At 47.6% G+C, this 70,682-nt stretch overlaps 3 protein-coding genes across 5 annotated transcripts in view; all 3 read left to right on the top strand.

Moving 5' to 3' along the window:
* The window catches only part of EARS2 (glutamyl-tRNA synthetase 2, mitochondrial), a 34,832-nt gene extending 34,055 nt beyond the window's left edge, over positions 1–777 (top strand). For 2 of the 3 annotated variants that reach the window (XM_017887141.1, XM_017887140.1), the window contains one exon: positions 1–774. This exon is cut by the window's left edge and continues 1,680 nt beyond it. The gene's annotated coding sequence lies outside the window, so the exon portion shown is untranslated. The other variant, XR_001888202.1, reaches the window with a different exon arrangement.
* A 12,731-nt stretch (positions 778–13,508) lies between these two features.
* Positions 13,509–58,786, top strand: GGA2 (golgi associated, gamma adaptin ear containing, ARF binding protein 2). Its single transcript, XM_017887151.1, is given in 18 exon segments — positions 13,509–13,634; positions 13,636–13,702; positions 28,655–28,739; positions 30,054–30,129; positions 30,972–31,070; positions 32,498–32,621; positions 35,873–35,976; positions 37,647–37,727; positions 38,260–38,397; positions 41,417–41,498; positions 43,667–43,792; positions 44,560–44,682; positions 45,547–45,575; positions 45,958–46,091; positions 49,624–49,781; positions 52,938–53,107; positions 54,102–54,212; positions 55,434–58,786. Coding segments are annotated over 18 exon segments (1,848 nt in total). The 5' UTR covers positions 13,509–13,604; the 3' UTR covers positions 55,545–58,786.
* Positions 58,787–68,183: 9,397 nt separating this feature from the next.
* Positions 68,184–70,682, top strand: part of COG7 (component of oligomeric golgi complex 7) — a 66,231-nt gene continuing 63,732 nt past the window's right edge. The window contains exon 1 of the mRNA XM_017887150.1: positions 68,184–68,875. Coding sequence (XP_017742639.1) covers positions 68,707–68,875 — 169 coding nt within the window. The 5' untranslated portion in view covers positions 68,184–68,706. The remainder of the gene's footprint in view (positions 68,876–70,682) is intronic.

Raw genomic sequence — 70,682 nt, 5'->3', positions numbered from 1 at the left:
AATTTTCACACACATGAACTGTGAGATAGTAAATGTTTATTGTTTAAAGCTACTTGGTTTGGGGATAATTTGCGCTCCAGCAGTAGACAATTAATGTATTTATTTTGTCCAGGGGAGTGGAAAGGCGATTACAGAGTTTGTTGAGCCCCATAGAGTCCTAGTCTTTGCTTAAAGAATATACCAGTTCTTTCTAATACAGAATCCATTAAGTTCGTTGGTTGCAAACAATAGAAACCAGCTCTGCCTCACTTATGTTTATTGGAGGCCATAAGAGAGCCACAGCATCTATGGAAAAGCCAAAAAACCAGGTCTTGGAATAGACAGGAACTGGCTACAGGAGCTAATGGCCAGTCTTGTCTGAGTTCTTTGGTGGCGACACATAAACTACAACCGTTTTGTTGTTGTTAATTTCTCTGTGTTTTCCTCTCAGTTTTGGATAACTCTGCTCAAGGTTCAGATTCTGAGGAGCGAGTATCTGTTGGGGTAGCTGAGGTCTTGCTACCATTCCTTGGCCAGTAATAGGTAGTTTCACAGGGATTATATGCAATGGACGAAAAGTTGTTCCCAAGGAAAACTAGGGAGCTTTCTCCAGAAGAAGATGTAGTGGCAGAAACAATAGGTGGTTGACCACAGAAGGGGACAATAATAACAATATTTTAATTTATCGTGCGCTTACATGAGCCTCACCCACTCCCAGGTGTCAGATAATGCTCGTAAATGCCTTAGTCCATCCTGAGATACTTTCTATCTCAGTAAATTTTTTTTATAACACTATGAGAGAAGCAGTATGTTTATTTTTCTGTTACAGATATGGAAACCGAGGCTCCGAAAAGTTAACTAAAGCTTCTGAGGTTATAGTACGGGGCAAAAACCAAGACTTAAACTCAGATCTGTGCCGATCCAGAGTCCAAGCTTAGCTCTGATCTACTGAGTGTTGTCAGAGCATCTGTTTCTAAGACATTAAGAATGGTTACAAGGAGCTCCTTGGCTCACAGTCAAGAGAGAGTTTTTAACAAAGTGAGTGATCAAAATACTAAGTCGATTCTGGTATATCTACAACATGGATGAACCTCTAGGACTTTATGCTAAATGAAATGTTAGTCACAAAAGGACAAATACTTCCTAATGCTTTGTGAGGCAAAGGTGGGCAGTCTTGTCAAAGGCCAGGAGTTTGAGACCAGCCTGGGCAACATGGTGAGATCCTGTCTCTACAAAAAATTTAAAACTTAGCCAGATGAGGTGACATATGCCTGTAGTCCCAGCTACTTGGGAGACTAAGGTAGGAGGGTCATGTGAGCTGAGGAGTTAAGGCTGCCGTGAGCTATGAATGCACCACTGCACTCTAGCCTGGGCAACAGAGCAAGATCCTATGTCTAAAAAAAAAAAATGAATAGGCCGGACACAGTGGCTCACACCTGTAATCCCAGCACTTTGGGAGGCCGAGGCAGACGGATCACAAGGTCAGGAGATCGAGACCATTGTGGCTAACATGGTGAAACCCCGTCTCTGCTAAAAAATACAAAAAATTAGCTGGGCATGGTGGCAGGCGTCTGTAGTCCCAGCTACTCGGGAGGCTGAGGCAGGAAAATGGCGTGAACCCAGGAGGCGCAGCTTGCCGTGAGTGGAGATCGCGCCACTGGACTCCAGCCTGGGCGACAGAGCGAGACTCCGTCTCAAAGAAAAAAAAATGAATAAAATAAAGTTAAAAGGACAGATACTGTAAGATTCTACTTATTCGAAGTACTTAAAATAATCAAAATTATAGAGGCAGAAAGTAGAATGGTGGTTGTCAGACTTGGGGAGGCAGAAATGGGAAGTTACTGTTTAGGGTATAGAGTTTCAGTTTTACAAGATGAAAAGTTACGGGGGTGGATGGTGGTGATAATTGCACAACATTATAAAGATATGTAACGCCACTGAACTGTATACTTAAAATGACTGAGATGGTAAATTTTATGTTTTTCTGTATTTTACTATAGTTTTTTAAAAATACTAAATTAGAGCTGGGCATGGTGACTCACACCTATAATCCCAATGTTTTGGGAGGCCAAGGCAGGTAGATCACTTGAGACTGGGAGTTCAAGACCAGCCTGGCCAACATGGTAAAATCCTGTCTCTACTAAAAGTACAAAAATTAGCCAGGTTTGGTGGCTCATACCTATAATCCCAGCTACTTGGGTGGCTGAGGCACAAGAATCTCTTGAACCCCCTAGAAGGGGAGGTTGCAGCAAGCCAAGATCACACCATTGTACTCCAGCCTGGAGAACAGAGCGACACTCTGTCTCCAAAAAAAAAAAAAAATTAATAAAAAAGCAAAATTAATAAAGCTGCTGCTACTTCTTCCTCAAGTGGAGTGTGCTGTGCTATGTTGAAAGCAGTTCCAGACGTCTTGTCTTCTGTTTGGGGGTTTTGCTCAGGATCAGTAAGACTAGTTTATTGTTTTTTTTTGTTTTGTTTTGTTTTGTTTTGTTTTGTTTTTAAGAGAGAGGATGTTGCTGTCTTGTCCAGACTGGAATGCAGTGGCACAATTATAGCTCACTGCAGCTCTAACTCCTGGGCTCAAGAGATCCTCCCATCTCAGCTTTCTGAGTAGCTGGAATCACAGGTGCATGCTACCACACCTGGCTAAGTAAAAGTGTTTGAAGGAATTTCATACATTTTAAATAACCTCAAGCCCATCCCCGGTGTTTTGAGAGTATACTGCAGTGGTGAAGGGTACAGAGGCTGTCTAGATTAAGAAACATTCTGCCCCTTATTCATGTGCGACTTTCTGTACCTCAGTTTCCTTGTTTGCAAAGTAGGGATAAGAATTGTACCTGTCTCAAAGAGTTGTAAGAATTGGAATAGATAATATATATGAAGTTCTTTTTTTTGTTTGTTTTTGAGATGGAGTTTCACTCCTGTTGCTCAGGCTGGCATGCAATGGCACGATCTTGGCTCACTGCAACCTCCGCCTCCCAGGTTCAAGTGATTCTCCTGCCTCAGCCTCCCAGGTAGCTGGGATTACAGGCATGTGCCATGTGCTGGCATAGCCAGCTAATTTTGTATTTTTAGTAGAGATAGGGTTTCTCCATGTTGGCCAGGCTGGTCTCGAACTCCCGACCTCAGGTGATCCTCCCGCCTCAGTCTCCCAAAGTGCTGGGATTACAGGCATGAGCCACAACGCCTGGCAACATATATGAAGTTCTTAGAACATTGCGTGGCATTTAATAAATGTTAGGTATCACTATCACCATTATTTTCATCCTTAGAAACAGTGATCTTGGTGGCAATGCGTATAAACGCACTCAGACTAACTGAAACTATGAAAGGAATTTATTGGAAGAATTAGGACTCACAGATATAAAGGGCAGGACTTCCAACTAGACCTCACAAGAGAATGGAATCTGTACCTAGAAACCTGTTGGGACCAAAGGCAGCCACCCGGCCCTCTGAGATGGCACATTTCCTTTTTTTTTTTTGAGATGGAGTATCACTCTGTGGCCCAGGCTGGAGTGCAGTGGCCGGACCTCAGCTCACTGCAACCTCCGCCTCCCGGGTTGACGCCATTCTCCTGCCTCAGCCTCCCGAGTAGCTGGGACTACAGGCGCTCGCCACCTCGCCCGGCTAGTTTTTTGTATTTTTTAGTAGAGACGGGGTGTCACCCTGTTAGCCAGGATGGTCTCGATCTCCTGACCTCGTGATCCACCCATTTCGGCCTCCCAAAGTGCTGGGATTACAGGCTTGAGCCACTGCGCCCGGCCGAGATGGCACATTTTCTAACATTCACCCCTCTGTGTGTGTCTGCTCTTCCTCTGAGATGGCACAGTTTCTAACATTCACCCCTCTTTGTGTGTCTGCTCCCCTTGTTTTCCCTCTGCAGGCTGCCTCTCTCTTTATCTCTGCAGTTGGCCAACAAATGCCCCAGCCCTGAAGCTAAATCATCTCTCTTCTCCTACACCACCAATTAAATAACCAGTATTCCACATACAAACTCGCAGGGGAGTATCTGATTGGCCTAGCCTGGGTCAGGTGTCTACCCCTGGTCCAATCAGCTGTGGTCAGTGGGAGTCATAGTCTATGATCATGGCTGCAGGGGACTCACTTTAGTGAGTGGGAAACCAGTTCCTTGCTCTGAGCATGTTCTTTTTCAGTGTTGTTTAGAGAGTATCCTTTCCAGGGCTGGGCATGGTGGCTCACACATGTAATCCCAGCACATTGGGAGGCCGAGGCTGGTGGATCACTTGAGCCCAGGAGTTCGAGACCAACCTAGAAAACATGGTGAAACCCCGTTTCTACAAAAAAATACAAAAATTAGTGGTGTGTAGTGATGCACACCTGTAATCCCAGCTACTGGAGTGGCTGAGGTGGGAGGATCACCTGAGCCCAGGGAGGTGGAGGCTGCAGTGAGCCAGGATAGTGCCATTGTACTCCATGCAGGGTGACAGAGCAAGACTGTCTCAACAAAAGAAAAAAAAAAGTGTCCTTTCTCCTTTCCAGAAAATTATATTTTTATAGCCAAATTTGGAATTCCATTCATATTGCCTTTATCCTACTTTATTTTTGCCCTCATAGTACTCTTTACTATATGAAATTACATATTGTATTTGTATGTATTTACTCTCTATCTTATACTCAAAAGAATATGAGATTATGGCAGTAAGGAAGTCAGTCTTTTATTATAACCATAGCACCTGGCACATTGCCAGATACATAGTAAGGGTCAAGATCTCATGATGAAAAAAATGTTAAGAGGACTATATTAGTAAGATGAGTTTCTTCAGAAGTGGCACTCATCAGCTGGTCTAACTGCCAGACTCTTAACAGTTACCAGTATCACTTCCATCTAAGTGGGGAAATCTTTCCTCTTTTGCAAGATTTGCCGTTATAATTAGCAGTCCAGTCTGTTGCCTGTAATTTGCATTGAATCCAGCTATCTGGGAGAGACTACCTTTGACAAAGCTTGGAAGTGAAGGGTGGGGACAGATGACGGACATATGTTTAGTGGGGAGTAAAATTAGAAGTTGTTGGCTGGGTGTGGTGCCTCACTCCTGTAATCCCAGCACTTTGGGAGGCCAATGGGGGAGGATCGCTTGAGCACAGGAGTTTGAGACCAGCCTAGGCAACATGGTGGAAACCCCCCCCCCCCCTCTACAAAAAAATACAGAAATTAGCTGAGCATTGTGAGCACTTGTGGTCCCAGCTACTTGAGAGGCTGAGGCGGGAGGATAGCTGGGCCTTTACAGACTAAGTGACCTTTGAACTGGGTTCTGAGGGATGAGTAGGAGTTTCCCAGGTAGATGGGGGTTGGAAGGATATTCCAAGGAGAGGGATGAAAAATAACGCTTCTGGCCGGGTGCGGTGGCTCAAACCTGTAATCCCAGCACTTTGGGAGGCCGAGACAGGCGGATCACGAGGTCAGGAGATCAAGACCATCCTGGCTAACACGGTGAAACCCTGTCTCTACTAAAAGCTACAAAATGCCGGGCGCGGTGGCTCAAGCCTGTAATCCCAGCACTTTGGGAGGCCGAGACGGGCGGATCACGAGGTCAGGAGATCGAGACCATCCTGGCTAACACGGTGAAACCCCGTCTCTACTAAAATACAAAAAAAAAAACTAGCCGGGCGAGGTGGCGGGCGCCTGTAGTCCCAGCTACTCCGGAGGCTGAGGCAGGAGAATGGCGTGAGCCCGGGAAGCGGAGCTTGCAGTGAGCTGAGATCCGGCCACTGCACTCCAGCCTGGGCGACAGAGCGAGACTCCGTCTCAAAAAAAAAGAAAAGAAAAGAAAAGAAAAATAACGCTTCACAAAGTTGGTCAGGACTGGACCAAGGGTAGGAGTCGGGGGAGAGGTAGAAGTGGCTGCTGAGAAACCAGGCAGACGTGAGATACAAATGGCTCTTCTTTGACAGGTTAAAGGTGTAAGCGTTTCATCCCATGCAAATAATAAAACCCAGATTCAATAGAAAAAAATTGACTGGGCATGGTGGCATGTGCCTATAGTCTTACCTACTAGGGAGGCTGAGGTGGGAGGATCACTTGAGCCCAGGAAGTCAAGACTGCAGTGAGCTGTGATTGCGCCACTGCACTCCACCCTGGGCAACAGAGCAACAAATCTTAAATAAGATTTATTATCCTACTTAGCAGGAAGTTCATGGGTAAGGCAGGCTGCAGGGTTGGTTAATTACACATGTGGTGACATAAGTGAGGGCCCAGGGTCCTTCTGTCTCTCTGCCCTCCTGGCCACAGCATCTGCAGCAGCCACAGTTGGCTGCCTGCAGCAGTCAGGCCTCCGCACTTCCTCCTTCATGTCGGCTGGGGAGAGGGTAGCTTTCTATGGCTCTCTCCCAACAGCAAGGAAACTCCTAAGTACTCTCCCTCTACTCAACTTCCAAATTTTTAGCCATCCCTGCTGGGGAAGTGAGGGTCTCCATAAATCATTCAGACCCAGAGCTGGAGATGAAGGGGGTCTGTGTGTCCCTGAGGTGCATGGCTGGGTGGGGAGTGGTGGATACCTCAGCAAAGTTGGGGTTCAGTTAATGAAGGCAAGGAGTTGGGTCTTCATAAGGTGGGAGGTGCAGAGCCATTGAAATGTTTTAGCCATTGAAGTGTTTAGCCATTGAATGAGCAGATTTGTGATTTTTGAAAGGTCATTCTGGCAGCTATGCTGAAGAGAGACTTAAGCAGGAGCAGATGGAAGCAAGGAGCCCTGGTAGGAGAAGATTGGAAAATGAGGCACAGAAAAGGGCTATTTTCACTATAAAGCCATGTTCTCTCATCACGGCCTCTAAGGGCTATGTTAGGGTTCTCCAGAGAAACAGAACCAACAGGATATATAGAAAGAGAGATTTATTATTAGATAGTGCCTCATCAAATTATAGAAGCTGAAAAGGCCAAGTGTGGTGGCTCATGCCTGTAATCCCAGCACTTTGGGAAGTCGAGGCAAGAGGATTGCTTGAACCCAGGAGTTCGAGACCAGTCTGGGCAACATAGTAAGACCCCATCTTTATAAAAAAATAGGAAAAAAAAAATGGCTGGGCATGGTGGCGTGTGCCTATAGTCCTACCTATCAGGGAGGCTGAGGTGGGAGGATCACTTGAGCCCAGGAAGTCGAGGCTGTAGTGGGCTGTGATTGCACCACTGCACTCTACCCTGGGCAACAGAGCAAGACCCTGTCTCAAAAAAAAAAAAAAAAAAAAATAGGTCGGTGATGATGGCTTATGCCTGTAATGGTAATCCCAGCACTATGGGAGGCTGAAGTGGGAGGGCTGCTTGAGCCCAGGAGTGCAAGACCAGCCTGGGCAACATGGGGGGACCCCATCTCTACAAAAAATTTAGAAAGTAGCTGGGCATGGTGACACATACCTATAGACCTGGCTACTTGGGAGGCTGAGGAGGGAGGATACTTGAACCCAGGAGTTGGAGGCTGCAAGTGACCTATCATGGTGCCACTGCACGCCAGCATGGGCAACAGAGCTAGACTCTGTCTCTAGAAAAAATAAAAATTGAGAAGCTGAAAAGTCATCTGATCTGCTTGTGCAACCTGGAGACCCAGGAAAGCCAGTGGTGTAGTTGAAGGGCCTGAAAGCTAGAGAGCCAGTGGTGTAGATTCTAATCAAAACCTGAAGACCTAAAATCCAGGAGTGCCAAGGACAGAAGATTGGTATTTCAGCTTAAGCTGTGTGTTAATGTGTCATTGTGTTGCTGTAAAGAAATATCAGAGACTGGGTAATTTATTTTTGTTCAATTTTTATTTTTTATTTTTTTTGCAGGCTGGAGAGCAGTGGTGCAATCTCAGCTCACTGAAGTCTCCACCTCCTGGGTTCAAGCGATTCTCTGGTCTCAGCCTCCTGAGTAGGTGGGATTACAGGCACACACCACCACGCCCGGCTAATTTTTGTATTTTTAGTAGAGAAGGGGTTTCGTCATGTTGGCCAGGCTGATCTTGAACTCCTGACCTCAGATAATCCATCTGCCTTGGCCTCCCAAAGTGCTGGGATTACAGGCATGAGCCACCATGCCCGGCCTTTTAATTTCTTTTTTTTTGTTTTTTTTGTAGAGATGGGCGTCATTATGTTGCCCAGGTTGATCTTGAACTCCTGGACAATCTTCCTATCTCACCCTCCCAAGTAGCTGAGACTATAGGCATTTGCACCACCACACCCAGCTGATACATATTTATATATATATATTATCTCTCTTAGATTAAGAAAAAAACCCCATGAAGTAGGCATTTACCCTTATCTCTTAGATGAAAACAACATAGTTCTAATTACAATGCCTGCACACCCAACCACTACATTAAACTCCTGAACCACTTCCTTTTTTTTTTTTTTTTTTTTTTTGAGACGGAGTCTTCTTCTGTTGCCCAGGCTGGAGTGCAGTGGCCAGATCTCAGCTCACTGCAAGCTCCGCCTCCCGGGTTCATGCCATTCTCCTGCCTCAGCCTCCCGAGTAGCTGGGACCACAGGCGCCCGCCACCTCACCCGGCTAATTTTTTGTATTTTAGTAGAGACGGGGTTTCACCGTGTTAGCCAGGATGGTCTCGATCTCCTGACCTCGTGATCCGCCCGTCTCGGCCTCCCAAAGTGCTGGGATTACAGGCTTGAGCCACTGCGCCTGACTAAACCACTTCCTACCCGCTTAGCCTTTATCCTTTCTGTTGTGGTCTCCAGACCATCAGCATCAATGTCAGCTGGAGATTTATTACGAAGACAAATTCTGGACCTTATCCCAGACCTGCTAGATCTGAAACTGTGCGGCGGGGCCCTGTAATTTGCAACAAACCCTTCAGATGATTCTGACACATGCTAGTTTGAAAACCATTGATCTAGATGTTGTGGGACATCTATACCTAACACCTTTCCTCACCTCTCCGAAGGGTTATGGCCAACACTCCTATAACAAAAGACGGGTTAAGACCAGGTATGGTGGCTCACGCCTATAATCCCAGCACTTTGGGAGGATTGCTTGAGCCCAGTAGTTGATACCAGCCTGGGCAATATAGTGAGACCTTATCTCTACAAAACTAAATAAATTAGCTGGGAGTGGTGGCATGTGCGCCTGTCGTCCCAGCTACTCTCTGAGGACTGAGGTTGGGAAGATCATTTGAGCCTGGGAGGTCGAGGCTGCAGTGAGCTCTGGTGGTGCCACAGAACTCCAGCCTGGTTGACAGCAAGATCCTGTCTCAAAAAAAAAGGGGGGGGGGGCCAACAAGAGAAAAGCATAACAGATTTATTTATTTATTTATTTATTTTTTAGACGGAGTCTTGCTCTGTCGCCCAGGCTGGAGTGCAGTGGCTGGATCTCAGCTCACTGCAAGCTCCGCCTCCCGGGTTTATGCCATTCTCCTGCTTCAGCCTCCTGAGTAGCTGGGACTACAGGCGCCCGCCACCTCGCCCGGCTAGTTTTTTGTATTTTTTAGTAGAGACGGAGTTTCACCATGTTAGCCAGGATGGTCTCGATCTCCTGACCTCGTGATCCGCCCGTCTCGGCCTCCCAAAATGCTGGGATTACAGGTTTGAGCCACCGCGCCCGGCCCATAACAGATTTATTTAATTAAAGTTTTACAGGCCGGGCACAGTGGCTTTACGCCTGTAATCCCAGTATTTTGGAAGGCTGAGGTGGGCAGATCATTCAAGACCAGCCTGGCCAACATGGTGAAATCCCATGTTTACCAAAAAATTACAAAATTAGCCAGGCATGGTGGCGGTTGCCTGTATTCCCAACTACTTGGGAGACTGAGGCAGGAGAATCAATTGAATCTGGGAGGCAAAGGTTGCAGTGAGCCAAGATCAAGCCACTAGTACTCCAGCCTGGGCGACAGAGTAAGACTTTGTAAAAAAAAAAAAAGTTTTATCTTGACATGGGAGCTTTCAGAAATAAAGACTGAGGGAAGGCTGTCTACTTTTATGCTTAGGTTTGATGACCAACAGCCAGGTAGAAATAGGATTGAACTAAAGGGTATGATTGATCTATTGGTAATAGACTTTGGTGGGAGGACCCAGCAAGGTCTGTCAAAATTCTTCTTGGCTTACCTGTATATCATTCCTTCCTCCTAGGTGTAGGGCAGGAATAAGGGGGCATTACCACCTATTATCAGACAAAGTAACGCAGATAATTTCTTTTTTTTTTTTTGAGACAGTCTCACTCCGTGCCCAGGCTGGAGTACAGTGGTGTGATCTCAGCTCACTGCAACCTCCACCGCCCAGGCTCAAGTGGTCCTCCTGCCTCAGCCTCCTGAGTAGCTGGGACTACAAGTACACACCAGCACACCCAGCTAATTTTTGTATTTTTTTGTAGAGACGGGGTTTCACCGTGTTGCCAAGGCTGGTCTTCAACACCTGGACCCAAGTGATCTGCCTGCCTCGGCCTCCCAAAGTGCTGGGATTACAGGTGTGAGCCACCATGCCCGACTGAAAATTTATTTATGGCCAACTCTTAAACAGAAATAGGGGAAGGTTGGAGTAATATGTCTAGGTTTTATGGCTGGCTTTAGGGGAGAGGGGTTTGAGTTTCCCTGACCCATCTTGGGAAAGAGGAATTGGAGTTTCTATGGCTTGCCTGGGAAGAAGAAAGATGGGCAGGAGTTCAGAGAGCCTTTGCTCTAAGGCTGCTTCTGAGGCTTTCCAGTCTCTTTGAGTTCAAAGTACTTGCTATGCCAAAACACCATGCTTTGGGATATGGTTTTATGAGCTCCAGCAATGTAAAAATGTTAAAGGGTGCTTACAATAAGTAAAGTTTCAAGAGTTGAAGGATGGTCCTTGGCAAACTCTAGAGCTCATGCCCCCTCTAACATATGTAGACTCTAGTCATGTCCAGGTTTTTGTTGCAGTGTAGAAAGCCGGGTTCAGTGTTGCCAGATGTTTAGAATCTTCAAGAGATGAATATGTCTTAAAGATTTTATTTAGGCCAAGTGCAGTGACTCATGCCTGTAATTCCAACACTGTGGGAGGCCGAGGTGGGCGGATCACCTGAGGTCAGGAGTTCGAGACCAGCCTGGCTAACATGGTGAAACCCTGTCTCTACTAAAAATACAAAAATTATCCGGGTGTGGTGGCGGGCGCCTGTATTCCCAGCTGCTCGGGAGGCTGAGGCAGGAGAATCACTTGAACCCAGGAGGCAGACGTTTTGCAGTGAACCGAGATTGCACCATTGCACTCCAGCCTGGGCAACAGAGCAGGACTCCGTCTCAAAAAAAAAAGATTTTCTTTAACTCCTTAATGAGGAAACTGGTGAGATGTTCAAACCAGTCAAAAGAATGGACGCATTCTTTCATATAGATCAGGAATATTGAAATGGATGTGCAAGTGGGGGCAGAACTGGGTTTTCCACAGGAGTAAGTTTGTGTGTTCCTAGGACAGTATTCATCTGCATGTGTGTGGACAAGAATCATCACCCATTGCTATTCAGTTATCTACAAGGAAGAATTTTTGCTTCTGTATGGTATATGTACCTGAGAATGGCCCTATGGTCTAAGAAGAATGTGTGTTCTGAGTTCCAAGCCACGGAATCACGGAGTGGCCAGCCTGGAGGTTCTCTCTTTTTTTGAGACAGAGTCTGGCTCTGTTGCCCAGGCTGGAGTGCAGTGGCACGATCTCGGCTCACTGCAAGCTCTGTGTCCCAGGTTCATGCCATTCTCCTCCCTCAGCCTCCCAAGCAGCTGGGACTGCAGGCGCCTGCCACCATGCTCGGCTAATTTTTTTGCATTTTTGGTAGACAGGGTTTTGCTATGTTAGCCAGGATGGTCTCGATCTCCTGACCTCGTGATCCGCCCGCCTTGGCCTCCCAAAGTGCTGGGATTACAGGCGTGAGCCACTGCACCCGGCTGGTTCACTCTTTATTTGTGAGGAACATCTGAACCCTTGGCCCCATCCTGTGGTACGCAGGCCATACGGGGTATCAAGGCCCTTCGGGGTTAAATTGAGGTTGCCAGATGGAGGTTGCTAAGGGAAGGGTGCCATTTGAAAATACTATATAAACTGATGCTTTTTACAAATGGTAGTGGTCCTCCTGTCCAGCCCACTACCACTAGACTGCCCTGTAAGTCCCCTCAGTAAACCTGCCTCATTCTGTGACTCTGGGTCTCTTCTTCCGCCTCTCAAACATGGTGCCATCCCTACTGAAGTTAATAGGGGTGCAGCACAGCAGCTTCAATGGAAAATTATGCGTTGTCTAGACAGCACAACCTTCCAGGTTCCAGCCTTTGTCTTTGAGAAGTCTTACATAACTCTGTTAAGTTGTAGACACCTGATAGCAACTCAAAATAATTCTTGCCTATAAATAGGTAAATTAATTCTGCCCACTGGAGGGACAACTCTCAAGCCGATGGAACAACCAGTTTTGTGTCCATTTGCACATTCATTTTACATTCCTTTTTTTCCAGATAAATTTGCCCTTCTTTGACTTCACTTTTGGATTGATTATAACATCTGCTTGGTTCACTCATGTAATTAAATAAAATGTTTAACATGTGTTCATTTCATAATTATGAGAATCATGACATACGTTTTTGGGAAAATTATCTTTTAATAAAATAAGCAATAATATATCGATGGTGTACTGTGTGATGCAGAAAATGAAGCAGAGTGTTGAGGAATGCAGGACATGTTATTTTAGAAGTGTTCAGGAAACCAGGGAGGCGGAGGTTGCAGTGAGCTGAGATAGTGCCACTGCACTCCAGCCTGGGCGACAGAGCGAGACTCCATCAAAAAAAAGTGTTCTGGGAAAACCCTTCTGTGAATAAAAATGCAAGCACATAGGTGGGGCGCAGTGGCTCACGCCTGTAATCCCAGCACTTTGGGAGGGCGAAGCGGGCAGATCATGAGGTCAGTTCAAGACCAGCCTGGCCAACATAGTGAATGAACCGTCGTCTCTAAAAATACAAAAAAAATTAGCTGGGCGTGATGGCACGTGCCAATAGTCTCAGCTACTCGGGAGGCTGAGGCAGGAGAATCGCTTGAACCCGGGAAGCAGAGGTTGCAGTGAGCCAAGATGGCGCCACTGCACTCCAGCCTAGGCAACAGAGTGAGACTCCATCTCGAAAAAAATAAAAAATAATAAAAAAAATGCAAGCACTGTGGAAGGTCAAGGTAAGAGGATCTTTTGTAGCCCAGGAGTTTGAGATGACCGTGGGCAACATGGTGAAATCCAGTGTCTACCAAAAACACACAAATTAGCCAGGCGTGGTGGTACCCGCTCGTCCCACCTCTTCGGGAGGCTGAGGCGGGAGGCTCGCTTGAGCCCGGGAGGTGGAGGCTACAGTGAGCCGTGATCACGCCTTTGGACTCCAGCCTGAGTGACAGAGCAATACCCCATCTCTTAAAAAATAAAAATGCTAAAAGAAGTATTCACGTTCTGAAAATCAAATTTAACTGGGCGTCCTGTATTTTATCTAGCAACCGTATGGTGAGTGGTCTCAGAAGACCCGCGCTGGGTAGAGGGGATCTGGGCTGAGATATATCCCGGTCCGCCCCGCGTGGAGGTGGGGCCTGGGGAGTGGGCGTGGCACAAGCGGCTCCGCCCCGTCACGTGCCCTCCGCGCCTGCCGCGCAGTCAGCCCAGCAGAGCGCCAGGCGGCTACGGCAGCTGAGGCGGCGGTGGCGGCCGCGGCGTCGGGGCTGAGGCGATGGCGGCGACTGCGGTGGCGGCGGGGCGGGGCTGTGGCGGGAACCGAGTCGGCCCAGAGTCCCCCGGGGCCGGCAGCAGCGCTGGAGCTGTGGCTCAGTGAGTAGCCTGGCAGGCCCTCGGCGCGGCCGCTGCGTCGCACGTGATGCCTCGCTTCCCGCCTCCCGGGGCCTTGCTTCTGGGCGGGCGGCCGCAGGGGAGGCTGGCGGCCGGGTAGGGGGTCTGGGCCCTGCGCGGTGGGGAGGATCTCCCAGGGGTCCCCGGAGAGAAGCCCCAACTATCCGCCGGGGCTGCGGCCCCCTGCGCTCTGCCCCTCCCCCTCCGCCCACCCCTCCCTTAGCCGCAGAACAGGACCCGGACCCCGACCCCGATACCAATGGCTACGTGACCTGCGCTTTCCCCTGCGCCAGGCACTGTGCTCACAGCGGCTCAGCCCTGCTTAATCCTCGTTCCCACCCGGAGCTGGCTTCTATTATTAACCCCACTAGGGAAGCGGGGACGTTGAGGCTTAAGGAGACGCAGTCGTGCAAGACACGCAGTCTGTTTGGAGCTGAGAAAGATCTCTATCTGGCTACCGCGTCAAAAAGAGCTTTTTTACCTCTTGTGTTTACTTTGGCCAGACTTTTTTTTTTAAAACGCATATACTTTTTCCCCCCCACCTAAGAGACGGGGTCTCATTACGTTACCCTGGTTAGGCTCAAATCCCTTGGCCGGAATTCTTCTGCATGTCTCTTGTAATCTTCACAGTAATCTTAGGGGCTATTATTATCTCCGTTTTACCAATGAGGGATTGAGGATAAAGAGGATAAATAATATTCCCCTTGTACCCAGCCCTGCTAGGTGCTGGGAACACTGAGGTGCATAACACAGGGTCCTTGCTCACAAAAACACTTTTTAGTGGGTACAGGCTGGTAGTCACATCACCTTACTAACGGGATTGGCGAGGAGGAGGAGGGCATTCGTTTCACCTGTTGTGGTAGAAGTTGGTTTACCTGGGGGTCGTCACAGCCGACCGCATTCCAGGCAGACGAAACTGCATGTGCAAAAGCTGGGGACAAGAGAATGTGGAGCGCTTCGGGAACAAGTAGGTCAGTCCGCTGGAGTGCAAGGCTAAAGCGCAGGAATCCGGGAAAGGCTGCACGGCTAATTGGGGCGAGATCTTCATGAGCCTTGTGTGCTGCAGAAAGGAGTTTGTTTTTTACGAGGGCAGGGGAGCTGTTTGGGAGTTTTCAGCCAGAGAATCTGATCAAGGAAGCCTGTTAAAGGCGTCACTTGCAGCCATATGGTGCTAAATTGGGCGGAGAGGGTGAGACTTAAGGCAGGGAGAGCAGCTAAAAAGCTCTTTTGGTGGTGGTTGGGGGTCGCAGGAGGACTAAGGCAGTGGGGAGAGGGAGAAGTAATGAGTAGGCGCAGTCAGCAGCCTCGGTGCCTTGGAATGGAGACAGGGGACAAGGAGAAATCTAGGCTAGATCGCAGATTTCAGGCTCGAGGAACTGGTGGGTTACAGATGTCTGTCCTGTGAGGAGGAGCTGGTTTAGACCGAGAAGGTTGAGATGTGGAGTTTGAGGTGCTTGTGGCATAGTCAAAAAAGAGATGCCCTCTAGGCAGCTGGTTGGCACCGGAGAGGGCGAGTGTGGGATGTACCGTTTGGAAGTCTGGTTCATTGGCAGTCAGCTTGCGGGAGAAGCTTGTGTATATTAAGAGCAGAGGTTTGGAGAGAGCGCGTGGGGAGCCCCAGCATTGAAGAGGCAGATGGGAAGAGAAGACTGAAGGCTGAGCAGAAACAGGCAGGGGAGACCTGCAGGGGCACCCACTGATAGCAAAGGAGGGATGTGGTTGTAAGGTAGTTTTGCTGCTTAAAAATGGGGTAGAATGAGGAAGGAGAAGAGGGAACTTTGAATTTGGTAACCAACCAGTTATTTAATGAGACGTCCTTGAGTTAAACAGTAGAGACAGAAGATAGTAGTTTTAGGAGGCAATGGAGAACAGAAGGCTTAGACTGGAGTTGCAAAAAAAAAAAAAAAAAAAGGACTGCTCATGCCTGTAATCCCAGCACTTTGGGAGGCCGAGGTGGCGCGATCCTTTGAGTCCAGGAGTTTAAAGACCCGCCTGGGCAACAGGGTAAAAGCCCGTCTCTACTAAAACACAAAAAATAGTCAGGTGTGGTTGCACACACCTGTAATTCCAGCTACTTGGGAGGCTGAGGTGGGAAGATCGCTTGAACCTTTGGGGCAGAGGTTGTGGAAGTGGAGATGAGATTGCACCACGGACTCCAGCCTGGGCAACAAGGTGAGATTCTGTCTCAAAAACAAAAAATGTAGCCGGAGTAAGAGAAAGTAGCTGCCTCAGGTGGAGGAGATGAAAGGAGTGCTTGGGCTTGGAACTGCCCAAGGACACGGTTCTTCAACTCCAGCTTTTTTTGAAACAGAGTCTCACTCTGTTACCCAGGCTGGAGTGCAGTGGCACGATCTCAGCTCACTGCAGCTTACCCCTCCTGGGTTCAAGCATTTTTTCCACATCAGCCTCCCCAGTTCTAGCTTTTTTAAAAATTTTATTTATTTTATTTATTTATTTATTGAGATGGAGTCTCTCTCTGTTGCCCAGGCTGGAGTGCAGTAGTGCCATTTTGGCTCACTGCAACCCCTGCCTCCTGGGTTCGAGCAATTCTTCTGCCTCAGCCTCCCGAGTAGCTGGGATTACAGGCACACGCCACCACAAGGGGCTAATGTGTGTGTGTGTGTGTGTGTGTGTGTGTGTGTGATGGAGTTTCATTCCTGTCCAGGCTAGAATACAATGGCATGATCTTGGCTTACTGCAATGTCCACCTCCCAGGTTCAACAAGCGATTCCCCTGCCTCAGCCTCCCAAATAGCTGAGATTACAGGTGTTAGCCACCACATCCAGCTAATTTTTGTATTTTTAGTAGTGACGGGGTTTCACCTTGTTTGTCAGGCTGGTCTCGAACTCCTGACTTCAGGTGATCCACCTGCCTTGACCTCCCAAAGTGCTGGGGTTACAGGCATGAGCCACTGTGCCCAGCCCAGACTAATTTTTAATATTTTTTGGTAGAGATGGTGTTTTACCATGTTGGCCAGGCTGGTCTCAAACTCCTGACCTCAAGTTATCTGCCAGTCTTGACCTCCCAAAGTGCTGGGATTACAGGCGTGAGCCATCATGCCCGGCCTAATTTATTTATTATTATTATGGTTTTTTTCATGGCATATACATTGTATTAAGCTCCAGCTTTTGGGGGCAGTGTCCCAAAGTTGCTAGATCTTCCTGTTTTTCAGGAACGACTAGAACCTATATTCTTAAGTGAAATCTCTTGGGTTTTCAGAAGTTGGCGCCGATTTTGGGCCATAATTTGGGGAAGGCCAGGCAGAATAAATGTGTGGGGAGGGTGCAGCCAGTGGCCTCCTCAGCCGTTTTTCATGAGGCTTGAATGTAGAAGGAGGGAGAAAGGGTAGCAAGAGGGAATTTAGGAGTAAAGGAGAGTGTTTTAGAAGGAGAGGGGGACATGTGAGCCCCCCTTCATGTTGATGTTCCTTTGGGGAACTGCCCCTCCCCGATTCTGGGTCCAGTGTCCCATCCATTGCAGAGGGACCTGAAGGTGCTCGGAGCCAGAGCAAAAAGGGGGGACCTGGCCTTACAGAGAGGAAGGACACCTTTTGTTTTTCCGACTGTCTGGGGAAGGAGATCAAGATGATTGCACATGCAAACAAGTTTGTCAGTGCCACCATCGCCACCTGAGTATTAGGTGCTCAAGTGGAACAGGGGACTTGAGGAAGGTGGGGAAGCATGGGGGAGTGACTGGTGAGGCAAACCGAAGGGGACCCACCCAGACAGAGAGCTGGGTTTCTCAACCTTTGCATGAGTGACATCTTGGTCCTGCTAATTCTGTGTTGGGGAGGCTGACCCATGCACTATAGGATGTTTAGTGGCGTCCCTGGCCTAAACCCACTGGATACCAAAGCTCACACCCTTCCTCCCAGTCATGACAGCCAAAAATGTCACTAGATACTGCCACATTTCCCCAGGGTTGAGTGGGATCGAATCACTCCTACCCATCTCCCTGCTGCGATCCTGCGTTAGGACTGTGGAGTGCTGACTGGACATCAGGAATGTGGGTTGCAGTCTTCATGGCTGTATTTGTTGTTGTTGTTTTTCTTCTGGGAATAGGAGCAGAGAAGTAGTGAACGATGGGTTAAGCCAGATTTGTTGGGGATGGCGGGGCATTGGTGCTGCAATGGAGGGATAAGGGGGTCGTGAGATTGATGGTATGGCCAAGACGTGGGTGTAGTTGAAGGCAAATGCGTTGTGGGTCTGAGCTGGATGAAGTCACCAGGGGGTGGTGTTTGAGGAATGGCCAAGCTCAGGTCCCTGCAAACAAGGCAGCTGTATCTTTAAGATGGGAAGAGAGTAATAAAACCTGTCCTTAGGGTTGTTGAAAGAATCAAAGACTTTAGTACACAGAAAGCACTTAAAATAGTGCCTTACTATGCTTGTAGTAAGTGCCCAAGAAGAGCCAGCTATTATTATCATTAGGCTTTTATAGCTGCAAGTAATTGAAACTAACTCATACCCATACTCACTTACCAAAAAAAGGAAAGTAAAGAAAGTCCCAGAGTAGGGGTAGGCTTAGTCCAGGAGCTCCATGGTTCACTTCTTTGATTGAATTTTCTCTGCTTTGCTCTTCTCCGTACTGCAATCCCAGCAGAATTCATTTCTTTTCTCCATTGATTTGCAAGAGTTATTGCTCTTCTGCCTGTCGGCTTGGGTTTTATGTCCACCTTGGAGTCAGCATGACCCAGGGTCATGAAAAATGAAGATGGCCAGACCTGGGGTGGGGTGTGGTGGGGTACAGTACCCAACCCAGAGCCAAGGGTGGGGAAGGTGAATGGGGGACCTAGAATTGAGGAGAGGGGTTGTTCCCAGAGGAATATCAGGAAGCTGTTACCAGAATCTCATGCCTTAAAAATACAAACAGCAGCGCCTGTGCATTCTGTCATTCGGTTCTGCAGCCTTTTTTTCCACTTCATGTATTTTGGTCATTGTTCCACATGACTGCAGATGTAGTCACCTTGTTCTTTTAAATGAAAAGCCTTAGATGCCCTGTTGTATGGGTGTCCTAGGATCCCTTTAACGGGGTCCCTGTTGGTGGACATCTTAGGTGTTGCTAGCCTTGCGCTATTAAAAACAGGACTCCTCTTGGACTCTGGGATTCTAGCTCTGGTAGTGCTGCCACGGAGGCCATGGCTTAGTAAAAGTTGGGTGCTCAGTAAATCTGTTTCTTCCTTCCACTTGGAATGATGTGTAGGACATTCCCATGCTGGGTCTTGGAGGTTTTCACACGTGCTGAATTGGATGATTGCCGGACTCTGGGGAAGGAGTCCCCCTGCAGCGTGGACTGCTGAAGGATTGCATTCTGCTCCTTGGGGTGACCGCTTCCCCACAGCATTGGGGCTCCCCTTGCTAGCACAGGCAGCTGCTGGTGCCAGAGTCATGACCCCGGTTGGTTGGCAGCTGACTTGGAATGGTTTGGCTTCTGAATTAGTCAATCTTAGATGAGCCATTTCACTCACAGCTGGAGGTCTCAGCTGTTTTCTTAACACCTCTGGCCCTGTAGCACGCTTGAAATGAATCATACAAACACTGCTTTTAGTGAGGAAATACATGGCAGCAGTGTTATTTCTCAGCACCCCTCTGTCCTGCTCAAGTGCCAGCTATAAATAAACCACCTTGGAGTCTGGGATAGCCCAAAACAGAGAAGGCATCCTTTGAATTTCTCCCTGGCCATGCCCTGTCTGGCCCCAGCTAGTCCTTGGAGCAGATTGGTATCAAACCGACCTGCAGGGGTTGCTGTGGCCTGGTCAGACCCAGCTGCTGGCCCCCTGGGGGTCATTTTTTGGATCTGCGCAAGTCCTCTGAAATAGTTTGTGCAGGCTGGGATTATGTGTTTAGGGGCCCAGTTATTTCAGACTGAGATAGCCATCTCCCCGTGTTATCAGTATGTCCAGCCAGCTGGCCAAACACTGTCTAGCAAAAGAAGAATCATTCATTCAGTAGGTACCTGCCAGCAACTCTTCTAGGTGCCGGAGCCTATGAGAGTGAATGAGACAGGCCTCCTTTTTGCCTTCAAGGAGTTTATGAGCACGAAGATCAAGCTGGCTTCCAAGAGAGGCCCTAACTTTGTCAAGGAACTGAAGACCTCACCCGAGAGTGGTTAGAAACACATCCAGGCTGTGGAGCTGGACCAGCCTGCAACTGAATTTTTGTTTCTGCCATTCCCTTGCTTTGTGGCTGGGTAGGTTTCGTCATCTGTAAAATGGTGTAGATGTTTGTGCCACCCTGGATTCTGAGGACATCTGGCATGGTACCTGGCCCATAGTCGGTACTTTTTCTTTTTCTTTTCTTTTTTTTTTTTTTTTTTTGAGACAGAGTTTTGTTCTTGTTGCCCAGGCTAGAGTGCAATGGCGTGATCTCGGCTCACTGCAACCTCTGCCTCCTGGGTTCAAGCAGTTCTGCTTTAGCCTCCCAAGTAGCTGGGACAACAGGTATGCAGCACCACGCCTGGCTAATTTTGTATTTTTAGTAGAGATGGGGTTTCTCCATGTTGGTCAGGCTGGTCTTGAACTCCCAACCTCAGGTGATCTGCCCACCTCAGGCTCCCAAAATGCTGGGATTACAGGCATGAGCCACCGTGCCTGGCCTCATAGTAGGTACTTTTTAAAATGACAATGATCACCGTGACTTTTGAGCCATGATAAATCTTTTTGTTTTCTCCCCGCCGCAGGAGAATCCATTTTCCTTTTATTCATTATGCAGTGGGGCTAAAGTGCAGGGCACGAAGGCTTTTACACAAAATTTTAAGTTTTTATGTATAGGTTTTCATGGAAATTTAAACATTTAACAGTGATAGGGACAATAACCCATCATAAGTACATTATCACTAGGTTTCAGCAACTCTTTATTTTGCCATTTATTTTCAACTATCAATCCAAATATTCTAGAAGTATTTTAAATCAAATATACAATATCATTAATTTTGGAAAAAAGTAACTATCTGACAAGTAAAGATAAAAAAGAAAATATCATTGTCACAACTAATACAATTTTTAATATATAAAATAGATAAAATTGTGTATTCACCAAAGAGTAGACTCTACAACCACTGAAGGCTTTGCATGAAATGTTTTGACATGGTTCATCTAATATTTCATCTTCAGACACAAAAAATCAATACATGAAAATATTTAATTACATATAAAGGGCCATGGACTATGGTTGGAGGAGGAAATTGCAAATCAACAGTGGGATATTCCAAACCACTGTATTGTGAAAGGAAACGCAAGAAAGAAAAGAGGAATTCCTATTGTTCACGATGAAAGGAAAGGTAACTCCTAGAGAGCCACTCCCTCACTTTGCCATATTCAGATGTCTAGAACAAGGCACAGGTCTGGCCATATCCAAGGAAAGGTGAGGATTCAGGGTATAACAAAAGATAGCAGAGATCATGGGGTGTCTTAGGATTCTGTCCCCCACATCCACCATTGCACAAAAACTTAACCTAACATCTCACATTGGTGGGGATCTGGTGTTCTTGTAAGAAAAAAAGAAAGTCTCAGAAAATGTTTCCCTTGTAGACTCTGAGGCAGTTGATCCTCAGCACTTTCTATTTTGGAAGCCAAAAAATTCTTTCTTGAGAAGGGGGCCAGTCCTGTGCACCATAGGATTCCCATTGTTGACTGCATGTCAGTGGGTGCCACCAGTTATTAAAACCAGAAATATCTGGGCAAACTTCCTCAGGATGCAGAAGCTGCTCCCGTGAGAACCACTGCTCCTCTCCATATGTGAACAGACTGACAGATGCAGGCAGCACCAGCAATCTCTTGAACCACTGAGGTGCACTGGAAAATGTGAGTCGCAGTGTGTCCCTGTGTTAGAATTATTAAGAGGCTTTTGTTTTGTTGACAAGTGCTGAGACCATGCAATGCACCACGGCAATATTAGCTGGGAAAATGATCTTTTCATAAAGTTTTGAACCCAGATGTTCCTTCTTTGTTGTTTTCCTGGAACGGGGTAAATCCAGTTTTCACTTCCATACCTCCCCTAACAATCCCAAGGTCAGGTCTTTTACTGCTTCCCTAGGTGATGTGACCATTATCAGCCTGGGGGAAGATGAGCTGATTTCCTCTCTTATCGGCCTGGGGGAAGATGAGCTGATTTCATCTCTTCCTTTATAACCATGACATGGGGGCCTCATTTCACATGCACAGATTCCCTCCAAAGACTAGATGAGCAGGCCTGAGCCACCCTGGTGCTTGGAGTAGTGACAGCCTTGCCCCAATGCCACTCTCTCTTCCCACCATTGTTGAGTTTTGGGCCATCATGCATTCAGTGCCTCAGTGGACAGAGAACCAAACCCAGGTGCTCTCACAAATCTGGAGCCAATTAAAGTTTTTTGGACTCCAGCTCAGCTCAGACCACTGTCACCTGCTAGGGACTGGGGACACCACTGGCACCTGCTTGAGACTATGGGTGACTGTGGACTCTGAGCAGGGATGTGCTGTGTCCATGTGACACTCCTTCTCCCCAACAGTTGTTCAAGAGGGTGGTGCCCTAGGAATGCCATCTGAACCCAGTGGAACAAGAAGGGCAGAAAGCACCTGGCACCCACTGTTCATACCACTGTCACCCAGTTCCACAATGTGGCTAACGTGAAGATGTTTCCTCTCGATGAAAATCTAAACAACAACAAAAAAAAGAAAATCCTAATTTTGTTGTTTCTCTCAGCAGAAGTGATATTTTCTAGTCTTTACAGTTGAGAAGTTCAGGATTCTATAATGTTAATTTCTCTCTTTAAGATGGCATTAGTGCACCGAATACCAATGAAATTCATGCTGATAGCCCTTGTCATGGCAGCGGCATGTCGATGCAAGTCTTCGTATTCCACAGCAGTGACACAGCCTCCAGTTCCCGTGCTTTATCTTTGTGAAGAAAACTAAATAGAAAATACAGGTCATGGTCATTTGCCAAGGCATGCAGGTCGAAGTAATATTTTGTATAAACACTGGCAGACACAGGAATATTAAACTCAAGTGGCTCCAAAAAACACTTCTCCATCTTGCTCATGTTCTCAACTGCCATGTCCTTGGGATTCTGGCTGTCATCCACACTCCACAGACCACGAGTTCTCCAAATCTTGGAGGCAAGAAACATGGCTCCGAGGACAAACTTTTTCCAATTAGTAGGACAAAGATCGATGTTAGCATTAAAAGTCATTGAATGTACACCAAAGCTACGACTGCACATGGAGCTGTTTTATGACTTGAAAAAGAGTACAGAAATATCTGAAAGTACAGTTGCGTTTGGGATCATGCTCGAAGGATTTGCCTGGAACCTTCTCTTGTGAAAGTAGATATGTTGGCTTGTCAAAAATTGCCACAGATCTATTTGCGTATCTGTGCTTTATATTGTAATATATTGCCAAAGTCATACTTTCTAATGTGTGTCTAAGATCAGGCTGGCTGACTGCTGTTATCTAGCAGTATGGTGGAACAAGAGCTGTATTTTCTATCAAGATGCCATGGAGGTATATAATATAGGTGAGAGCTCCTCCTCTTTTCCTGCACACTGTTTTGATATTTTCTCAAAAAGAGCGTGCTTTCCCTTGGATGGTCAGAAGCAAAATATTTGGGCATCTCCTGGTCGCTGATGTGCTGCAGGTCATGGCCCTCACAGGCCCCTAAATCTGGCTAGGCAGGCTCCACAGCAGTGGGGTGTGGCACTACTGCCACCTCCGCCTCCATGATGTTATAGCTGCAGGGCGGTTCCGCCCACCGCACCCAGCACTGGCTTTGCTTGGGGCTGGCATTGGGGAGCAGCATGTTCCATCTGTTGCACCTCTGCTCCTCTCTGCCTTGGCCTGCACCTTTGCTTGATGCTGCCTCGTAGGTGTCAGCACTGCAGGACAGCTCCCCCGCACCCCTGTGCTGGTTTGATATTTTCTCAAAAAGAGCGTGCTTTCCCTTGGATGGTCAGAAGCAAAATATTTGGGCATCTCCTGGTCGCTGATGTGCTGCAGGTCATGGCCCTCACAGGCCCCTAAATCTGGCTAGGCAGGCTCCACAGCAGTGGGGTGTGGCACTACTGCCACCTCCGCCTCCATGATGTTATAGCTGCAGGGCGGTTCCGCCCACCGCACCCAGCACTGGCTTTGCTTGGGGCTGGCATTGGGGAGCAGCATGTTCCATCTGTTGCACCTCTGCTCCTCTCTGCCTTGGCCTGCACCTTTGCTTGATGCTGCCTCGTAGGTGTCAGCACTGCAGGACAGCTCCCCAGAACCCCTGTGCTGGCCTCGCTTGGGGCTGGCATTGGGAAACAGCATGTTCCATCTGCTGTGCCTCTGCTCCTCTCTGCCTTGGCCTGCACCTCTGCTTGCCACCACCTCAAAGATGTCAGAGCCGCAGTACAGCTCCGCAGACCCCCTGGGCAGACCCTGCCTGGAGCTGGCGTTGGCACACAAGCAACAGCTCAGCGTGTTCCCCATGAGGCAGCTGGGCTCCTGGCTCCTCTCCTCTCCCGCAACTTGGGCCTTCCCTTGCTTCCAAGTCTGCAGAGCTCAGCCCTTCCACCTCTTCCTAGCAAAGGCACGCTGGCAGGGCCAGCCCCTGGCTATGGGGCTGCACCCCACCAGCAGCCCGCACCCCGCCTTATCCGCCTCCCCTGAGCTGACTTGTCTACAAGGGTCCCTTGGGAACCTGTTTGGTTTCTTTAGAATGGGACTAGATGCAGCAAGCCTGAGAGCTGTGATTGCGGAGAAGAGAGCCCACAGAGGGAGCTCCTCCTCCTTCCACTGCTTCCCACCTACTGAAGGAGGTTGCTCTGCCAACCGCCAGAGCTCCCGCCTGGTTCCCAGGAACCAATCAGGCCCAGAGTCCCCTCCACGCCCCCCCGCCCCCGTTGTGATGTGAGAGCCTAGGCACGTGGCTCACCAGGCCCCGCCCTGCCGGTGGCCCAGCCCCTACCTTTCATTCAATTGCTGGCTGCTGGGAGCTTTCAGGTTTCTCCAATGTGAGGAACATCTTACAGTTTCAACAAACGAAGAGGCCTATGTAAAAGAAAACCAAGCCAGGCACGGTGGCTCACATCTGTAATCCTAACACTTTGGGAGGCTGAGGCGGGTGGATCACAAGGTCAGGAGATCGAGACTATCCTGGCTAACATGGTGAAACCCTGTCCCTACTCAGGTGATATGCCTGCCTCGGCCTCTCAAAGTGCTGGGGTTACTGATAAATCTTGATTGAGTCCTCATGATACGAGTTCTAGCAAATAAGAAAGGAAACTTACGTTTTGTAAATTATTTTGCTGTTTGGCCTTGGTTAAGGGTTTGAAACGTAATTTAACCTCAGAGATTTTTTCTTTATTTAAGAAAGCTGGTGTCATCTGGGCACGGTGGCTCATGCCTGTAATCCCAGCACTTTGGGAGGCCGAGGCGGGGGGATCACGAGGTCAGTAGTTCGAGACTAGCCTGGCCAATATAGTGAAACCACGTCTCTACTAAAAATACAAAAAATTAGCCAGGCGTGGTGGCAGGCACTTCTAATCCTAGCTACTCGGGAGGCTGAGGCAGGAGAATCACTTGAACCCGGGAGGTGGAGGTTGCAGGGAGCCAAGATGGTGCCACTGCACACCAGCCCGAGTGACAGAGCGAGACTCCATATTAAAAAAAAAAAAAAGCTGGTGCCCATCAGTGCTATGTCTCTTTCACTTGGCAGCCAGAGAGGAGTGAGAAGGCTGGATTCTGTGAGGGGAGTTTGGGTCATGCCTCCTGTTCTTTCCCCGCCTCCCCCTGTTCTCTCCCTGCCTCTCCTGTTCTCTCCCTCCAGGTCGAGTCACATGTGAGGTCAGAATTCTTTTGAAGTGTCAACTTTGACCTTGTAGTGAACTGAAACAGAAGCTTAAATGGTATAGACTTTAGGTGATTCAGACATAGTCGCTGAGAATCACTGGTTTAAATAATTTATTTGATGAGTTTCTATTTTGTACCTATGGCTAAGGCACTGTAAGGAAGATATGGTTTCTGCCCTCAAGGTTTCATTCTCTCTAGGTAGGACAAGGCATGTGTACATATTACAGTAAAAGCCAGAGACTGTACATAATAATGAACAATTATCCTTTATAGACCTCTTACTGCATGCTGCTGTACTAAGCATTTTAGACACCTCCTTTGAATCATATGACAGTCCCATGAGGAAGGTACTATTTTCCCTATTTCATTTTTTCATTTGGAAAGATGGGGCCTCACTATGTTGCCCAGGTTTGTCATGAACTCCTGGGCTCTTACCTTAGCCTCCCAAAGTTCTGGGATTACAGGCATGAGACACTGTGCCCAGACTGTTTTTATTATTATTTTTGAGACAGGGTCTCATTTTGTCCTCTCAGGCTGGAGTGCAGTGGCACAATCATAGGTCATTGCAGCCTCGACCTCCTGGGCTCAAGTGATCCTCCTGAGTAGCCAGGACTGCAGGTGTGTGCCACCATGCCTGGCCTTTTTTTTTTTGGAGACGGAGTCTCACCCTGTTGCCCAGGCTGGAGTGCAATGTCGCGATCTCAGCTCACTGCAACCTCCGCCTCCCGGGTTCAAGCGATTCTCCTGCCTAACCCTACTGAGTAGCTGGGACTACAGATGCATGCCACCATGCCCAGCTAATTATTTGTATTTTGGTAGAGACAGGGTTTCACCGTGTTGCCCAGACTGATCTCCAAGTCCTGAGTTCAGGCAATCCGCCCTCCTCGGCCTCCGAAAGTGCTAGGATTAAGGCGTGAGCCACTGTGCCCAGCTGTCTAATTTTTTTAAAAAATTTCTGTGGAGATTGGGTCTCGTTATGTTGCTCTGGCTGGTCTCGTCCTTCTAGGCTCAAGCAGTCCTCCTGTCTTGGCTTCCCAGAGTGCTGGGATCATAGGCATAAGCTACAGTGCCTAGCCCTATTTTATTTTATAGTTGAGGAGCTAAGGCTCAGAGAGTCCAAGTACCTGTGACTATTAAGGAGTGTAGCTGGAGATCCCTATCGGAGAAGGGGCAGATAAAATTCTGTTCGGAGGAGGAAACAGGTTTTGTTTTATGGGGATGGGAGATAAAAAGATCAGAGAAGTCTTTAGGGTGGAATGTGAATTGGGACTCAAGGGTAGATAGGATTTTAAGATACAGAACATAGGGAGAGGGCTTTGGGGGAGTGGGGAGGAGAATATAGGAATCACTGATCCTTCCCTTGCCCTTGTGTTCTCTCTTCACTTAGAATGGAGTCAGTGGGCAGGAAGATGGTAATTACCTGTTTGATGACTCTCCCTATCTGGATACATGACTTCCACGTGACATAAATGTGACTGCAGTCAGGAAAAGTTCGACTCTGTGCTGTGTTGAGTAATCAGAGGGAGAAGCAGTGGGGCTGTTGTAGCGGGAGGGAGTTTTCTGCAGGAGCTGGAAGTTCAGACGAGTCTGTAAGAATATGGATAGGGCACTGAGAGGCACAGAGCAGACACTCCGGCCAGGAGAATAACAGTATCAGAAGTACTGCCCCGAGAAGCAACACCTCATTTTCAGAGCCTAAAAGAGCTGCTCTGTCAGAACTAGTACAGTTTCTCATCAGAGCAGCTGGTCAGGCCGGGACTGGATGGCCAGAGGGGAATTGGAAGGGTTGTTGTTTTGTTTTTTTGTTTTTGAGACAGGGCCTTGCTCTGCCGCCCAGGTTGGAGTGCAGTGGTGTGATCTTGGCTCACTGCAGCCTCAGCCTCCCAGGCTCAAGCAGTCTTTCCACTTCAGCTTCCTGAGTAGCTGTGACTGTAGTGACATGTCACCATGCCCAGCTAATTTTTTTTTTTTTTTTTTTCTGAGATGGAGTCTCGCAACAACCCAGGCTGAGTGCAGTGGTGCCATCTCAGCTCACTGCAACCTCCACCTCCCGGGTTCAAGCAATTTTCCTGCCTCAGCCACCTGAGTAGCTGGGATTACAGGAACACTCCACCACGCCCAGCTAATTTTTGTATTTTTAGTAGACACAGTGTTTCACTATGTTGGCAAGGCTGTTCTCAAACTCCTGAATTCAGGTTATCTACCTGCCTCGGCTTCCCTAAGTGCTGGGGTTACAGGCGTGCACCATCGTGCCTGGTCGTAATTTTTTTAAATGTTAGTAGATACGTGATTTCCCCATGTTGCCCATGCTGGTCTCAAACTCCTGGGCTCAATTGATGCACCTCAGTCCCATGAAGTGCTGGGATTACAGGTGTGAGCCACCACGCTGCCATTAGAAGTTTTATGAACGGGCAGGATTGTATTCCTTCTGGTGGCATGTTCTTGTCTTCCTGTTACACAGTTGAGACACTTCCAGGGGGCCTCTCCTCTGTCTCCACTGGTCGTAGGTCAGGTGGGGGCATCCCAACTCGGGTGTGAAGACAACACCCGGGCCAACCTCTGCATTAAAAGTGAAGCTGCTTTCAGGGGAATAACTTGTCAGGTAATTTTTTTTTGAGACAGAGGCTCCCTCTGTCTCCCAGGCTGGAGTGCAGTGGTGTGATCTCGGCTCACTGCAACCTACGCCTCCCAAGTTCAAGTGATTCTCTTGCCTCAGCCTCCCAAATAGCTGGGATTACAGGCATGTATCACCACGCCAGCTAATTTTTTTGTATTTTTAGCAGAGATGGGGTTTCATCATGTTGGTCAGGCTAGTCTCAAACTCCTGACCTCAAATGATCCCCCCACCTCAGCCTCCCAAAATGCAGGAATTACACACATGAGCCACTGCGCCCAGCCAGCTTGTTCTTTAATTTGCTGGTTCATTCAATCAGCAAATATTCAGTAAGGGCATATTATGTGCCCAACGCTGTGCTGGATGGTGGTGGGCAGCGCAGGCACAATTCTTCTCCTTCTAGCTGTCTGCCCACTGGTCCAATCCTGTAGATCTGTGATAAGACAGCCCTTGGCCACCGTGTGTATGGGGAGGGGTGTAAATTTCTTCTTCTTATGCATTCTCTAACTTTATTATTTATTTGACAGACAAAGCCACAGACCCAAGCATGTCGGAACAGGATTGGTCAGCTATCCAGAATTTCTGTGAGCAGGTGAACACTGACCCCAATGGGTAAGGTGACTTACACATAGTTAACTCTGGGGGCACCCCACACTGAGTGTAGGCCTTTGTCTCTCAAGACTGTTTTAGGGTTAAGCTCTCTAGGCAAGGCTTGGTGGCTCATGCCTGTAATCCCAGCATTTTGGGAGACCAAGACAGGAGGATCGCTTGAGCCCAGGAGTTTGAGACCAGCCTGGGTGACAGAGCGAGACCCTGTCTCAAAAAAATAGAAATACAGTCAGGCCGGCATTCATGCTCTCATTTTCACCCATAATCCTGAGAACGTTATTTTTCTATTAGCAAATTCATGTGGGGGAAAAAAAAACACAGGATAGCTCATTTGCAACTAGCAGTTATTAATTTTAAATAGTGTTATAAAACACTAATGCTGAGGAGAACTCTGAATGTTACTGATAGAATATAGACATGTTACCTAATTAAAAGAGATCTGTGTATTCTCCACCATTTAAATGTAATCTTAAGAAAAAGGAAAGGGGGAAGGTTTTACTGAATTCTGTTTCTATAGCATCTGGATAGGACCTGAAGACTCAGAATCAAGTGAGTCATCCAGATGTTTTGTTTTTGTTTTGTTTTGTTTTCTTTTTTTTATTTTTTCTTGAGACAGAGTCTCACTCTGTCACCCAGGCTGGAGTGCAATGGCGTGATCTCAGCTCACTGCAACCTCCACCTCCTGGGTTGAAGCGATTCTCCTGCATCAGCCTCCTAAGTAGCTGGGATTACAGGCACGTGCCACCACACCTGGCTAATTTTTGTATTTTTTTTAGTGGAGATTGGGTTTCACCATTTTTGCCAGGCTGGTCTCAAACTCCTGACCTCAGGTGATCCACCTGCCCTGGCCTCCCAAAGTGCTGGGATTACAGGCATGAGCCACTGTGCCTGGCCCATCCAGATGTTTAATCTGTGTGGTGTCGCGTATTTGGCCAGTTTGAACCCAGAGTTTGATCGCACTTTCTGCTCTAGCATTTCCTGGGCATTTATCACAGCCATGCAGGGCCTGTGCTGCTCTGGCTATGCATGGGACTGGGCTGGGACTGGAAGCTTGGAGTTTGGGGGCTGGGGGTTGGCTGAGGGGAGGGCAGTATGCCCTGGGCAGGAGGAGGACCTTGCGTGCTGTAGGTGCAACCTGGGTGGGTGGGAGGTGGCCCTCTCCAGGGCCCCTGCGCGTGGGCTGTTTGTCAGGCACGCTCCACCTCTGCTTTTGGACACCAGCCCCTGGAAGAAAAGTGACTTTACTGAGTATGCTCAGCCACTTGGGTTAGTTTCTTCTTGCGTGCCCAGAGTCTAGGTCTTTTTGTTTCCCTATAGCCCCACACATGCGCCCTGGCTACTGGCCCACAAGATCCAGTCTCCGCAAGAGAAGGAAGCTCTTTATGCCTTAACGGTGAGTTTGGCTTACCTTGTAGCCTAAGCTTTCCTGTCCTTGTGCTATAGAGAGCTGAGAGGCACTTTGCTTCCACCCAGATCCTTTCCGTTGGGGCAGGGAGCCTCCTCTGAGAGGTTCACCTTCACAACAGGTTGGAGGAGGGAGTTCTGGGCCAGGGTCCCCACCCTTCTTCTCTTTCTCATCTGTTTTTTTCAGGGCAGCATTGAGTCTGCTGTGGGAGAAGGAAAGGAAGGTTTTATTTCATTTGCCCTTCTTAGACCAGGGCTGGCAAGTTCATGTGCCCTGTCTAAAGAGGGCAGCTCTAGCACAGGGCCCACTGACTGTTGACAGGTATGAGTATGGGCTCAGGATTGCTAGTTTAGGTCTTTGTATATGTTTGAGAGTTTAGATGTTAGTGACTACTTTGCAGTGTTGAAAGCCATAGTATGGACCAGAGGAGGGGTCTGCAGGCCCAGCTTGCCTCTTGAGTGCCAATGGGTGACATCTGGCTGGTCTTGGGCACTGGATACCGGATTTCTGCCTCTGGGGAGGAGTTGCTTCTTGAGCCACTTTCACTCTCAAAAGGTCTCCTTAAAGGTGGGGTGACCTCAGGGTTTGGCATACACCACTAAGCTCTTTCCTGGGCATAAACCTCAGGCAGTTATAGCAAGATTGAACAGGGGACATTTTTTTCTTGATCTGAAAAAGTCCTCTTCATCAAAACTTCAGTGTTCTCATAGGCTTGAGGCAGGGTTAGCCGTGGTTCCAGCGCAGTCTCCAGCAAGTGGTTACCAGCCTGGAGGGGAGCCCCTGGGACCACTGGCTTTCCACCTTCTCACGGGGGTCCTGTGTCTGTGCAGGTGCTGGAGATGTGCATGAACCACTGTGGGGAGAAGTTCCACAGCGAGGTGGCCAAATTTCGTTTCCTGAATGAACTTATCAAAGTGTTGTCCCCAAAGGTGAGTACCTGAACTTGGCTCTGCCCACTGTGCCGCACCTACGCCTGCCGTCAAACTCCTGGTGCCCTCCTCAGGCCAGAGGCAGGCCCACACATGGACAAAACCTGCTCCTGCCTGTGAAAGTGCTCTTCTCTCCAAGCTCTAGGAAGAGGCTCTGCTCATCAGCTGACCCGTGCCCCTCACTGTTAGCGTTTTCACATTTCCCCTGTAAGAAGGCCATGGAGACATGTGGCCTAGAGGAGATGAGGAACTCCAGCTTGGAGGCACAGGCTCCTGGTAGAGACAGTGAGAGATCCCAGGGGTGGCCTGAAGTTACCCTATCACCTCCTGCCTTGTCCTCTGCACCTGTCTTCCTGGCCCCTGTCTTAGCTCAGCCAGTCTCAGGTAACCAACATTGAGCCCTGCCTTGCTGTGTTCCCACAACAGTGCTGACACTGACTGTGGGTCCCACAGTTCATTTCAGTTCTGACGCTTCTCAGAGCTGCATGCTACCCGGACCCCACGTGGTGAGGGCTCAGTGCTGCTTAGGTTCACTAGAATGATTCACATATACAGGAAAGCACTATACTTTGTATCCCTGTTTTATTATAAAGGATACAAATGGAAGCAATGCATAGGCAAGGTCTTGGTGTGGCAAGAGGGGACAGATCTGCTGTCCCTCTCGTGGACTCTGAGCTTGCCATCCTCCCATCGTAGGTTCAACTGAGAGATTCTCTGAGCTTCCTTGTTTCAGTGTTTTTTCTTTTCTTTTTATTTTTTTTTAACACATCCTTGCTGGCTTGAACTAGCTCTAGGTTTTATTACCGAGGCATGATCGGTCAAATCATTGGCCACATAGTTGAACTCAATCTCTAGTTCACACCCCCCTGCCTGCCCCTGCCACCTCTGTCGGTGGGGATGTGAGGGCATGGGTCGGGATGGGGCTGAAAGTTTCAGCCCTCTGATCATAGGGCTGATCTCTTTGGAGTGGCCAGCCCTTGAAACTCTCTAGGTACTCACTCTAAGTCATTAGTGAAAACTCAGGTGCGCCCTGCGAGTGTGTCTCTTGAATAACAAGACACTCTTGTGACTCAGGAAATCCTGAGGATTTTTGAAGTTCTGTGCCAGGAACTGAAGCAAAGACCAAGTTTTATTATTATATTCTTATCTAAGGCAAAAAAAATGACTGTCTCCAGTGGTGTAGAACAGGCTCTGACCCAGGCCTCTGCATGGTAGGGTTTAGTGTGAGTATTGTGGAGATCAATTCCTTGAATCCCAGGAAGGACTCCAGGGCTAGGCGCCAGATGGGGTGGCCTCTAGTCTCTCCTCACACTCATACCGTTCCCGGGTGCTCGTGTCTCTGGGCGTCAGCAGCTATCTCTTCAGTTAAAGTGTCGGTCTCCCAAGTCTCTTCCAGCTCTAGAATTCTCTTTCCTTTTTACTTACAGTACCTGGGGTCCTGGGCCACAGAAAAAGTTAAAGGAAGAGTCATTGAAATACTCTTTAGTTGGACAGTCTGGTTTCCGGAAGACATCAAGATCCGAGATGCCTATCAGATGCTGAAGAAACAAGGTCTGACTTGCGTTACTGTGTCATATTTCCTCTTGTCTCGGCCTGTATCTTCCTGCTTTTTCGTCTGCCTTATAATTTTTGTTGAAAGCTGGACTTCTTATGTAGGACCATAGACACCGAGGTAGAGTTTTGATTTTGTTTTTTTACGCAATAAATCTTTTTATCTACTACCTTTAAAAGCCATAGTGCAAACCTAGAAAGATGATGTAAGGCTTGCTTTTTTCCCTGTTGCCTGGATCATAGGAAACCACAGCATGAGAAAGGTACCTATGTCACTAAAGTGACATACAAGCAACCTATGTCACTAAAGCACTTATTTATCTTTTAAAATTCTTGGTTGCTTAAAAACTAACCTTTTCTTTTTTTTTTTTTTTTTTTTTTTTGAGACAAGGTGTTGCCCCATCACCTAGGCTGGAGCACAGTGGTGGAGTCATGTCTCACTGCAGCCTCGACCTCCTGGACTCCAGCCATTCTCCTGGTTTAGCCTCCCAAGTAGCTGGGACTACAGACGTGTGCCACCATACCCAGCTGATTTATTCACTTATTATTCTCCCACCTGCACCCCAACACACACAGACACACACAAACACTCCCTCCCTCTCTCTCTCACTCTCTCTCTCTCTGTCTCTCTCTGTCTCACTTGCTCTCTTACTTACACCAAATATTTTTATTTTTTGTAGAGACAAGGTCTTGCAGTGTTGCCCATGCTGGTCTCAAACTCCTGGGCTCAAATGATCCTCCCACCTCAGGCTCCCAGGCGTGAGCCGCCATGTCCATCTTTAACCTCTTTTCCTGAAATAGTGGAACCTTACTGTGAAGTACAGATAAATGCTACCTATGAGCCAGAGTGTGAAAAATACTATTGTGATAAAAGTAACAACGTGCAGACAGATCTTTCAATACGTTTTTTTTTTTGAGACAGAGTCTTACTCTGTGGCCCAGGCTGGAGTGCGGTGGGACGAACTCCATTCACTGCAACCTCTGCCTCCTGGGTTCAAGCGATTCTCATGCCTCAGCTTCTCAAGTAGCTGGGATTATAGGCACCTGCCACCATGCCCGGCTAATTTTTGTATTTTTAGTAGAGATGGGATTTTACCGTGTTGCTCAGGCTGGTCTCAAACTCCCGACCTCAAATGATCCGCCTGCCTCAGCCTCCCAAAGTGCTCGGATTACAGGCGTGAGCCACTGTGCCCAGCCATGGATTTATTTTTAATTGACACATACTTATACACATTTATTGGAGACAATGTGATATTTTGGTTCATGCATGCAATGTGTAGTGATCAAATCAGGGTAGTTGGCATATCCATCAGTGAGGTAAGGAGTTTTTAATCCCTGGAATTGGGTAGAGCTTTCCTTTTGGTAGGCAGGATTTGAACTGGGTGTGAGATTTGTTGTTGCTGTAGTGACATCAGATTTCAGATTCCTCTAGTGTTAGCCTGTGTTTAGGTTGGGGGCTAGTTTGTTAATTTTTTCAGGATCTGTTCTCTCAGCTGTAGGTCTTCACTTTCCTCTGCACCTCAGAGAGAGCCTTTCTCCTTGTTCTTGCCACTCGTAGCAGTAGACAGCTGTCCCTTGTCAGAGGGATAGGGTGGTGGGCAGGGCCAGTCTTTGTTCTGGTTCAGCCTGGTTCTTAGGCAGGCACTGCATCCTGGGTCTTGGTAGGATCTGTTTGTGATCCTGCCTCACCCCAGTGTAGATCTGGGCCCAGGACATAATTCCTGCTCCTCCTCCAAGGGTACTAGGGTTTGTTTTTGTTTTTTCTCCCCTATTTTTTCTCTAGCTGCAGTGGGTTCCACCAGTGCTCTATGGCTGCAGGGTTTGTTCCTTTTCTCCCTGTAATCCTGCCTTCAGGCCTTCCCGCTATTTTTGTAAGCCTCTGGAGAAGAGCTTATTTTCTTTCTGTTGCAGCCTCCAGAAATTCTGTATTCTCGGGCCGGGCGCGGTGGCTCAAGCCTGTAATCCCAGCGCTTTGGGAGGCCGAGACGGGCGGATCACGAGGTCAGGAGATCGAGACCACCCTGGCTAACACGGTGAAACCCCGTCTCTACTAAAATACAAAAAACTAGCCGGGCGAGGTGGCGGCGCCTGTAGTCCCAGCTACTCGGGAGGCTGAGGCAGGAGAATGGCGTGAACCCGGGAGGCGGAGCTTGCAGTGAGCTGAGATCTGGCCACTGCACTCCAGCCTGGGCGACAGAGCGAGACTCCGTCTCAAAAAAAAGAAAAAAAAAAAAAAGCAATTCTGTATTCTCTTGGCAGCTCACACTGGCCTGTAAACAATTTTAAAATAATTCTAGCTTAGTTGTTACTATTGGTATTGCCTTTTATCAATCCTTGGAGGTTGTTTTTTTCCTTAGATTTCAGGTTACTTAGTTGTTGCCCTGTGATCTGACCTCTCTGATGGATTCAAGGAAGTTGTAGGCTGGGCATGGTGGCTTACGCCTATGATCGCAGCACTTTGGTAGTTTGAGGTGAGGAATCTCTTGAGGCCAGCAGTTTCAGACCAGCCTGGGCAACATAACGAGACCCCATCTCTACAAAAATTTTTTTTTTAAATTAGCTGGGTGTGGTGGTGCCCACCTGTAGTCCCAGCTACTTGGAAGGCCAAGGTGGGAGGACTGCTTGAGCCCAGGAGTTTGAGGCTGCAGCAAGCCATGATCACACCACTGCACTCTAGCCTGGGAGACAGGGCAAGAATCTGTCTCAAAAACAACAAAAATGTTGTGAATTTGCACACTTTCCAGTGTTTCGTTGTTGTCACAGTGGGGGTGATAGTTCCCACCCTTGTGTATCCTGTTTGTAAGATGGGAATCTGAATTTCTTTTTATATTGGGCTCTTAAAAAAAGGAACCCGGGTTCAGGATGGACTGTTGTTCCCTGTCACATGCACTCAGCATTTTCAGGAGCTTCATCAGGGACCCTCCAGATACTTTTGATCCCTGGGAGGTTATGTAGCTGGATTAACTGATCCATGTTTTTATAGCATAGGGCCCACAGACTGCAGGCCTTCAGGACTGGGTCTTCTCTGACATAGTTGGCTCTGATGTCCCGGCCACCATGGTGGTCCCTTGGATTCTCCTAAGAGATGATGTAAAACTTCATTCATAGACTGGGTGTTGTCTTTGAAGGCTGTTGACAGTGCTTTCCTAGCATGGTATCAGGAACCAGGGGTTTCTGGACTTTATACTGGATTCTGACTGAAGTTTCTGAGTACCATATTGGTGTCTTAACTTTGTAAATTGCATTTTTAGGAATTATAAAACAAGACCCTAAACTGCCAGTGGATAAAATCTTACCCCCACCATCTCCTTGGCCCAAGAGCTCCATCTTTGATGCTGATGAAGAAAAGTCCAAGGTAAGGAACCAGACCTACATGGTGTCTGATCAGACCTTTTCCCTTAGGGACTGTAAATGCCCTTTGATGCTTGAATCAGAGTGTGAAGGGGGCCAGGTTACGTGGATTCTCCTCTCCAGACAGGCCGTTAGGAGTGAGGTAGCAGAAGATTTGGGTGCATTCTTTATGGATAAGCCGACTAATAAGGTGCTGGGCTCTTTGTGCCCTCTCCCTTTTCTGCACAGCCTTCCTTGGGGAAAGAAGGTGCAGAATACTAGCTCATGGGAAGTGTAGGTGATGGGTCATGTCCTGTATGGGTGTGGTATTGGGGTGGGGACAGTGGAAGGACTTGCTGCTGTGTGTTGGTTCAGCTCTTTCTCAGTGCCAGTGAGCCCGGCCCTATCCATTTTCCATCCACTATGAACTCCCCAAATCGTTGTTCCTTGGACATCAGTATCTAGAGGGACAAGAAGAGTAAGGTGGCCAAGACCCAGGGATAACTCTATGGTGCCTGTGAGTGGGGAGCCCTTTGGCCTTCTGCTGTCAGTGTTTTCGGTCATGACTGTTCTTGGTCAGTCACAGGTCTAGTTCACGGAGCGTCGGAAGGCTACACACTATGTACTCGTTTCTGCGTGGTATGGTCTGCCTGCCAACTGCACCCCGTCCCTATACCCACTCCTTGGGCCTAGATACTCTGTGGCTATCAGGTCCCTGTTGTTAGAATGAGCAAGACTAGTCTAGGCTCCGGGCCGCCTTTCTCCCTGGCTTTCCTCCTGTTTGGTGCCTTGGGTTTGCAGAGGATGGGAGGAGCTAGGAAGGAGGTATGGTGTGACTTCTCAGAAAGAATCCTGTCTTACCAGCCCTCATTATCCCCACCTTTCCTGCCATCCGTCCCATGAAGATTGAGTGACTTCTCTGTGCCAGGCATCTTGCTAGGCATTAGAAATGAAGGGATGAACAAGATCACCAGGGTCTGTCGCATCGTAAAGCACATGGTCCCAGGCAACTGCAGACCTAGCGCCCTTTTGGGCCAGAGAATTCCCTGTCGTTGGGGACTGTCCTGTGCACTGTAGGATGTTCACAGCATTCCCGACTCTACCCACGAGCTGCCAGTAGCACCCCCTCTCTAGTTGTGACAACCAAATTTCTCCAGACTTGGCCAGACATCCCCTGGGAGAAGTAATCCCCCACATCCCCCTATCCCACTGAAAACCAGTGGCGGACTGGGCACAGCATCTCATGCCTGTAATCCCAGCACTTTGGAAGGCCGAGGCAGGCAGATCACGAGGTCAAGAGATTGAGACCACCCTGGCCAACGTGGTGAAACCCTGTCTCTACTAAAAACACAAAAATTAGCTGGGCATGGTGGCACGCGCCTGTAGTCCCAGCTACTTGGAAGGCTGAGGCAGGAGAATGGTGTGAACCTGGGAGGCAGAGGTTGCAGTGAGCCAAGATCACGCCACTGCACTCCAGCCTGACAACAGAGCAAGACCCAGTCTCGGAAAAAAAAAAAAGTGGTGTATTGGGATAGTCAGGGTGCCTGCATCATAGTGTCCTTGGGACCGTTTGGTGAGACAGTGCATGTAAAATGTGTGCGCTGTTGTTAGTGTTAACTCTTCTGTAGCTGCTGCTTCTGCTCTGGGCCTGAGGGAGTTGTGGTCTCACCTACTCTTCCTGTTCACTCTCTCCAGCTTCTGACAAGGCTTCTAAAGAGCAACCACCCTGAGGACCTTCAGGCCGCAAACCGGTTAATCAAGAATTTGGTCAAGGAGGTGGGCATTCTTCCAGTTGGTTCAATAGAAGCAGCATTTGACAGAGGCTGAAGGACAGTGCACATGAGCCTATGCTTGAGGGGTAGAGGAACAGTTGCCTGGGAGAAAGAGTGGCTCCTAGCCCTGAACTCTGGGGAACAGCCATAGGCTCCCTCAATTGGAAGCAGAAATCCCGCTGCTGTCGTACTTCTCAGCTGCTTTCATCCATGCTGCTCAAAGCATTTCCTAGACACCAGCTTCGGTCCCAGCAACAGGTATTGGTATGGACAAAGTCCAGGTTTAGGAAACTGCTTTTCAGAGTGCTTGAGGCTGGTGGCACAGAGGCAGAGGTCACGGTCACCATTCCCCAAACTGCAGTTTCCTCCCCAGGAATTCTGGGCTTTTGAGTATTTTTTCACTCACTGTGTGAGCTCTCCCATGCACTTAACGTCCTGGTGACTCCCCTGAGCGAGCTCTCTCAGTAGTGACTCTTTCCCAGGCTTCAGCCAGGGTTTCTGCTCCTTCACTCTCATCCTCTTCTTTTTCCCAAAAGGAACAAGAAAAATCAGAGAAGGTGTCCAAGAGGGTCAGTGCAGTGGAGGAAGTGCGAAGCCATGTGAAGGTGCTGCAGGAGATGCTGAGCATGTACCGCAGGCCAGGGCAGGCCCTGCCCAACCAGGAGGCCCTGCAGGTAATCTTCAGGTGTAACACAGGGGTCTGCACATGTTTACTAAAGTGAGTTCGCAGTGCTTTCACCTGTATGCACCCATGAAGCCATCTCAGAGTCAAGATGGTAAACATATCTGACACCTCCCCGAATGTCCTTGTGCTGCTTTGTCCTCCCTTCCTCTCTCCACTACTCCCCAATCCCTGGGCAGCTACTGATTTGCTTTCTGTTCTGATTCGCTGATAACTCCCAAACTCTTGTATAAATGGAATGATGCAGTACATAACCCTCTATTTTAGCCTGACTTCTCGATCTCACTCTAGATCCATTCACATTGCTGTGTGTAGCAGTAGCTTGTTTCTTCTTATTGCCAGGTACTGTCCCGTCACCTGGATGTACCACAGCGTGTACCTATTGATGGGCCTTGCGTTGTTTCCATCTTTGGGTGATTATGAATCACGCTGCTATAAACAGTTGTGTACACGGGATTTTGTGTGAACATCTGTTTTCATTTCTTGTGGGTAAATGTCTGGGATTACTAGGTCATATGCTAAGTATATATTTAACTTGTTAGGAAACAGTGGCTAAGCTATCTTCCAGGGTGATTGCACCATTTTACAATCCTAACAGCAGCATATGCAAGTTCTAGCTCCTCCACATCTTGAGATCTTAGTTTTTATACAGCATCTTTATTGAGATAATTAACATACCATAAAAGCAAACATCGTATCTATCTAGTTATAGAATATCTTAATCACCCCTAAAAGAAACCTTGTACCAATTAACAGTCATTCCCCCTTTCCCAAACTCCCCTTTCCCCAGTCCCTGGCAACCACTAATCCACTTTCTGTCTCTCTGGATTTGCCTATTTGGATTCTTTGTCCAAGTGCGGTTACACAATACGTGGGCTTTCGTGTCTGGCTTCCTTTACGTAGCCTAATGTTTGCAGGTGCATCCATCTGGTAGCATGTGTCACTGCTCCATTTCTGTTCATGCCCGAATAGTGTTCCATTGTTCGGCTATGCCACATTTTGTTTCTCCATTTATTAGCTGATGGGCATTTGGTTTGTTCCTATTTTTTGGCTATTATGAATGATGCCTTTGAATTATTCATTACGATTAATGACTTTGAACTTTGTCCAAATTTTTATGTGAACATAGGTTTTTAATTCTCTTGGGTATATACCTAGAAATGGAATTGCTGGATCTTGGGGTAACTCCATATTTAACATTTTGAGAAACTGCCAAACTGTTTTCCAAAGTGGCTGTGCCATTTTACATTCCCAGCAGCAATGTATTGGTTCCAGTTCTCTGCATTCTGCCAACATTTGCTGTTATCTTTTTGATCGGAGCCCTCCTGGAGGGTGTGAAGTGCTGTCTCATTGCAACTTTCTGTTTCTTAATGGCTTGTTTATTTTCTATGCTTATTGGCAGCTTGTACATCTTAGAAGACATGTCTGCAAATCCGTTGCCCATCTTTTGGAGTGTCTTTTTGAGTTACAAGCATTTTTTATGTATTCTGGATACAAGTTCCTTATCAGACAGTGTTCTCCCATCCTTTTCACTGTTTTGATAGCATCTTTTGAAGCGGGAAAGTTTTGTTTTGTTCTGTTTTTTGAGACAAAGTCTCGCTCTATCGCCCAGGCTGGAGTGCAATTGCATGATCTCAGCTCCCCACAACCTCCGCCTCCTGGGTTCAAGCAATTCTCCTGCCTCAGCCTCCCGAGTGCTAGGATTACAGGAATGTGCCAGCACACTTGGCTAATTTTGTGTGTTTTTTTTTTTTTTTTTTTTAGTAAAGACAGAGTTTCTCTTGTGTTGGTCAGGCTGGTCTCGAACTCCTGACCTCAGGTGATCCGCCCACCTCAGCCTCCCAAAGTGCTGGGATTACAGGTGTGAGCCACTGTACCTGACCAGTAGAGACAGGGTTTCACCATGTTGGCCAGGCTGGTCTCGAACCCTGACCTCAGGTGATCCACCTGCCTTGGCCTCCCAAAGTGCTGGGATTACAGGCATGAGCCACCACGCCTGGCCTTCTTTTCTTTTTCTTTTTTTTTAAATGTCTTGCTGGTGCTTTTGTTGTCACATCTAAGAAACCACAGTCCAGCCGGGCTCAGTGGCTCACGCCTGTAATCCCAGCACTTTGGGAGGCCAAGGCAGGCAGATCACCTGAGTTCAGGAGTTTGAGACCAGCCTGACCAACATGGAGAAACCCCATCTCTACTAAAAATACAGTATCAGCCGAGCATAGTGGCACATGCCTGTAATCGCAGCTACTCGAGAGGCTGAGGCAGGGGAATCATTTGAACCCGGGAGGCAGAGGTTGTGGTGAGCCGAGATCACACTATTGCACTCCAGCCTGGGCAACAACAGCGAAACTCCATCTCAAAAACAAACAAACAATCAAGAAACCACAGCCTTTCTGTGGCAGGTTCGAGGCAGCCATGCTCTTGGTCTCCCTTGGAGCTCTGTTCACCTCCTTCTGCAGGTCTGTTTCAGCCATCTCCCTCTGCATTCCAGTTTTTTGTTTTTGTTTTTTTTTTTTTAATGTTTCTCTGCACAGGAGAGCCAGCCCCCACATAACTCCTTTATTTACCTGTCCTTCCACTTCACAAGATTAGCAGAAATGAACTACTGTCTTTCCAAATTCCTAAGCCTCCTGAGTAGCTGGGATTACAGGCACCCGCTAACTTTTGTATTTTTAGTAGAGACAGGGTTTCACCCTGTTGGCCAGGCTGGTCTTAAACTCCTGACCTCAGGTGATCTGCCCACCTCAGTCTCCCAAAGTGCTGGGATTACAGACGTGAGCCACCCTGCCCGGTCAGATTCTTTTATTTTCAAAAATCATACACCTGTAGTCTGTAATCTTGTTCTGAAACTCTGCCATGTTACTTCAAACCTGCACTCTCGAAGTCAGGACCAACAGGAGGCCTCCTGAAGCCCCAGACTCTGCCGCCTGCCTGATCAGAGGCTCCTGGGGCCCTGGAGGGGGCCGTTGTGGGGTGCCTGGGCTTGTGTCATGAACCATGTTGTGCTCTTTCAGGTCGTATATGAGAGGTGCGAAAAGCTGCGGCCCACGTTGTTCCGGCTGGCGAGTGACACCACTGATGACGATGATGCACTCGGTAAGTTTTCTTTCCTTGGGTGTAGCTAGCAGCACAGGTGCAAGACAGACTTGGTCCCTCCTGTCACGCTACTGTGCCAGGAACAAGACAGAGTGGACTTGATATTCCGTGGAGCTTGTGCTTAGGTAGGGTGTGGCCTGAGTTGCCTCAGAACTGACTTCCAGCAGGATCCAGGCTTCAGTAAGAAATCAGCAGCAGGTCTAAAGCCTGAAAAGGGGTGGAAATTGACCATGGAGATCAGGGTGTGAGAGGTAGAAGAAAGATGCCTCTGGAGGCTTCAGGAAAAGCTGACCAATCGTAGGGGCCAGAGAAGCAGCTGCGGGTGGTGTCTCAAAGGGATCACCAGCTTCTGTATCTTCAGGGGCCAGGTAGGTCACCTAAGAGAGCCCGGCCAATTGGAAAATGGAAGGGACATCCGTAGGGACGTGAAAAATTGTCCACAGTTACTAAAAAAAAATTTGACTCTTTAGTATGGAAAATCTCAAAACATGAGAGACAGGAATAGTAAAATAAATTCTATGTATTCTTCACTCATCTTTAATAATTACCAGCTCATAGCTGATTTTTTAAATCTTGTTTCATCTGTACCTCTTTTTGTACCCACCCATTCCCTAGTCTGTTTTGAAGCAAATTCTAGACATTCCTTTTTCTTTTAATTTTTTTTTGAGATGGAGTCTCGCTCTGTTGTCCAGGCTGGAGTGCAGTGGTGTAATCTTGGTTCACTGCAACCTCCACCTCCTGGGTTCAAGCCATTCACCTGCCTCAGCCTCCCAAGTAGCTGGGATTACAGGCAACCACCATCATGCCTGGCTAATTTTTGTATTTTTGTAGAGATGACGTTTCACCAATTTGGCCAGGCTGGTTTCAAACTCCTGGCCTCTAGTGATCTGCCTGCCGTGGCCTCCCAAAGTGCTGGGCTTACAGGCGTGAGCCACAATCCCCAGCCTCTGGACATTTCAAAATAATCAAAGATTCAGTCAGTGTTCAGATTTCCCTGATGAAATTTCTCCTTAATCATCTCTTGCTAACTTAAAAAAAAAAAAATTGTTCTAAATCAGACGCAAAAGAAAAACCCTACTGTATAATTGGTTTATATTTCTTTAGTCTCTCTTAGTGGATAGCATGTGCATGCCCTCTGCAATCCTTTTTCGTTTTTTTGAGACGGTCTCACTCTGTTGCTCAGGCTGGAGTCCAGTGGTGTGATCTCAGTTCACTGCAGCCTCTACAGCCTCTACCTCCTGGGTTCAAGCAATTCTCATGTCTCAGCCTCCTGAGTAGCTGGAACTACAGTTGCACACCACCATACCTGGCGAATTTTTGTACTTTTCGTAGAGATGGAGTTTTGCCATGTTGGCCAGGCTGGTCTCAAACTCTCGCACTCAAGTGATTTGCCCGCCTTGGCTTCCCAAAGTGCTGGGATTACAGGCGTGAATCACTACGCGCAGCCTTTTTTCCCTGCATGAAAATAGGCCCTCTGAATTGAGAGTATTCTTAGTCTGAGTTCTGCTCGTGGCATCCCCCATGATGCTGTTAATGTTTCTGTTTCTGATATTTCTTTTTTTCTTGAGATAGAGTTTCGCTCTTGTTCCCCCGGCTGGAGTGCAATGACGTGATCTCAGCTCCCTGCAACCTCCCTCTCCTGGGTTCAAGCAATTCTCCCACCTCAGCCTCCCGAATAGCTGGGATTACAGGCACCCGCCACCACGCCTGGCTAACGTTGTGTATTTTTAGTAGAAACTGGGTTTCACCATGTTGGCCAGGATGGTCTTGAACTCCTGACCTCAGGTGATCCGCCCACCTCAGCCTCCCAAAGTGCTGGGATTGCAGGCATGAGCCACTGCGCCCAGCCAACAGGTTCTGAGTTAAAGTTAAAAGTCTGTTATTTAAAGGGCCTTAATTTGAGTGCTTACTGTCGGTCAGTACTCTGGACAGTACAGGTGTAGAAGGTAAACAGATTTGCTTCCTTCTGCATGGAGAACTACTAACATGTTAGGACTCGGGTTAACTGACTAGGCCTGATAGGGTCTGATGACACAATCTGGGGGCTGGAGGTGTGGATAAACTGAACATAGTCGAGCCATATGAAGGCTGTTTTATGGAAAAGCTTAGAAAGGATTGAGATTGTTGGTCACCAAACCGGGGGTTCCGATTCTTCCCTCATTCTTCAGCGGAAATTCTCCAGGCAAATGACCTCCTCACCCAAGGAGTTCTGCTGTACAAACAGGTGATGGAGGGCCGGGTCACCTTTGGAAACAGAGTGACCAGCTCAGTGGGAGACATCCCTGTCTCCAGAGGTATGTTTGAAAGCCTCTCCTTGCCTTCTGCCTCGGGGCAGCCTGCAATTCCCAGAAAAAAAAAAAGAATGGGTCCTAAACATAGTCTGGGTTAAGGAATAGAAATGAGAGAACTCGCCCTTTGTTCCCCTTCCTGTGAAAGCCGGTCTCATGTTGCCACGCCCAGCCACAGGAATCGTCATGAGCTGGTTGCCGGGCTGGACCCCAGCTTTGACTACACACAGAAGCAGATGGCTAAGCTGTGCCTGGGTTTGAATTCTCATAAATGGTTGCATATGGGAGCTAGAGACAAAAGAAATGGTCTTCCTCGAGGTTCCTAGTGCCAGGTCAGCTGTATCAGAATCACCTGGAGCACTGGTTGAACTGCCACTTCTTAGGTCCCTGGCTTGGACCTTCTGAATCAAGACTGCTTGGAGCTGGGCCTGGAGGTCTGCGTCTTTCAAGCACTGCGGGTGATTTTGATCAGCTGTGGTCAGAAGCCTCGGAATGGCCTGAGCTGGAGAAGGCTGAATCTGCTCTCCTCCAGGGTGATGGGACCTTTGCATGATGGCCTGTGATCCCTGGGGTAGGAAGGCAGGCCTTGGCTCCCTGTTGTCCCGGATGCCAGCTGAGCTTGTGTGTCAGGACACTCAGCTGAGTGGAAGGTTCTTGGAAGGGCAGGGAGGGCATTACCATTTGATTAGGAGGTGGTCTGAGGGAAGCTGATTGGATTTATGTGGAGACTTTGCTCTCATGTCCAACTGACTTCCTAACCCTGGGCTTTCTAGTCTTTCAGAATCCAACAGGCTGCATGAAGACCTGTCCCCTGATTGACTTGGAGGTGGACAATGGACCTGCGCAGGCAGGGACTGTGGCGCCATCTTTGCTTCATCAAGACTTGGCAGCCTTGGGTGAGGGCAGGTCCTTGTGGGGAGCAGGCACAGGATGGGTGCCAGTAGGGGAGCGAGCTGGTTCCCTTCGCGGAGCACGTGCCTGCTGCTGAGGGGTCGAGATGGTTGTGAATAGGAAGAATGAGCTGGTTCCCTCTGGGGCACGTACCTGCTGCTGAGNCTGATTGACTTGGAGGTGGACAATGGACCTGCGCAGGCAGGGACTGTGGCGCCATCTTTGCTTCATCAAGACTTGGCAGCCTTGGGTGAGGGCAGGTCCTTGTGGGGAGCAGGCACAGGATGGGTGCCAGTAGGGGAGCGAGCTGGTTCCCTTCGCGGAGCACGTGCCTGCTGCTGAGGGGGTCGAGATGGTTGTGAATAGGAAGAATGAGCTGGTTCCCTCTGGGGGCACGTACCTGCTGCTGAGGGAGTGAGTAGGGGAGTGAGTTGGTCCCCTCAGGAAGCACGTGTCTGCTACTGAGCGAGTCAAGATGAGTGTGAGTAGGGGAGTGAGCTGGACCCTCGGGGAACACGTGTCTGCTGCTGAGGGAGTCGGGATGGTTGTGAGTAGGAGAGTGAGCTGGTCCCCTCAGAAAGCACATACCTGCTGCTGAGGGAATCAAGGTGGTTGTGAGTAGGAGAGTGAGCTGGTTCCCTCAGGGAGCACGTACCTGCTGCTGAGGGAATCAGGTGTTCTGGGCAGTTGAGCGGGTCCCCCTTGCATATTAGTCACAGATTGGCCATGGATGAGTCGCATGACCTTCAGTAAGTTGCTTATTTGTCTAGATTTTCTGGATGTCCTAGAAAGGGTGGGTGTGGCATTACTCGCCATCTTGAAGCAGGTGGAGTTAATGTTATGCATGTCACTCCATTCCTTTCTTACAGGAATCAGTGATGCTCCTGTTACAGGCACGGTGAGGATGCTCTTCCCAGGGCCCAGAGAGAGAAGGGGAGGGTCTCAGACCTGCCCTTGTGAGGCAGCACTGCCTGGCGAGCAGAGAGGTGCTCCTGCACTGTCCCGGTGGAATCATGGCCTTGGAGGTCCAAAGTCTCTTCCTCACCCATACTGTCTGGCTGGTACCCCAGGGGAGACAGGTTACACCAGACTCCTGCTTCCTGGAGGTCTGCCCAGGAGCTGAGTGTGATCTTGCCCTTTCTTTCCCCTCTTGCCCCAAGAGATGTCACCAGCCTGGGCCACAGCAGCTTGGGTGGGCTCAGGAGAGCTGTGCCTTGGTTTTACTGTGGCTGATGGTCACTCATACCCTGGTCTTACTTTAGCCATTCCTGATTTGACAGGTTGCTGGTCAGAATTGCTGTGAGGAAAAGAGGAATCCCTCCTCCAGCACACTGCCAGGCGGTGGCGTTCAGAACCCTTCTGCAGACAGGAATTTGCTGGACCTCCTCTCACCACAGCCAGCTCCGGGCCCTCTGTGAGTCTTCTGGGCAAGGGGAGTGGGAGAGTGTGGCTCCTGAGTGCAGTTCCTTCTCATGGGACAAGGGCCAGAGAATGGTGCTCTAAGACAGCCTCTCGCCCTGGAGAAACATCTTTCTTTTTTTTTTTTTGAGACAGGGTCTCGCTCTATTGCCCAGGCTAGAGTGCAGTGGCACAATCTGGGCTCATTGACAACCTTTACCTCATGAGTTCAAGCGATTCTCCTGCCTCAGCCTCCCGAGTAACTGGGATTACAGGCACATGCCACCATGCCCAGATAATTTTTTTTTAAGTTGTAGTAGAAATGGGATTTCACCATGTTGGCCAGGCTGATCTCAAACTCCTGACCTCAGGTGATCCATCTGCCTGGCCGAGAATCATCTTTCTGTTGAAAGTTTAGGCGAGGTGCGGTGGCTCATGCCTTGTATGAGTTCGTTTTCACACTGCTGATAAAGACATACCCGAGACCGTGTAATTTAAAAACAAAAAGAGGTTTAATGGACTTATAGTTTCACGTGGTTGAAGAGGCCTCCCAATCATGGCGGAAGGCAAAAGGCATGTTTTCTTTCTTTTTTGTTTTTTTTTTTTTTTTTGAGACGGAGTCTCACTCTGTCACCCTGGGTGGAGTGCAGTGGTGCAATCTCAGCTCACTGCCACCTCTGCCTCCCGGGTTCAAGCGATTCTCTTGCCTCAACCTCCTGAGTAACTGGGATTACAGGCGTGTGCCACCACACCTGGTTAATTTTTTGTGTTTTTTTAGTAGAGATGGGGTTTCACCATGTTAGCCAGGATGGTCTTGATCTGCTGACCTCATAATCTGCCTGCCTCTGCCTCCCAAAGTGCTGGGATTATAAGTGTGAGCCATTGCACTCAGCCAAAAGGCATGTCTTATGTGGCAGCAGGCAAGAGAGAATGAGAGCCAAATGAAAAAGGGTTTCCCCTTATAAAACCGTCAGATCTCATGAGATTCACCATGAGAACAGTGTGGGGAAACTGCACCCATGATTCAGTTCTCTCCTACAGGGTCCCTGCCACAACATGTGGGAATTGTGGGTGCTACAATTCAAGATGAGATTTAGGTGGGGACACAGCCAAACCATATCATACCTGTAATCCCAGCTCTTTGGGAGGCCAAGGCAGGTGGATCGCTTGAGCCCTGGAGTTCAAGACTAGCCTGGGATATATGGCAAAACCCCATCTCTATAAAAAACACAAAAATTAGCCAGGCGTAGTAGCTCATGCCTATAGTCCCAGCTCCTCAGGAGGCTGAGGTGGGAGGATGACTGGAGCCCGGAAAGTGGAGGCTGCAGTGAGCCATTACCATGCCACTGCATTCCAGCCTGGACAGCAGAGTGAGACCCTGTCTCAACAAAAGTTTAATATGCTGCTTCCCTTTTCTCATTTTACTCCCTTTCCTAGTCGTTGGAAAATACCTGCTTTGGCCAAGACATCTGAAGGGGTTTATTTAAGGACTAGGAATAATAGAACATGAGGTTTTTGCTGTTTGTTTTTGTTTTCCCTTCTAATAACCATGTAATTGAAGTTAAGTAAAATTTGATCCATAGAGAAATATACAACAAAGTGCAAAGTACCACTCCCTAAAAACAAGGTTGAATGTTCCTTCTTTGCTTTTTTTCTGTACATGTAGTGGTGCATTCTTGTGGCTTGTTACACAAACAGGATTTTAATTTACAAACTGCACTCCAGCGTGACCTTTTCATATCATATCTGTGATGCATTTCATATCAGTTTCTATAAATATGCCTCAGTCTTCTTAATAGCTACATTATAATTCATTGCATGGATGTATTTGATCATTTCCCTTTTGTGGACATTAACATAATTTCCAGTTTGGAGATGCTTAGGGGAGTGCCTTATAGTACAGATCCCTGAAGGGAGAGGTTCTCTAAGGTGTGAATGTAACATTTTCATAGATCCTGTCCCTTTGTCTCTGGAGAAGTGCAGCTTACCTTCACCCAAACAGCCTGAAAGTGCCTGTGTTCCTGATAGAAACCACCTGGCTCTGGCAGAAGTGGGATGTTCTGAGAGTTCATTCCCATTTGCCACCCAGAGGTCATTTCTTGCAGTCTTCTTTTTTTCAGCCACTTGGGCAGGGTGGGTTATTTCTTCTCGCGGGACTTTAGTTTTCTAAAATGTTTTCAGTTTGTGTCCCAAATGGACAGAATCATGGAGTGGATAGTAGCTGGTGTAATTTGTGTATCATCTGCCTGGCTCACGTCCCTCTGTGATCACACCTGGAAAACAACCTGCCTGAGCTACTTATTGTCAGGGACTGCCTGACAGGTACAACATGAACAACCCTCATAACAAAGGCTCTAGGTTATTGGGTTCTTATTATATGTGGACATTTTAAGTGCTTTTCTTTCTTTCTTTTCTTTTTTTCCTGAGACGGAGTCTCGCTCTGTTGCCCAGGCTGGAGTGCAGTGGTATGATCTCAGCTCACCACAAGCATGCGCCACCACCACCTGGCTAATTTTAATTTTTTTTTTTTTTAATTTTGTACTTTTAGTAGAAACTGGGTTTCACCATGTCGGCCAGGCTGGTCTTGAACTCCTGACCTCAAATGACCCACCTGCCTCAGCCTCCCAGAGTGCTGGGATTATAGGTGTGAGCCACCGCACCCAGCCTCTAAGTGCTTTTCACACATTGTCTCGTTTGAATCTTATAACAGCACTACGAGGTAATTTTTTTTTTTTTTTTTTTTTTTTGAGGCGGAGTCTCGCTCTGTCGCCCAGGCTGGAGTGCAGTGGCACAATCTCGGCTCACTGCAAGCTCCACCTCCCGGGTTCACGCCATTCTCCTGCCTCAGCCTCCCAAGTAGCTGGGACTACAGGCGCCCGCCACCTCACCCGGCTAGTTTTTTTGTATTTTAGTAGAGACGGGGTTTCACCATGTTAGCCAGGATGGTCTCGATCTCCTGACCTCGTGATCCGCCCGTCTCGGCCTCCCAAAGTGCTGGGATTACAGGCTTGAGCCACTGCGCCCGGCCACTACGAGGTAAATTACTTCTGTTATTTCCATTTAACAGATGAGGAAGCTGAGGTACGAGTTTGATTACTTGACAAAAGTCATATAACATCTGGTACATTAGCTCACACCTGTAATCCCAGTACTTTGGGAGGCCGAGGTGGGCGAATCACCTGAGATCAAGAGTTCAAGACCAGCACGGCCAACGTGGTGAAACCCTGTCTCTAATAAAAATACAAAAATTAGCCAGGCGTGGTGGCAGGTGCCTGTAATCCCAGTTACTCGGGAGGCTGAGGCAGGAGAATCACTTGAGCCTGGGAGGCAGAGGTTGCAATGAGCCGAGGCAGTTCCACTACACTCCAGCCGGGGCAACAGAGCAAGACACTGTATCATCAAAAAAAAAAAGGCATATAACATCTAACTCTGTGTGTGTGTGTGTGTGTGTGTGATTTTTTTCCCCTTGTTCTTTAATAAGCCTAACCCAAATTCCAGGAAATCACTACAATTTTTGCTAGTCTTTGATATTTTTTATTTCTTTGTAGGAATTATGTTTCGCAGAAAAGTGTCCCCAAGGAAGTGCCCCCAGGTACTAAGTCCTCTCCAGGTTGGTCCTGGGAGGCTGGCCCGTTGGCTCCTTCCCCATCTTCACAGAATACACCTCTGGCTCAAGTGTTTGTCCCTTTGGAGTCTGTTAAGCCCAGTAAGTACAATTTTACTCCCCACCTTTTCTTTTTCCTGGGAATCTATTAGACTCCCAGCTTTTTCCACTCCAGTTTGGTAGAGGTAGCCCTTGAATTTGGTTGATGAATGGGAGAGATTTTGCATGAGGGCAAAAAGTAAGAGGTTGTGGCCAGGTATGGTGACTCATGCCTGTAATCCCAGCACTTTGGGAGGCTGAGGTGGGAGGATCACTTGAGGCCAGGAGTTTGAGACCTGCCTGGGCAAGATAGCCTTGTCTGTATTTGGGGGGGAAGAAAAAATGGGGAGGCCGAGGCAGGTGATCACTTGAGGCCAGGAGTTCGAGACCAGCCTGGCCAACATAACGAAGCCCTGTCTCTACAAAAAATACAAACATTAGCTGGGCGTGGTGGTGCATGCCTGTAGTCCCAGCTACTTGGGAGGCTGAGGCAGGAGAATTGCTTGAACCCAGGAGGTGGAGGTTGCAGTGAGCCAAGATCATGCTACCACACTCTAGCCTGAGTGACAAAGTGAGACTCCGTCTCCCAAAAAAAAAAGTTTGCTTCTTTGTCTTTTAGCTAATTTTCTTAGCCTTCCTTAATATTGACACTGTCAAGGATATGGGCAAGCCTTTAGGCACATAATGTTCATTGATTTGGGATTCAAGAAGGGAATGTTTAATGTGGCCTGAAATGACTGGCAAGAGGTAGAATTCAAATGAGTGGAAGAATTTGTCTAGTGATCCTCCTTCTCTAGGGATCCTCATTAAAGCAGAAAAGTGGATATTACCTCTGTTACAAAGGGAAGGAAATGGAAGGCTCAGCTAATCAAGGTGCCTACGGTCTCTACACTAGTATGCACAGCAGGACACAACTCAGGTCGTCTGTTCCAGGGCCTGGGCTCTTTAGCACAGAGCCCTCCTGTGGCTCTTTGTGATGAGGTTAGATTGCAGAGAGCCCTGAAAGCCGGGCAGACAAATTTATAAATAAACAGAATTGGTAAACAGTGGGAGCTCTTTGCACATTTCTTTATTGATTTTTGTTTTAAGAAATAATACATGTTCAGTGTTAATTTTCTGAATTCAATAATTGTACTGTAGTTACGATGTTAACATCTGGGGAAGCTACATGAAGGGTATATAGAAATTTTTCTATTAGTTTTATAACTTCTTATAAGTCTGAAATTATTACAAAGCAAACTTTAAAGAAGTTAAAAATACATGTTCAAAATGTAGAGTTTTATTAAAGACAGAATAGGCTGGACTCAGTGGCTCACGCGTGTAATGCCAGCACTTTGGGAGAACAAGACGGGCAGATCACTTGAGGTCAGGAGTTCAAGACCAGCCTGGCCAAAATGTTAAAACCCTAAAAATACAAAAATTAGCTGGGTGTGGTAGTGTGCACCTGTAATCCCCAGCTACTCGGGAGCCTGAGTCAGGAGCATCACCTGAACCCAGACGGCAGAGGTTGCAGTGAGCTGAGATCGTGCCATTGTGCTTCAGTCTGAGCAACAAAGAAGACTCTGTCTCAAAAAAAAAAAAAAAAGGACTAGAAAAGTAAAATCATCTATACCATTACCAGCCAGAGATGGAAATTCTGTTCATGTCTTGATAGATTTTCTTCTTGTCTTATCATGTATGTGTATTTGTACATACATAGTTCTTAATAATTTTATACCACAGTGTGTACAGAGTGTTACTCTATTTACTGTTACTTTATATACCATTTTTATGCCCTTAGTTCTTTAAAAATGTGATTTTTATGAACTTATATGTATATATGCACCATTAAATAGAGGTACTGTAATCTGTTTATTCAGTATTTTATTTTATTTTTTATTTTATTTTATTTTATTGTTGAGACAAGGTCTGGCCCTATCATCCAGGCTATGGTGCAGTGGTGCCATCTCAGCTTACTACAACCTCCGTCCTCCAGGCTCAAGCCATCCTCTCACCTTGGCCTCCCAAGTAGCTGGGACTACAGGCATGTGCCACTATGTCTGGCTTATTCAGTCCTTCTCTGAAGGTCAATTTCTTTCTACCTGTTTGCTGTTAAAAACAGGGCTACAGGCCAGGTGTGGTGGCTCATGCCTGTAATCCCAGCACTTTGGGAGGCCAAGGCGGGTGGAGCACCTGAGGTCAGGAGTTCGAGACCAACCTGGCCAACATAGTGAAACCCTGTCTCTACTAAAAAATACAAAAAAAATTAGCCAGGCGTGGTGGTGGGCACCTGTAGTCCCAGCCACTTGGGAGGGTGAGGCAAGAGAATCGCTTGAACCTGGGAGGCAGAGGTTGCAGTGAGCTGAGATCGCGCCACTATACTCCAGCCTGGGTAACACAGTGAGACTCTGTCTTTAAAAAAAAAAAAAAAAAAAAAACGGCTACAAAGAACATCTTTGGATGCCTTTCTTTATACCTTTCTTTTATACCTTCCTGATTATTAGGCGATCATAATACCAGTGAAATGCCACATGTAGACATTTAAAATTCTGATCTGCATTACCAATTTCCCTCCTGAAAAGGTTGCTTTTTTCCCCATACTCTTGCCACCATACCCCACTGATATTTTCAGTCTCTTAAATCTTTGGTAGTTTCATTGTTAAACTGTGTTTTAATTTTAATTTTTTTTTTTTTTTTTTTTTGAAATGGAGTCTCACTCTGTCGCCCAGGCTGGAGTGCAGTGGCTGGATCTCAGCTCACCGCAAGCTCTGCCTCCTGGGTTTACGCCATTCTCCTGCCTCAGCCTCCCGAGTAGCTGGGACTACAGGCGCCCGCCGCCTCGCCCAGCTAGTTTTTTTGGATTTTTTGGTAGAGACGGGGTTTCACCGTGTTAGCCAGGATGGTCTCGATCTCCTGACCCTGTGATCCGCCCATCTCGGCCTCCCAAAGTGCTGGGATTACAGGCTTGAGCCACCGCGCCCGGCCAAAAAATGTGATTTTTAATAACTGGTGGTGTGTCTGATGGTTGAATGGTGGGGAGAGGTCAGTTTGGAGGGTCATAGGAGTCCAGCTGGAGTCATGAGGACTTGGATTATTGTAGTGCAGAGGAATTCAGTCCTGGACATGTTCTGCATGGAGAAGCAGTAGCATCTGGGGATAACATGTACATCTCTTTCCAGCCTGGCTGTCTGGGGGGTTTTGAAGTGGTGGTAACCCTTCTGCTCGTGCCCTCTCTACCAGGCAGCCTGCCACCTCTCATCGTGTATGACCGGAACGGATTCAGAATTCTGCTCCACTTCTCCCAGACGGGAGCCCCTGGGCACCCAGAGGTACAGGTGCTGCTCTTGACCATGATGAGCACGGCTCCCCAGCCTGTCTGGGATATCATGTTTCAAGTGGCTGTGCCAAAGGTGAGTCATCTGTTGTGGATTTCTCAAAAATGGCTGAGTGCCAAGTTCTTTGCTGGGACTTACCTGTCGAGTGTCAAGGAAAGAATCTTCACTCAAACTAACTGAAGATAAAGTGGGAATGTAATGGCTTACCTGACTGGGGATTCCTGAATATCTGGCTTCAGATATGAGTGGATCCAGATAGGTTCTTAAACGATGCCTTAAGAGTCTGTCTGTATCTCTTGACTCTGCTTTTCTTTGTCTCCATTCTGACAGTTTCTCCACAAAGCAGGAAAGTGGCTACCCACAGCTCCAGGGTTGCATGGTCCTTAACTCTCTTTATCTCAGAAACTCTCACCAGGCATGAAGCATGTATACTGATTACCCAGGAAAGGGCTCTGATTGGCCTTGTTGGTCTTACTTCCATACCTTGGACCAGGAACTTGTGTCCTGGGATATGAGGCACTTGGCCAATGTGAGCTAACATATCCACCCCTTTTCAAAGGAAGTGGGGCCCTACTGCTTCACAGCCACCCCACAGTCACAGGGGAAGGGGCCCGTCCTGAAAGGAAAAGATTCAAGACAGACAAAAATATGACATGCAGTCTCTACTTCTCATGGTAGTCCTGTAGGGAATGTTCTGCTACTACCTGTTGTATAAGTTAACCCAAGGCTCAGAAATTAAATATTTTACTCAAGGTCACAGAGCTAGTGAGAAGCAGTTAGAATTCAACCCAAGATGTGCCCTGGCTGTTGATGTTGCTTCTCAGATGCCAGTTATTGACCACACAACTCCAGATCCATTCTGTGTGTGGAAGGAAAGGGCTCTTAGATCCTTTTAACAATTAGTGGGAGTCTGTCTGCTTGGGCTCCCATAGGTGCCTTGGGGTACCACGTCTAAGAGGGCCATTTCCTCTTGGAGGGGTGTTGGGGAGGTCCAGCTGCCCCTCACCTGATCTTTATCCTGGAAGCTGTGGTTAGGAATGAGTTACATGTTGGTTTTCTTCCCCCATAGTCAATGAGAGTGAAGCTGCAGCCGGCATCCAGCTCCAAGCTTCCTGCATTCAGTCCTTTGATGCCTCCAGCTGTGATATCTCAGATGCTGCTGCTTGACAATCCACACAAAGTATGTTCCAGTGTCTGTGGTAGCAGGGAGATGGGGGCCCCTGAACTGTAAGGGGAGGTAACTTTGTGGGTAGACAGAGGCACATTGAGGCCTTGCTCTAAACTCTCTGGTTTGCCAGGTGCAGTGGTTCACCCAAGTAACCCCAGCACTTTGGGAGGCTGAGGCAGGGGACACCCTGAGGTCAGGAGTTTGAGACCAGCCTGGCCAACATGGTGAAACCCCATCTCTACTAAAAATAGAAAAATTAGCTGGGTGTGATGGCATGCGCCTTTAGTTCTAGCTACTTAGGAGGCTGAGGCAGGAGAGTCGCTTGAACCCAGGAGGTGGACGTTGCAGTGAGCCAAGATTGCACTACTGCACTCCTGGGCAACAGAGCAAGACTCCATCTCAAAAAAAATAAAGTCGGCCGGGTGCAGTGGCTCATGCCTGTAATCCCAGCACTTTGGGAGGCTGAGGCAGATGGATCACGAGGGTCAAGAGATCGAGACCATCCTGGCCAACATGGTGAAACCCCATCTCTACTGAAAATACAAAAATTAGCTGGGCATGGTGTCGCACGCCTGTAGTCTCAGCTACTCAGGAGGCTGAGGCAGGAGAATTGCTTGAACCCAGGAGGCAGAGGTTGCAGTGAGCCGAGATCGCACCATTGCACTCCAGCCTGGGGACAGAGTGAGATTCCATCAGATAGATAGATTAGATAGATAGATAGATAGATAGATAGATAGATAGATAGATAGATAGATAGATAGATAGGAGAAAGAGAGAAAAGAAAAGAAGAAGAGAGAGAGAGGAAAAAAAGAAAAAGGAAAGAAAGAAGAAAGCCAGTCTCTGATTTGGTTGGGTGGTAGGGGTATATGTGGAATATCCCTCGCTGGAGTCTGTCTTTGGGGCTCATTGAAGGAAGATCAGATGGATTGTCATAGCTGGGGACCAAGGGAGGGACACATGAACTCTCCCTAATCCTCTGGAATCCTCTGAAAGGGCAAGGCCTGTCTTCCTAAGCTGGTCTCTGAATTGCAGGCCATCTCAGGATTTCAGGACTGCAGAAGTATCCAAGGGTTCCCAGGATATGTGCCTATTTCCCCTTGTTTGTAGTCCCAAAGAGAGTATCCTAGGTATTTTGTGTCAGAATTGTTTGAAGCACTCACTTGACTTAACATGGTCACCCTGTTCCTGGGTTGCTCTCCACTGATTTAACATCTTCTGTCTCTTCTATCCCAGGAACCTATCCGCTTACGGTACAAGCTGACATTCAACCAAGGTGGACAGCCTTTCAGCGAAGTAGGAGAAGTGAAAGACTTTCCAGACCTGGCTGTCTTGGGTGCAGCCTAACTTTTCGCAAGACAGACCCTTCATTTCAAGCTTAGGCTGGCGTTACTTTTGCTGTCAAGTCGGGACTAATGGTGTTTCAGTGCAGAGTGCCAAGAGTCCTATCCTGACGTCAGGCTCTGGGTGTCAACCTCTGACTTATTCTGCAGATGCTGTGTGTGTGTGTGTGTCTGTGTGTCTGTGTGTGTTTGGAGAGAGGGTGGTAGTGCAGGGCTTGGGATATCGGCAGTGTGGGAAATGTGATGCATTTCTCATCATCATCATCTCTGCTACAGTCATGTTTCTGCATGTCAGCGAGCAACACTGTCCCTGCCTCAGGTTGGAGGTTTTATCAGCCAAAGTGTTTTTTTCATGTATTGTTCGTTCCATTCATCCACTCTGTGCCTTGTCAGCCTTTGAAAGTCTTCGTTGCTCCCAGGCTGCTGTTCTCAGGGACCTTAAAAGGGACCTGGTTAGTCTTGGGGCAGAGAGTATCTTCTTGGGCACTCTCTTCCAAGAAAGACCTTGTCTCCATTTTCATTAGACAGTGCTTCTTGTGTGTGTTCTGGAAGATCTTCTAAATGGAGTGCACTGTTCCCAGGCGAGTGGCTGCCAACAGACCTGAGGACCACACTTGGGGGACCAATCATGTCCTTCACCACTGTGCCTTAGAATCATCCCTGGACAGGCCTTCTGGGCAGAGGGGAAAGCAGCTCCCAGGCCTTATTCAGGCCTCAGGGTTGGGCAGCCAGTCTGGGCCCTTCTCAGGATCCTCATCTCCATCCTCATTCTCTTCCTTCACGGCATTTACTCGGAGCTCTTTGTGACACACCATGTCGGTCATGGTGAATCGGCCAACAGCCAGCCCTTGCCAGCTGACGTCACAGTCTAAGATGGGGAACTGTGGTACAGATAGACATGAAGAGAGCTTAGCAATGATTGAGGTGGTGACTAAATATACAGTCATTAAATAAATACCATGTAGCAAATGTACCTTGTGGAGTGTTGAGTAAGTGGAAAATGGAAAGCCAGTTGCATTTAGAGATGATAGGCCTAAAGGGAACTGTCTTCTGTCGAGAAGTAAAGGAAACTTCCTGAAGGATGTAGAAACTTAACTGCCTCAGTGAAGAGAACCTGAAGATCTGAGGCAAGCTGGACAGGAGAGGTGGATATTTGTTGAAGGAAAAATTCAACTTTATAATCAGTTCCCATTTAGTGAGCACCTACTGTGTGCTAGGAACTTGAATGTGTATTTTTGACAAGTCTTGCTTGGCCTGATGGGTGAGAGAAGGAACCTGAGCCTGGCTGAGATGGCCAGGTGGAGGGCTTTGAAGTCTAAGCAGCTGAACTGGCTGGGTGGGGTTCTACCTCCGAAACTGCAAGGCTTGTTTGGAGTTGTGTCTTAATCACAATATCTGATATTTTTACAGTCTGATCTTTTGGCTTCTACATATAGTGGAAATCTGCCAACACTAATTGGTGGAGGTGGGAACTGTAAAAGATCAAGTATGCTAATTTTAAGCAAATGTAAAAACTCATAAAACAGATAAACAGTGGGGTGATTTCATTTGCCATACTTCACATAAGACAAATTTTAATCTAAAAGTACTTGCTTGTGTTCTGTGTGCCTTTTTTTTTTTTTTTTTCCTGTTTTTTGAGGCCATTCTGTCACCCAGGCTGGAGTACAGTGGTACAATCTCAGCTCACTGCAATCTCTGCCTACCAGGTTCAAGTGATTCTCGTGCCTCAGCCTCCCAAGTAGCTGGGACTACAGGTGTGAGCCACCACGCCCAGCTAGTTTTTGTATTTTTAGTAGAGATGGGGTTTCACCACGTTGGCCAGGCTGTTCTCAAACTCCTGACCTCAGGTGATCTGCCCACCTCGGCCTCCCAGAGTGCTGGGATTATAGGCGTGAGCCACCACACCTGGCCTCTGTGTAGTTTTTATAGGCTCTGTTGCTGTTGCATAGTCTTGAAGAGGTACCCATCATAATGACAGCATCTCCCTCTGAAGGGTTTTGGTCAAAATGGGTGAATGAGACTTACACATAAAGACAGGCTTTCTCCCCTATAGTTCAGAGGTGAACTCACACGTGTGTACCTGAACATTCTTGCTTTTCAGGAGACAGACTCCCAGTGGTACTTCCTATGCTTAGGTGTTGGACAGGATAGGTGTGGGAGGAGAGAAGGCAGGCTGCTGTCCTGAAAGTGGCTGTGGTTTATGTTATCACTTCCTTCTAATCAGCAAGTCCAGTGGCCACTCACAGCCCACCTCCTACCTCTTCATTCACTCAACAAGTAGTGGCTCACGCCTATAATCCCAGCATTTTGGGAGGCTGAGTGGGATGACCGCTTGAGCCCAGGATTTCAAGTCCAGCCTGGGCTACATAGTGACACCTCGTCTCTGTTTTTTAAAGAACTAGTTTTTGACCTGCTACCCTGAGCCAGGGCACCACCCTGAAGGAGCTTCTCTTCCTCTGGGGAGAAGCAAATTCATGATGTGTGTGCTGGAGATCTGGCACTCATGGCCAGTGCTTTCCAGTATCCTGAACTCTTCAGGGGTCCTGTTGACCCCTATTTCGTGACCTACCTCTGTGACTGCTCTTTTTCCTCTGTCTTGTAAGTGTGGTGGTTTTCCAGAGTCCAATCCTCAGGACTTTCCCATCCACACAGAGGCCTGGTAGTCAGGCGACTCTAAACCATTAGATGGATTGTAGACCTCTCTCAAGCTGCCACCTGCTTGCTGTCCCCAGATGATATTTCAGTCTGTCAGTGGATATATGTATCTGGAGGTTCCACTGTTGCTTCAATCTCAGTTACTTAGAATGGAACACAGAGAGTCCTGCCCCTTTCCACCTACATGCTCTTACTTGAAAGGACCTGAGACTTATTGGGTCCCTGATTCCTGCTTCATCTGTTTCTGCGGAATGGTTGTATGTCAAGTGGCCTGTTTCCTAAATAATCCCACATCATGTCCTCCCTGCACTTACATTGCCACTGCTCTGGTGTGGGCTTTTTTGGCGGGGGGATGGGGGAGACAATGCCTCTGTCCCAATGCTGAGTACCAGCTCTGGTTCTTGCCACTACCGGAGTTCTCTAGCAAATCTGAGCATCTGACCGGGTGAAAAATTCTGAATGGCTTCCTGATGCCTAACTTTATGGGATCAAATTCAAGTTGCACGCTGACACTCAGTGCCCTTCTGGTATCATCTGCCAAGACAAGGGCCTGCTTCACCATAACCGCAATAAAGTCCTTTCAAGCCCTGATAATGCCATGTTTTGTCATAACCTTTTGCCTACATATGCTGCAGTTAATTACTCTTCCTGTTATCTTCCACGACCTGGGCAAAATGTTTCCTTATCTGTGAGCCACTCTGAACACAAATAGGTCATGAAAATAGTGTTGAAAACAGAATAAATGACAACCAAAAGAAAAGCGAATATTACCTAGTACAAATAGTATAAATTAAGACAGCAAATGTTAAAGGTAGAAAGCAAAGGCAATATTCTAGAATACAAATAGTGTTTGCCTACTACAATATTAATCCCAAATCCTTTAAATATACCCATTATAGAAGATGCTTACCCAGCGCCAAGAGTGTAAAAGTGGATTGGTTTTCTTGAGACAGCTTTGCTCTATTGCCCAGGCTGGACTGCAGTGGCACGATTGTAGCTCAATGTAGCCTTGAATTCCTGTGCTCAGGCGATCCTCCGGCTTCAGCCTCTGGAGTAGCTGGGACTACAGGTGCATGCTGCCACGCCCAGCTAATGTTTCAGTTTTTGGTAAAGACTGGATCTCTTGTGTTGCCCAGGCTGGTCTCCTGGGCTCAAGCGTTCCTCCTGCCTTGACCTCCCAAAGTGCTGGGATTACAGGCATGAGTCACCATGTCCTAACCCCAGTTTGTTTTAAAGTCAAGTGATGCACCAAGATGTTCGTGTGCACATGTCACAGTGGTAATCTTTGGGTCATGGAATTAGAAAATTTCTTTCAATTTTATCTGAGCTTTCTAAAATCTAAGCTGAAAATAAAACCTTATTTTTTATGCTCAATGTTGGCTTTTAAGACAAAGACATTGACATGATTCAAAATTACGAAAGGTGAAAATTCTTTCCACCCAGTTACCACCCTCCTCTGTCTTTTCAGAGGGATTCTAGGCATGTTCAAGAAAACATAGTGTACTGTTCTGTGTTTTGTTCTTTTCATATAACACTATAGATAGCTTAGAGATAATGCCATTATCAGTATGAATTACTTAGAAACGTAACTCCACACTCTTCCCTGAGCTCATATGGTACAAATCAAGCATTTATGTGTTGAAAGTTCTGCATGTTAAAACTCGGTAGCAATTCCCTCATAGTTTCCTTGTATCCTCTCCCTCCCGCTGGCACCATTCCCAGGCGCCCAAGCAGACTGGACTTTTCCCTGGCAACCCTCTCTTGTCTCGATTCTGGCAGCCCTGTGCACTAGAGTGAACCAAGTATGGGCTGGGGAGCCAGGTTCAATTTCTAGTTTTTTGCCACCTGGGCAAGTCAGTAATCTCTGGGTCTCAGTTTTTATATCCATAAATGGTAAAAATGTTAGAAGTCTACTTCACACATTTTGGTGAGACTTTAATGAGGTGTACAAAATAGCAGATACAATAGATACTCTATAAATTTAGGTGCTGTTTCTCAAATCATCTTCACATCTGAGATTTTTTTAACCATTGTAACAGTGGTGACTTCCATTTCATCACTGTTCATTTCGCAACGCAATTTCTCATAAAACCACAGAAATTGTGCTAAGAATACTGATAACTTTTGAATATTTTTATAGGCAGCAGAAAAGGTTGGTAATAAAATCTGACCATACCAGCTGGGTGTGGTGGCTCATGCCTGTAATCCTAGCAGTTTGGGAGGCCAAGGCGAAGGATCATGAGGTTAGGAGTTTGAGACCAGCCTGGCCAACATGGTGAAACCCCATCTACTAAAAGTACAAAAATTAGCTGGAAATCGCTTGAACCCAGAAAGTAGACTTGCAGTGAGCTGAGATCATGCCACTGCACTCCAGCCTGGGCAACAGAGCAAGACTCCATCTCAAAAAACAAAAAAAAAGGCCGGGCACGGTGGCTCATGCCTGTAATCCCAACACTTTGGGAGGCCGAGGCGGGCGGATCACGAGGTCAGGAGATCGAGACCATCCTGGCGAACACGGTGAAACCCCGTCTCTACTAGAAATACAAAAAAATTAGCCGGGCGTGGTGGTGGGCACCTGTAATCCCAGCTGCTTGGGAGGCTGAGGCAGGAGAATGGCGTGAGCCCGGGAGGCGGAGGTTGCAGTGAGCTGTAATCGCGTCACTGCACTCCAGCCTGGGCGACAGAGCGAGACTCCATCTCAAAAAACAAAAAAACAAAAAAAAATCTGTACCCTTTGTTAAGATCAGGATCAGCTGCAATAAACAAACCCAAAGTAACAGTCAAAATGTTTATTTTTCTCTGTATTCGTTCATTAGAACTGCTATGACAATGTGCCGCAAGCTGGGTGGTTTAAGTCAATAGATGTGTTGTCTTAGTTCTGCAGGGTAGGAGTCTAATATTGGGGCCATGGTTCTCCCTCTTGGTGGTTGCTGGTTTCCACCATCTTAGACTTCCTTAGCCTGCAGCTGCGTAACTCCAGCCTTTGCCTTCATTGTCACATGGTGTTCTTCTTGTGCCTTCTTTACGTGACCAGTTTTTCTTAAGAGACATGCTGGAGTGCAGTGGCATGGTCATAGCTCACTGCAGCCTCAAGCTCCTGGGCTCTAGCGATCCTCCCAGTTTGGCCTCCCAAGTAGCTAAGACTACAGATAGATGCATGCTGCCACACCTGACGAAGTTTTAAGTTTTTGTAGAGATGAGGGCCTCACCATGTTGCCCAGGCTAGTCTTGTACTCCTGGCCTCTCAAAGTGCTGGGATTACAGGCATGAGCCACCATGCCTAGCCTGACCCTACTACATCTCTAATCATATATAATTAGTACTGCATATCTTTTTGGATTAAGTAAAATCAGTTGCCCTAGCATTCAAGTTTCTCTACAGCATAGCCTCATCTTAGCTTCAGTTTCCTCTTTTGGAAATAGAAATAACTACCTGCCTTAACTCAAAAGGCTGTGAGGAAACCACGTGGTGGCCCGAGCCTGTGTTCCCAGCACTTTGGGAAGCTGAGATGGGAGGATTGCTTGAGCCCAGGAGTTTGAAACCACCCTGGGCAACACAGTGAAACCCCTGTCTCTACAGAAAATTACCTGGGAATGGTGGCATGTGCCTGTAGTCCCAGCCACTCGGGAGGCTGAGGTGGGAGGTTGGCTTGAGCCCAGGAGGCAGAGGTTGCAGAGGAGGCAGTGGTGAGACAAGATGACATCACTGCACTCCAGCCTGGGTGGCAGAGTCAGACCCTGTCTCCAAAAAGGCGGAAACTGTCATACTGGATTGAAAACATCACCACCACCAAATGCCAACTCTATGCTGTCTGCAAAAGTTACACTTAGGTTCACAAATCAGAAGTAAAGGATAAAAAATTAGCCATGCAAGTAGTAATCATAAGAAAGCTGGAGTGGCTATGTTAATATCACTCACAAAATAGCTTTTTTTTTTTTTGAGACAGAGTCTTGCTCTGTCTTCCAGGCTGCAGTGCAGTGGTGTGTTCTCACCTCACTGCAACCTCCACCTCCTGGATTCAAGCGATTCTCCTGCCTTAGTCTCCCAAATAGCTGGGATTACAGGGCCCACCACCATGCCTGGCTAATTTTTGTATTTTTAGTAGAAACAAGGTTTCACCATATTGGCCAGGCTGGTCTTGAACTCCTGACCTCAAGTGATTCGGCCTCCCAAAGGGCTGGAATTACAGGTGTGAGCCACCGCATCTGGCACAAAGATAGACTTTAAGACAGAAGTATTACTAGAGACAAAAAACATTTAATAATGATAAAAGATCAATATACTAGGAAGACAAAATTATAAAATGTATATGCACCTCACATCAAAGCCCCAAAATACCTAATGCAAAAAGTAATACAATCGAGTGTAAAAATTGACAATTCAATCATAATTGGAGGCCAGTCACGGTGGCTTATGCCCGTAATCCTAGCATTTTGGGAGGCTGAGGTGGGTGGATCACCTGAGGTTGGGAGTTCACGACCAGTCTGACCAACATTGAGAAACCCTCTCTACTAAAAATACAAAATTAGCCGGGTGTGGTGGGGTATGCCTGTAATCCCAGCTACTCGGGAGGCTGAGGCAGGAGAATAACTTGAATCTGGGAGGTGGAGGTAGCGGTGAGCCAAGATCGCACCATTGTACTCCAGCCTGGCCAAGAAGAGCGAAACTCTGTCTCCAAAAAATATAAATAAATAGTAGGGCCAGGAACAGTGACTCATGATCGTAATCCTAGCACTTTGGGAGGCCAAGGCGGGTGGATCACGAGGTCAGGAGTTTAAGACCAGCCTGACCAACATGGTGAAACACCGTCTCTACTAAAAAATACAAAAATTAGCTGGGCGTGGTGGCACACGCCTGTAATCCCAGCTACTCAGGAGGCTGAGGCAGGAGAATCGCTTGAACTCAGGAGGCGAATTTGCAGTGAGCCGAGATCGTGCCACTGCACTCCAGCCTGGATGACAGAGCAAGACTCTCTCAAAAATAATAATAATTGGAGATTTCAATACCTTACCTTCAGTAATGACAGAACAACTATATAGAAAATCAGCAAGGATATAAAATAGTTGAACAACACTATTAATGCAGCTAAAATATATACCACACTCCACCCAATGACTGCAGATACATATTTTCAAGTGCACATGGAACAGTCTTCAGGATAGACCAATGCTAGGCCATTAAACAAGTCTCAATAAATTTAAAAGAATTTAAGGGCTGGGCACAGTGGCTCATGCTTGCAATCTCAGCACCTTGGGAGGCTGAGACGGGATTGCTTGAATCCCTGAGGGATTTTGAAACCAACCTTGGCAGCAAAGCTTGATGCCAGCTCTATAAATAATAAAAGAACATAAACCAGCTGGGCGTGGTGGCTCACACCTGTAATCCCAGAACTTTGGGAGGCTGAGGCGGGCGGATCATGAGGTCAGAAGATTGAGACCATTCTGGCTAACATGGTGAAACCCTGTCTCTACTAAAAATACAAAAAATTAGCCGGGCATGGTGGCGGGCACCTGTAGTTGCAGCTACTCGGGAGGCTGAGGCAGGAGAACAGCGTGAACCCGGGAGGTGGAGCTTGCAGTGAGCGGATATCGCGCCACTGCACTCCAGCCTGGGCGACAGAGCAAGACTCCGTCTCAAAAAAAAAAATTCGCCAAGTGTAGTGGCAGGTGCCTGTAGTCCCCAGCTACTTGAGAGGCTGAGGCAAGGAGAATAGCTGAACCTGGGGAGGTTGGAGGTTGCAGTGAGCCAAGATTGTGTTCACTGCACTCTGGTCCAGAGACGGACGAGACTCTCTGCCTCCAAAAAAAAAAAAAAAAAAAAAAAAAAAAATAATTATATATATATATAATATATATATATATATATATATATATATATATATATTAAATTTATACCAAGTATGTTTTCTAATCACAGGAACTTGAATTAGAAATCAACAACAGGGAAATCCAAGCAAATACCCAAACTATTTGGAAATTAACATGCTTCTAAATAACCCCTAAATAACCCATGGGTTAAATGAGTCACAAGAAAATTTAAAACATTTAGAATCAAACAAAATGAAAACATCAAAATTTATGAATTACAGCTAGAGCAATGCTTCAGAGGATTTTTTTTTTTTTTAATGGAGTCTTGCTTTGTCACTGCAATGGCATGCATGATCTTGGCTCACTGCAACCTCCGCCTCTTGGGTTCAAGTGATTCTCCAGTCTCAGCCTCCTGAATAGATGGGACTACAGGCGCCCACCACCATGGCTGGCTAGTTTTTGCGTTTTTAGTAGAGACAGGGTTTCACCATATTGGTCAGGCTGGTCATGAACTCCTGACCTCAGGTGATCCACCCGCTTCGGCCTCCCAAAGTGCTAGGATTACAGGCATGAGTCACTGCGCCTGGCCTCAGAGGAAAGTTTTTTTAGAGATGCTCTCACACTGTCACCCAGGCTGGAGTGCAGTGGCACTATGATAGCTCACTGCAGCCTGGGATTCCTGGGCTCAAATGATCTCTGGACTCTCAGGTTTTTGAGTAGCTGGGACTACAGGTGCAAACCACCATGGCTAGATAATTTTTTAAAGTTTTTTGTAGAGACAGTGTCTTGCTTTGTCATTTTATTTTTTCCTAGCCATTAGACTATGAGGGAAAAATTAGTAATTTTAGATGCTTATATGAGAAAAGAAAGTATTTCAAATCAGTAACCTAAGATTCTACTTTAATACACCAAAGAGCAAACTAAATTCAAAGAAAGAAAGGAAACTGATTAGCACAGAGATCAATAATAGAAAATGAAAACTAGAAAAAAGAAATTAACAAAGTTGAATAGAAAAAAATTAACAAAGTCAAAGTTGGTTCTTTTGTTTTGTTTTATTTTGTTTTGTTTTTTTGAGACAGAGTCTTGCTCTGTCACCCAGGCTAGAGTGCAGTGGCCTGATCTTGGCTCACTGCAACCTCTGCCTCCCAGGTTCAAGCAATTCTCCTGCCTCAGCCTCTCAAGTAGATGGGATTACAGGTGTCCGCCACCACACCTAGCTAAACGGCTAATTTTTTGTATTTTTAGTAGCGACAGTGTTTCACCATGTTGGCTGATCTCAAACTCCTGAGCTAGTAATCTGCCTGCCTCGGCATCCCAAAGTGCTGAGATTACAGGCGTGAGTCACTGTGCCCAGCCCAAAATGGACAATTTTTAATAAGGGGCCATGTATTTTTAAACTTTTAGGTTTAGGTGTACAAGTGCAGGTTTGTTACATAGTTAAACTCATTATTAACAACTGATTCAGGCTGAGAACCGTGGCTCATGACTGTAATTCCAGCACTTTGGGAGGCCCGGGTGGGTGGGTCACCTGAGGTCAGAAGTTTGAGACCAGCCTGACCAACATGGCAAAACCCCGTCTCTACTAAAAATACAAAATTAGCCGGGCTTGGTGGTGCATGCCTGTGATCCCAGCTACTTGGAAGGCTGAGGCGGGAGAATTGCTTGAATCTGGGAGACGGAGGTTGCAGTGAGCTGAGATTGCCCTGCTGTACTCCAGCCTGTGGGACAAAGCGGGACTCTGTCACCAAAAAAAAAAAAAAAATAATAATAATAATAATAATCGTTTTTCTGTAACAAGAAACTATGAAAATTAAGAAAATTCCATTCACAGTAGCATTAAAAGGAAAGACTTATTTTATTTTATTTATTTATTTTTTGAGACGGAGTCTCACTCTGTCACCCAGGCTGGATTACAGTGGCGCAATCTTTGCTCACTGCAACCTCTGCCTCGCGGGTTCAAGCAGTTTTCCTGCCTCAGCCTCCTGGGTAGCTGGGATTACAGGTACACACCACCACGCCAGGCTATTTTTGTATTTTCAGTAGAGATGGGGTTTCACCATGTTGGGCAGGCTGGTCTCCTGTCAAACTCCTGACCTTGTGATCCACCTGCCTCGGCCTCCCAAAGTGCTGGGATTACAGGTACGAGCCACTGTGCCCGGCAAAGGAAATACTTATAAATAAATAAATAAAATAAGTGCAAGACTTGTATTATACAATGAAAACTACAAAATATTGCTGAGAGAAATTAAAGAAAATCTAAATCAGATCTAAATTCCCAGGGGTGATTCCCACTAGGGGACACTTGGCACTGTATGGACAGATTTTTGCTTGTCACAACTTGGAGGAGAGGAGGTTGCTCCCAATAGGTAGCAACCAGGGATGCTGCGAAATATCTTACAATGCATAGGACAGCCTCCATAACCAAAAATTATCTGGCCTCAATAGTGCCAAGGCTAAAAAATTCCAATCTAAATAAATGAAGAGGCGTTTCACGTTATGGACTGGAAGAGTCAATATTGTCACGATGGGAATTCTTCTAAAATTAATCCATCAGTTCAACAATTCAACATAATCCCTATAAAAATTCCAGCAGGAATTTTTTTTTATTTTTTATTTTTATTTTTATTTTTATTTTTTAGATGGAGTCTGGCTCTGTTGCCCAGGCTGGAATGCAGTGCCGGATCTCGGCTCACTGTAACCTCTGCCTTCCAGGTTCAAGCGATTCTCCTGCCTCTGCCTCCTGAGTGGCTGGGATTACAGGTGCGTGCCACCATGCCCCGCTAATTTTTGCATTATTAGTAGAGACGGGGTTTGACATGTTGGTCAGGCTGATCTCAAACTACTGACCTCGTGATCCGCCCGCCTCCGCCTAACAAAGCGCTGGGATTACAGGCGTGAGCCACTGCACCCGGCCTAAATTTTTAACAAGAACAAAGTAAGAGGACTTACACTATCAGATTGCTCCCCTCGCCTCCCCTCCCCTCTTCTCCCATCCCCGCATTGCTCCCCTCCTCTCTCCTTCCCTCCTCTCCCCTCCCCCCAAATAATTGGACTCCTAGCAGAAGGGTTACCCCAGTTAAAACCTACTCAACCCAGAAGACTGAGACAAACCAAGGGAGATGCCAATGAAAAACCAGTGGCTATCAGGCATGAAGATGGCAGCCAGCCACTCATACCCCAACAACAGGCCACCCTGGAAAACTCCCCTGTAGGGTTTCCAAGGATGACATCTTGTTCTTCCCCTTGGGTTGGTCCCACTCTTGAAACAACATAAAACTTTAGAACCTAAAGAATACCTTCATACCTTCCCCTACCTTTTCTTCTTTTCTTTTCGAGACAGAGTCTCGCTCTGTCACCCAGGCTGGAGTGCAGTGGCATGATCACAGCTCACTGCAGCCTCGACCTCCTGGGCTCAGGCAATCCTCTCACCCCAGCTTCTTGAGTAGCTGAGACTACAGGCGCACGCCACCACACCCGGCTAATTTTTAAATTTTTTGCGGAGACGGGGTCTTCCTATGTTGCCCAGGCTGAGAAATTGTTTATGACTATGGGTTATGCAGATTTCTCAGCTGCAACACCAAAAGCATGATCCATTAAAAAAAAGGTGATAAGGAACTTAATCAAACTTTAAAAGGTCTGCATCTAAAAGCACATCATTAAGAAAATAATTAGGCCAGACGAAGTGACTCACGCCTGTGATCCCAGCACTTTGGGAGGCCGAGGCGGGCGGATCACCTGAGGTTGGGAGTTCGAGGCCAGCCTGGCCAACATGGTGAAACCCCCTCTCTACTAAAAATACAAAAATTAGCCAGGCATGGTGGCAGGTACTTGCAGTAATCCCAGCTACTCAGGAGGCTGAGGCAAGAGATTCGCTTGAGCCTGGGAGGCGGAGGTTGCAGTGAGCCGAGATTGCGTCACCTGACTCCAACCTGGGCGACAGAACAAGACTCGGTCACAACTTGGAGGAGAGAGGGGAGGGGAGGGAGAGAGGAGAGGGAGAGAGGGAGAGAGGGAGAGAGGGAGAGGGAGAGGGAGCTGGGCGTGTGGTCGCGCGCCTGTAGTCCCAACTACTCTGGAGGCGGAGGTGGGAGGATCGATTGAGCCCAGGAATTTGAGGCTACAGTGGGCTGAGATCGTTCAATTGCCCTGGAATTTGAGGCTGCAGTGAGCAGAGATCGTTCAATCGCACTCCATTGCTGCCCAATGCGCTCCACTGTTGCCCAGGCTGTCCTCGAATTCCTGGCCTCAAGCGATTCTCCCGCGTCAGCTTCCTAAAGAGCTGGGATTACAGGCGCAAGCCACCGCATAAATGCGCTAATGTATGTCAGGGCTTTATAGTAAGCACATAGTTTAGTCCTCGGCAAATGGTAGCTGACGTAGGATGTTCGTCGGTGCCAGGAGCTCTCAGTCCTGGGCGTTCTTCCCACACCCAGCTCTGCTCAGCGCTCCGGACGCCCGCAGTCGCTATGGTAACAGCCAACGATTTCCGGAAGAAGAACGGCGGGCGGCGAGGGTCATTCCCAGTCGCAACCTGAGTGGGCTGAACAGAGAAGCGCAAAGGGGCAAGTTATTTGTCCTGGAGTTTCTGGGGTTCGCCTCGGAGACTAGCCTCGGTGCTCTCTCAGGCTCGCTCGCTTCTGCATCCCCGTTGCCGCTCGAAGCCAACTCTTAAGTCCTGGACGCCAGGCCTTAGACAGTGCCGCCATGGACTTCTCCAAGTTCCTGGCAGACGACTTCGACGTGAAGGAGTGGATCAATGCGGCCTTCAGGGCCGGCTCCAAGGAGGCGGCGTCCGGGAAGGCGGATGGCCACGCAGCCACCCTGGTGATGAAGCTGCAGCTGTTCATCCAAGAGGTGAACCACGCCGTGGAGGGTGAGCCGCGCGGGGCCCTGGCCGCGGGACCCTCCCCTGCTCTTGGCTGGGCAGAGGTCACCGAACTTGCGTGGGGCACTCGGGTGGGCGGTGCACGCATGGACAGCAAATACCCTCGGCAAGAGAACAAGCCCCGAAGTCCTGATCACATCAGCGGGAGTCTCAGCTGGGGGCCGGGCTGTCTTGCACACTTGCTAATTTTGGGTGTTGCTTTTCCTCCTCTGGCTGGGCTATAAGTTTCCTTTTTCTTTTCTTTCTTTCTGTTTTTTCTTTTGAAACAGGGTCTCGCTCTGTTGCCCAGGCTGGAGTGCAGTGGCTCGATCATAGCTCACTGCAGCCTCAAACTCCTGCACTCAAGCGATCCTTTCGCCTCCTGAGTCGCAGGGACTACAGGCACGAGCCACCACGCCCGCAAATTTTGTTTAAAAAAAAAAAAAAATGTAGAGATGGGATCTTACTGTGTTTCCCAGGCTGGTCTCAAATTCAAATTCCTGGGCACAATGGGTTTTCCAGTCTTGGCCTCCCAAAGTGCTGGTGATTACACCTGTGAGCCACCACATCTGGCCTCAAGTTTCCTTTTGGAACCTAAAAGAGTGGATCTTATTGCAGTTGTCCTTCTCTAACTCAATAGCAGATCTCTGGGATTCCCTTTTTGTTATTATCCATAGGCATTGGAAGACAAGATGGATCTTTTTAAATGCTACAAGTTTTAACCAGTTCTTAACATGTCTTGTTGAGGCACCTTCTAGAACGTAAGATAGAACAGCGCCGTTTCTGTTATGGTGACTTGAATGTCAGAGTCAAGGGCCCAGTGTCAAAGAAAATTGGCTTTGACTTTTTGTAATCTAGGAGCAGGAGTCTATGAGATGTTTATTCAAAGAGTTAAGGAGCCTGTTTTGTACCAAACAATAAACTGTAAAAGAAAAAAAAAAAGTGAATTTTGAGAGTATGAAGGAATAGCCATCAGATCCTTATATCTGGAAAAAAAAGTATTACAGTCTAGGTGTAAGGGAATGATACAGATCTGGAAAACATTGTTTTGGTGGATTTTATGTCAGCTGAGGAAGATAGGCTGGTCTCAGTAGAGACTTAAACCATTTTTTTTTTTTGAGACAGAGTCTCATTCCTCATTCTGCTGCCCAAGCTGGAATGCAGCGATACCATCATAGCTCACTGCAGCCTCAAACTCTGGGTTCAAACAATCCTCTCGCCTTAGCCTCCCAAGTAACTGGGACTATAGGCATGTGCCACCTTGCCTGGCTAATTAAAAAAAAAAAAAATTGTTTTTAGAGACAAGGTCGCACTATGTTGCCCAGGTTGATCTCAAATTTCTGACCTCAAGTGATCCTCCCATCTTGGCTTCCCAAAGTGCTAGGATTACTAGCGTGAGCCACCACACCTGGCCTAAACCATTTTTTGAGGATAAGTTAAATTATAAAAAATAACATGCACTGGCAACCATTTCATATAACTCCTCGACTTGAGTTTTATTCACCGTGTGTTGATTCAGTACATACTGCACACAAGTCTCTCTCTTAGGTTCAGATGGAAAGACCAAACAGACTGCTTCCACTGGGAGTGGATGGTCCAAGAGATGTTCCCATTTTTGTTTGTTCGTTTGTTTGTTTGAGACGAAGTCTCGCTCTATCCCCCTGGCTGGAGTGCAGTGGCACCATCTCAGCTCACTGCAACCTCCGCCTCCTGGGTTCAAGTGATTCTCCTGCCTCAATCTCCTGAGTAGCTGGGATTGCAGGTGCCTGCCACCACACCGGGCGAATTTTTGTATTTTTAGTAGAGACAGGGTTTC

The sequence above is a fragment of the Rhinopithecus bieti genome, unplaced genomic scaffold (genome assembly GCF_001698545.2).
Source record: "Rhinopithecus bieti isolate Rb0 unplaced genomic scaffold, ASM169854v2 scaffold_13348, whole genome shotgun sequence".
Lineage (NCBI taxonomy): Eukaryota > Metazoa > Chordata > Mammalia > Primates > Cercopithecidae > Rhinopithecus > Rhinopithecus bieti.
The sequence above is the reverse complement of the archived record's forward strand: the minus strand, read 5'-3'. Positions and strand labels throughout refer to the sequence as shown.